Source organism: Ornithorhynchus anatinus, chromosome X5 (genome assembly GCF_004115215.2).
Source record: "Ornithorhynchus anatinus isolate Pmale09 chromosome X5, mOrnAna1.pri.v4, whole genome shotgun sequence".
Taxonomy (NCBI): Eukaryota; Metazoa; Chordata; class Mammalia; order Monotremata; family Ornithorhynchidae; genus Ornithorhynchus; species Ornithorhynchus anatinus.
This window is the reverse complement of record NC_041753.1, coordinates 41,033,001-41,094,515: the sequence shown is the minus strand read 5'-3', so window position 1 is coordinate 41,094,515 and position 61,515 is coordinate 41,033,001. Positions and strand designations below refer to the sequence as shown.

Genomic DNA, 61,515 nt, shown 5'->3' with positions numbered 1-61,515 from the left:
GCAATAAGCCTGAATACATCCTAATTTTGCAAGGAGGATATTGAGGGTCTCTAAATCAGAACTAGATTGCATTTGGGTTTGATTGGTAACAGAAAAAAAGTGAAAAGGATTGCTCTGAGGTCAGAATAATCATGTCTCTATTATTAAGCATGTATATGAACTTGGGGAAAACCAGCAGAAGGGGAAAAAAGTTTAGCTTCTGCTGGTTCTAGTACCAATGTTGGGTTGGCTTACTAGGCAGCTAATAGTGAGGAAATTTAGTACACCACTTTCTGTCTCAGTTCAGCAAGCTAGGGCTGGAAAACATGAGGAGAATTGTCCTCTATTTCAAAGACAATGCTGCCAACTGTGGCACAAATGTGAGTGTTCCTGAGAGTGACTCTCCTGTACATTTTGTGCTCATGGTCCATGCCAATACCACTGGGCACCTTTTGTGGCCCCCTACCATTCGAATCAGCACTGCTCAGAAACCAGTAGTGTGAAGAGGGAAAGGTTCGTCTGCCTCCAGCTGGAAAGGCAATTGAGTTGTTTTCACAATAATGGTGCTGGTTTGCTGTGAGCCAATTACACTTTCTCCCCTGGTCAGTGGCAGGTATTGAAAGAGGACTGGTAGGAAAAATGGGTACAGTCAGGTATCATAAAACCAATAAACACAAGAATGTGCCCACACAGACTAGGTGTTTTGCCTGAAAGTTTGTGTCCTTGTGTGTGCCTATAAATGGCACCTCGAGTCTGCTGATCGACAACCAAGACGAATATCCAGGGGTGCTGGTGGCTCTAGGCATCCCCCTCACCTGGCTTTCAGCCTCCCTGGACACCAAGATCCCATAATGAATTAGTGACTGAGTAAAAGGACCTTGCTAAAGGCCAGTTTGGGGCTCTGTTCTCTGTGCAGCGTGGCTTGGTGGAGAGACCAGGGGCCTGGGAGTCAAAAGGACCTGGGTTCAAATCCCGGATCCACCACTTGTCTCCTGTGTGACCTTAGGTAAGTCACTTCATTTCTCTGGGCCTCAGTTACCTCATCCGTAAAATGGGGATAAGAGTGTGAGTCCCCTATGGGACAGGGACTGTGTCCAACCCGATTACCTTGTATCCACCCCAGTGCTTAGAACAGTGCTTGACACATAGCGCTTAACAAGTACCATTATTATTATTATCATCATTATTATCATTACAGCCTATGGCACCCATTGTTTCTTCAGAGATTTTCCCCCAACAAATTCTATGCCCAGGCCTCTCTGATCACTCCTGAATGAGAACATCCTAAACAGGGCCGGACTCATACAGGGGCATTAGAGGCTTGGCCTGGGGGAGTCAAAGGGGACCATGGCCACCAACCAGAGACATGGGACTCATGCACACTTTCATTCATTCAATCGTATTTATTAAGCACTTACTATGTGCAGAGCACTGTACTAAGCACTTGGAATAAGCACACCCGCCCCACCCTCCCAATGTGGCCACTGCTTGAGACATTATGCTATGATGGCCACCACACCAGCATAATGTGAGAAGGGGTGATTGGTGCTGGGGCTGACCACCCAGAGCTTCCTCGGGTGCTGCGCATGCCTGACTGCCTTCTGTAATTTGTCCACTTGGAAGGAAAGAATGGCTGATGAAAGAGCAGGGGGACAGAGTGTGTGGAATTGCACACTCAGGGCTCAGGTCTTTCCCCCCAGAGACTGCTTTGGGTCTCCTGCCACCAGTACCTCCCCACATCCTCCCAGCCAAGCATAGATAGTCCCAGGGACAAGGCAGCCTACAGACCAGGCAGCCTGCTGTCTACCTGCTTTCCCCTGCAGCTGGCTTGGCTGAGTCTTAAAGAGAAGGCCACCCTTCAAGTGGCCCAGCCCCAGGTCGGGGCAGAAGATGAGCAAACGGAGAGAAGGACCTGAATGTAATAATAATAATAATACATGTGGTATTAGTTAAATGCTTACTGTGTGCCAGACACTGTTCTAAGGACTGGGGTAGATACAAGGTAATCGGGTTGGACACAGTCCCTGTCCCAAGTGGGGCTCACAGTCTTAAACCCCATTTTACCAATGAGGTAACTGAGGCACAGAGTGACTTGCTTAAGGTCACACAGCAGACGTGTGGAGCTTAGTACAGTGCTTGGCACATAGTAAGCACTTGACAAATACTACAATTATTATTGTTATCATTATTATTATTAGAACCCAGGTCCTTCTGACTCCCAGGCCCATGCTCTATCCATTAGACCACACTGCTTCTCACTAAGTCCACTGAGCACGGCTGGCTCCCAAACCTTCCCCTTTCCCCTCAGCATGGCTTCTGCTCCCCCCAAGATCCTCACAGCCAGATGGTGATTGTGACTGAAGCTTTTCTCTCCACCTGGGGGAGAGGGAAGGTCTCTCCTGAGAGCAGTGAGGGGTGGGGGTGGGGGGGAACCACAGATAAAATTTGGCTGCCAGATCAGGAGGCTTTCCGATGCCTGGGAGCCAGAAGGTCATGGGTTCTAATGCCGGCTCTGCCACCTATCTGCTGTATGACCTAGGGCAAGTCACTTCACTTCTCTGGGCTTCAATTACCTCATCTGTAAAATGAGACTGCGAGCCCTGCGTGGGACAGGGACTGTGTCCAACTTGATTTGCTTGTATCCTCCCAACACTCAGTACAGTGCCTGGTACATAGTAATAAATACCATCATCATGTCCAGTCCATTCCCTTCCCTGATGGGAGTGGGAGTCCAGTGGAAAAAAAGGAGCAGACGTGGAGGTACAATTATTATCATTGTATTTGTTAATCACTTACTGTATGCCAGCCACTGTACTAAGCACTGGAGTGTATACAAGCAAATGGGGTTGGACACAGTCCCTGTCCCACAAAGGGCTCTGAGTCTTAGTGACTCGGGGGTCTTCCAAATTGAATGGCCCCAAATCATGCTAGGGTCTTAATTGAGACCTGATTCTGAGACATGGCTCCACCAACCCGGGTATGTTGCAACTTGTTGCAGATGATCATTATTATTTTTGTTCTTTGCACTGATGTGCTTTTCTCCAAAGAACCCCACTCTTTTCATTCTATCCTTCAATCCTAGAGTCTCCCTGTGGTTAAAAAGGAGGAAAGAAGGGGGGAAATGAGGCTAGCTCATTCTAACTCTTCACCACCCTTATGTCTGTCTAGTAATATTATCTCACACACTTGCGCAAGCATCTCCACCCACCTCCTACTTTGTCATTACTGTTCCGCGATGATTCACCCAACTGTGTGTTAGATATTTGTCTCCTTTGGCAGCCATGTCTGGACTCCACCCTCAATTTTTTTTCCATTTTCCACCTTCTCAGTGGTTTTTCCTCTCACCGCTCAAATATATGCCCTCTAAATCTCTATTGTATAATGAGAAGCAGTGTGGTCTAATAGAAAAAGCACAGGCCTGGGAGTCTGGAGACCTGAGTTCTAATCCCAGCTCTTCCACTTGCCTGCTGTGAGATCTTGGGCAAGTCATTTAACTTCTCCAGCCCTTCATTTCTTCATCTGTGAAAGTTGGAGCACAGACTCCATCGCCCCACTTAGACTGTAAGCCCTGTGTGGTGCAGGGACTGTGCCCAATCTGCTTATCTTATAGCTATCCCAGCCTTTAGTATGATGCTTGGCCCATACATAGTACAAGCTTAGCCTATAGCACTATTATTATTGTCTGTTATTTGATAACTTGCCCCATGGGAAGCATGGTGGTCTGTGATCGGGGGAGCAGTTAGGTCCCCTTGAGGAGCACAAAAGGAGAAGGGAATCAGGTAGGAGGCCAGTTGGGTTTAAAACACAGCTCGTTATTACCCTCACCCTGGTCCTCATAGCTTTAAAAACTATATAGCTGCATTTGTTTTATGGGGAGGGATGTCTGTTGACAACTCCCCTATCAATCAGGCAATCAATAGTAGTTATTGAGTGTTTTCCTTATGCAAAGCACTGTACTAAGCCTTTTGGGGAGTAAAATACAGTAGGTAGACACAAAACCCTGCCCTCGAGGAGTTTTCAGTCTAACAGAAGAGTTTACAGCCTAAAAGAGGAGTTTACAGTCTACTTCCTGAAAACCCCAGGGCATGGCAATATACCAGAATCTGTGACCTAGCTTATCATTCACCCAACTGCCCTGGTCAGATAACAAAATAATTGTGGCAGCAGGTGAGATTTCAAATGGTCTTTCTGCTTTCCTACGTAAAACATATAATACTTGTGCATTAATGTAAAAAGTAGAACAGCTTCCTCCTCTCCCTTTACCACTGGCTAGACCAGCCAGTCCTTTTTAACTATTCACTAAGATGAACATTCATGTCTAAAATGACCAAAATTCTGGCCACCTTAAATTGAATAGGGTGGGGCCAAAGAGAGATAGGGGCCTAATTAAAGTGGAGCCAAAAAGAGGTAGGGGCCTAATTAAAGTGGGTAGGGACAGAGAGAAGGAAGAGACAGAGAGAAAGAGCCAAATCAAAGTGAAAGATGGAGAAAAAGAAGTGACAATAAAGTGGAAAACTGAGGAAATTGAGGTCCTGAGAAATTGTGACTTGCCCCAGATCACATAGTACATAAGTGTCAGAGCTGGGATTAGAGCCCAGGTCCTCTGACTCTCAGTCACTGTGGGCAGGGAATGTGTCTGCCAACACTGATACATTGTACTCTCAAACTCTTAGTACAGTGCTCTGGGCCCAGTAAGCTCTCAATAAATACCATTGATTGATTGATTGATTGATAGATTGAGTCCCAGGTCTGTGCTTTTTCCCACTTGGTCATACTGCTCCCCTATTTCTTCGCAAAGCTTTGATTTTTCATTAGGTTGCCATAAACACTTCAGGATAAAAAGCTCGAAGGTGGCAAAAATCCTTATGGTATGGTATAAGACTAGTCATGAAAGAAATTCCAGATGGAACAGCTTTTTGGTACAATCAACTGGCAATCGTACTCCAGACAGAGCAAAGAGCAGAGAGGGCCAAATATGGAAAATACAATGTCATTCATTCAATGGGCCCCTTAAACTAACAGCAAAACAGGCGGTGGTTGTAAAATTCCATATTTAGGTGGGTAAGGCCTTAAAAATCCTTAGGAAGCAAGAGCCTGGGGAAAGCAATCAATATGTCTGATGAATAACCGCTTTAGAGGGCTACATTTCTTACTTAGCTCTGCAATTGGGTTAAGAACTGGATGACTGGACAACTACAAAGTTTTAGTTTTCCCTATTCAGATAAAACACTACTGAAGATGAAGTTCACCACTGAGAGCTTGTGTGGCTGAAAAAGCCAATGTGGGATCCACAGTCCTGGCCATATTGCGTACACAAAAAGGTTGTCCTTTGCTGTGTTGTCATGCTTAATGTTTGCAGCTTGGTGCTCTTGACGCTTTTGCCTTCTTGTCTTTTGTTCCTTCTGAAGCTTTTACTTGAAGAGACCCACTCCTCTCTCGATAGCATTTCGCAATGCTGGTCTAGCTTTGGTAACTGAGTCCCAGTGTTCAAACGGAATGTAGCATTGTCTGAGGCTTTGTTTACTGTGTCCGTAAAACATTTCCTCTGCCTTCCTAGCTTTTGGGTTTTCACCTTCAGCTCTCTATACAACAGTTGTTTGAGTATCCTGCTGTCATATATTCTCCTCAAATGTCCCATCCAGTACAGCTGTGTTGAGATGAGCATACTTTCAATCCTAAGAGACTGATTGATGTCACTGCAGAACTTCACCGTCTGTGATCCTGTCTTTAAAAAAAAATGGTATTTGTAAAGCACTTACTATGGGCCAGTCACTGTTCTAAGCACTGGGGTAGACTCAAAAGTAATCAGGTTGAACACAGTCCATGTACCCCATGGGGCTCACAGTCTTAATCCCCATTTTACAGATGAGATAACTGAGGCCCAGAGAGGTGCAGTAACTTGTTCAAGTTCACACAGTAGAACAGTGCTTGAAACATAATAAATGCTTAAAAAATACCATAAAAGAAAAAACCCATAGCGCCTGGCTGATTTTGGTGAATTGGCTTACAGTCATTTGCCTGTCTTCTTGGGTTTGAGTCTCTAGGGTGCAGTCACCTGCATAAGACATGATTTGAATTGCCTGACTGCCTCCAGGACTTTGGATGATGCACAAAGTCTGCTGGATTGGAATAGTTTCCCAAAACTGTGAAAATGTATTCTAATGCCTGTATCCAAGTAAGTTTCTTGTTACATCTTCCAGCATGGCCTTGTGGATAGAGCCCAGGCCATGGGTTCTAATTCCAGCTCTGCCACTTGTCTGTTGTGTGACCTTGGGCAAGTCACTTCATTTCTCTGGGCTTTGGTTACCTCATCTGTAAAATGGGGATTGAGACTGTGAGCCTCACGTGGGATAGGGACTGTGTCCAACCCGATTTGCTTGTATCCACCCCAGCACTTATTACAGAGTCTAGCACATAGTAAGCGCTTAATGAATACCACAATTATTATTATTATAAGCAAATTGTATTAGACACAGTCCCTGTCCCACATGGAGCTCACAATCTTAATCCTTATTTTACAGATGAGGTAACTAATGCACAGAGAAGATAAGTGACTTGCCCAAGACCACACAGCAGACACGTGGCAGAGCCAGGATTAGAATTTAGATCCTACTGACTCCCAGGTCCGTGCTCTACCCAGTAGGCCATGCTGTTAAGTTTTGCAGTACCTCATCTACATAAATGGAATCATCCCTGATAACAATAATAATAATGATAATATTTGTTAAGCTCTGGGGTAGATACAAGGTAATCAGGTTGTCCCATGTGAAGCTCACAGTCCTAATCCCCATTTTACAGATGAGGTAGCTGAGGCACAGAGAAGTTACGTGCCTATACTAAAGTCACACAGCTGACAAGTGGTGGAGCCGGGATTAGAACCCACAACTTCTGACTCCCAAACCTGTGGTCTTTCCACTAAGCCATGCTGCTTCTGTGTGCTATCACAGTCTGAGTGCCTCTCTCTCTGTTACACTCAGGAAACACGGTGCTGCACTTTGTAGCCAACAAATTAATTATCTGGGCACAGAGACTCAGCCTGGTGCCTGCAGTTTTATATTTCCTGGGGGATCAGCTGACTCCTTCCCCAAAGCTTCCCGCTTCAGTTTCCTTTCTCCTCCCCTCCTCTCCTCTCTCTCATCCCTTCCCCTCTCATTATCTTTACACTCTCCTCCCCTTTCCCTTCCCCCCCCCCCCCCCCCCCCCCGTCAACATTGACAGTACAATGACATCATCACAGCATTAGTGTTGAAGCAGTTGTATATTTTGGCTTTGCTTTATTTTGCAGTTTCCATATTTGCCAGCTTCCCTATTTGAAGAAGGATCTATCTAATCTGACTTCATCACTTTCCTCAAATGACCTCCTTGATCCCTGTGGATTTGTCCAAGAGTCCATAGAAAGTTGAGTTAATTTTAAACTTGTGCCTTTCCAGACTCACCAGCTTTCCCCTGGTGTTTCATTTAAAAGTGCTCTACCACTAGTTTGACTTTTAATGCCAGCAGCCTTTTTTATGGTATTTGTGCCAGGCACTGTACTAAACCTTGGGGTAGATACAGTACAATCAGGTTGGACACAGTCCGTGTCCCACGTGGGGCTCACAGTCTTAATCCCCATTTTACAGATGAGGTAACTGAGGCACAGAGAAGTGAAGTATTTGTTAAGTGCTTACTATGTGCAGAGCACTGTTCTAAGCGCTGGGGTAGACACAAGGAAATCAGGTTGTCCCACGTGGGGCTCACAGTCTTAATCCCCATTTTACAGATGAGGTAACTGAGGCACAGAGAAGTTAAGTGACTTGCCCACGGTCACACAGCTGACAAGTGGCGGAGTAGGGATTCGAACTCATGACCTCTGACTCCAAAGCCCGTGCTCTTTCCACTGAACCATGCTGCTTCTCTTTAAGTTAAGAGACTTGCCAAAGGTCACACAGCAGACAAGTGGCGGAGGCGAGATTAAGAACCCAGGTCCTTCTGACTCCAGGCCCATGTTCTATCTACTAGGCCATGCTGCTTCTCACCTTTGGTTCAGGTGGAGCCCATCCTCCCCCATACAATTTCCTTCTGTCCCCAAATCTCCTCCACTAGTTCATAAACTGCTTGAAGGCAGGGATAGTGTCTATCAACTCTATTGTGTTGTAGCAATCAATCAGTCATATTTATTGAGAGTTTACTGTGGCAGAGAACTGTGCTTTGGGAGAGTATAGTTCAATAAAATTGGTAAGCACATTTCCTGCCCTTAAGTAGTTTACAGACTCTTCCAAATGCTCTAATAGTAATAATAAAAACTGTGGTATTTGTTAAGCATTTACTACATGCTGGTTGGACACAATCCCTGTCCCACATAGGGTTCACAGTTCTAATCCCCATTTTACAGGTGAGGTAACTGAAGCACAGAGAAGTGAAGTGACATGTCCAAGGTAGCACAGCAGACAAGTGGCAGATCTGGGATTAGAACCCAGATCCTCTGACTCCCAAGCCTGGGCCACACTGCTCTGCACACAGAAAGCAAACAATAATTGCCACTGATTAATAAAACTTCCCTTGTCCCTAATGTATTCAGACCCTTTCTCTGTTCAATTGTTTCAGTCACAAATTCAAACTCTGGATCTCTGCCTGCCTCTGGATCTCTGTGTGTGGAAATGGCAGGATTTCAGAAAATACTTTCAGAAGTTCCCAACTTCAGGCTACTGCTCGACAACCTAAAGTTGACCTCTCCGCTACGCTACCTGTGTCATTGGTATCATTACGTGCCGTAACCACCAGCTCCTCCTCTGCCTCCTCTGTTAGCCCATCTACACGTCTCAACAGGACCACTCCAGGGAACTTACATATAATCCTCTCAGGTGTCACAAGTTCGTGAGCTAGTGAATGGCAATTAAGTGATTTATTTCTGAAATTTACTTCTTCCATTGCCAATGAATACAGGTTCCAGGAACAGGTCACCTTATCTCTCCCCATCCCAAATAATTGTTGATAAAAAGGCAGCATTCATCCAGACCACACTGCTTGGCTGGCTCAGGGACATGGAGCTGGCTAGGACCCAGGCTGCAGAATTGAGCACAAAGTTTTCAATGACTTCTTATTTCCTGGCAACAGTGTTTTGGGATGTGATCCCAAGCAGGAGTCCTGCTCCAGGAAGCATGCCAAGAGAAGGAAGATGTAACTTAATCATCTGATCCCGGAATAGAGCATCAGGCCATCCAATTCTTACTAGCATCCTTCAAGTTTGGGGGGTTAGCTCAAAGGAAACAGAGAATTGGGTGCCCCTCTCCATTCTGGCAATAGAGATGCCATCAATAAATGCTCTTCTGGAAATTAGAAGCCACAATATTTTTTCAGCTGAGCAATTTTAAAATCACCCCAGAGAGAAAGGGTCCTGGCTACTGTGTTGTCTGGAAGAAGTCTGTATAGCCTGTAATAATAATAATAATAACAATAATAATAATGATGATGATGGCATTTGTTAAGTACTTACTATGTGCAAAGCACTTTTCTAAGTGCTGGATATTAGTATAGCGCATTTAAAGATAAAGAAGTTCAAAACGAAGAAGGGACATGTTCTGTTCCCACAGAGAGCTTATAAGCTAATGTGTGGACAGAAAAATATTTGCAAATAGAGTAATTAAAATTAAAAATTGAATGTAGAGTCGACATGTATATATATTCATATATACGAAAGGGCTAAGGATGTCTACAGGTAAGTTCGTAAATGCTAGAGATGGTTTATAAAATTGGGGGCTCTGGGAATTTATCTGGGAAGACTTGTTGGAGGAGGTACGATTTGAACATGGGGAGGCCTGTGGTCTATCGGATTTGGAGAAGGAGGGAGTTCCAAGCCAGGGACTGATGTGAGTGAAGGGACTGAGTGGGAAAAGTCGAATGAGGTACAGTTAGAGGGTTAGTTTGGAAGGAATCAGGAGAGCAGGTTGGGGTATTGCCAGCCAAGGCAGCAGATGAGCAGTCAGCACTCAATAAGTACGATTGATTAATTGATTGAGGCGGCCATAGTCCAGCCGCAATATGACCAGCATTTGAACTGGGGTGGTAGCAGTTTGGATGGAGAGGAAGGGGTGGATCCAGGGGACATTATGTTGGAAGAACTGACAGAATTTGGTAGTAGGTTGAATGTGAGAGTAGAGACACAGCAAGGAGTCAGGGAAGACACCGAGGATGTGAGATTCTAGAACTGGGAGGATGGTCATAATTTATTTTAATGTCTTTCTTCCCCTCTAGACTGTATGCTAGATTGTTAATCAAGCAGTCAATCAATGGTCTTTATTGAGCACTGACTGTTTGCAGAGCACTGACCTAAAGGCTTTGAGGAGTACAATACAATAGAGTAGGTAGAACGATCCCTGCTTAAGAAGAGCTTACAGACTAGAGAGGGAGACAGATATCAAAATGAATTACAGATGGGTGTATACATAAGTGCTGTGGCAGGAGTGGATATCAAAGTGCTTAAGGGCAACAGATCCAAGTTCACAGGTGAAGCGGAAGGGACAGGTTAGACAGAGAAGGGAGGGCATAGTCAGGGAAAGCGTCTTATAGGAGATATGATTTAAGTCAGGCTTTGAAGATGGGGAGAAGGGTGGTCTGTCTGATACGATGGGTGAAAGAGTTTGACGCCAGAGAGAGGATGTGGGCAAAGTGCCGGTGGTGGGAGAGACAAGATCAAAGTACAGACAGTAGGTTGGTGTTGGAGGAGTAAAGTGTGCAGGTTGGGTGGTAGTAGGAGATGAGGTAGTAGTAGGATGAGAAGAGCTGATTGAGTGCCTTCTATACTGTAAGTTCCCGGCGGGCAGGGACTGTGTCTATCAAATCTTTTATATTGTACTCTTAGCGCTTAATAAAGTGATCTTCGCAGAGTAAGCGCTCAATGAATACCATTGATGGATTGATTAAAGCTGATGGTAAGGAGTTTCTGTTTGATGTGGAGGTTTTTTGGAGGCTCTTGAGGAGCGGGAAGATATAGACTGTTTCTTTTCCTAATATGATCCAGGCAACAGAGTGAAGTATGGACTGGAGTGTAGAGGTCGATGAGGAAGTGGGAGGTAGTCAAGGTGGGATAGGACAAGTGCTTGGATCAGTGTGGTAGCACTTTGTATCAGTCAATCAATGGTATTTATTGAGTGCTTGCTATATGCAGAGCACTGTACTAAGCACTTGGGAGGGTACATTACAACAGAATTAGCAGACGCACTCCCTGCCCATAACAAGGTTACAGTCTAGAGATTCTAAAGATGTGAAGGTAGAGCCGACAGGATTTGTTGACAGATTGAATGTATGGGTTGAACAAGAGAGGTGAGTCGAGGATAATGCCAAGGTTACAGGTTTGGGATTTCCAATTTCCAATTTCCTTCTCTGGCTCTCTACTCAGCAATTAGCCCCTGAAAGGGATCCATGGGAAAGCAAACACCTGGTTTCAAAAGATGTTTTTGAAGCCAGCTCTGATGCTCACTCCAAGGCTGGCAGAAGCTACAATGCTGTTTACTGAGTCACTCTCCACCACCAAAATCAAGCCACAACTTCTTCAAAGAGATCGTCTTGTTGGCCTTGTATCTGAAACTCATTTTACAGGCTGTGTTAAAAAAAAAAACTCATCCGTGGAAGTAGCATATGTGATATAATGGGCAAGCTCTAGCCTCTTGCCTTGCCTAGAAAATGATCCCTTTGCTTCCAGATGTAACTTTATAATAGCTGTTCACTGCCAGCTTGGAGAAAGTCAGAGTCCTCTGCACTCCTTGAAGGGGAGAGGTGGGAGTATGGGGGAGGTGGGGGAGAAGTCCATTTCAGTGCTCTTTTGCCTTCCTCCAAAGACTCTCAGCCACTCCCACCCTGATCTGCAATGCTCATGCTGTACTCTCTGCTGGAATCTGTCCCATCGCCCAATTTCCAGGGAACTATTGGTTACACTCTGAATGCTTAAATTGGGAGGCAGCTACCCCTACCACCAACTCAAAACTCAAAGCAATGACATTTATGCACACACACACACACACACACAGGCACAAACACACACACACACACACACTTAGTAACCATTAGCCTAAATAATTTACACTTCAAGATGGATATTTGTGGAAGTACGGAGGCCAATACCAGACTGACCTCATCCCTTTTAAAACTGGATAAATACAATCTTCTTGAATTTTTTCCTATCTTTTTTTTAGAAAGAAAATGTGCTCACTCTACTGTGGGTATATTTATCTCTGAGACAGAAATGGGTGAGGAACAGAAAATGAGGGGGAAAAAAGCATAGAGAGTATGTAAGCACATTAGAAAGGCGAGGGGGGCAGCTTCTATCTGGCACCAGGTAGCACCTGCTTGTTGTCTGATGAAGTAGATGCCCTTGAGCTTGACTATTCTCAGTACCACATAGCAGCTAGGGCCCAATGGAACTGAGGACATGTGGCAGAGGTGGGAGCAGGATTGGCCACTGTGGCCATTGCTGCTGCATCAGTCCTGCGAATCCATAGGAAAAGCCAGTCTAAATGTTTGTGGTATAAGATACAGCCCTCTTTTCTCTCTCATTTTTTTTACCACTCCCATCTTTATGTAAATCAGGATCTTGAGGTACTAATTGTTAAGGTTTGGCAGTTTCAGGCAAAATACAGTAGTCAGTCACTGCCATGCCAATCCCCTCTTCAAGAGGAGCCTGAATTTCTATTAATCTAGCCACAGCTCCCTACTGACTTTCGGTTTTATTTCATGTATCATGTATTTGTCCGGGTCTCTTAAGCTGTTTTCATGTTTTATTATTTCATTGCTCCTGATGTGTCTTTCTCCAGTCCTCTCCCCCACCTATATTCAGGGATTGTGAGCCCCTTGAGGGACGGGGTCCATGTTTAATTCCCACCTGTGTAATCTTTCCCAGGGCTTAGTACAGTGCTCTGCACAAAGTAAGTGCTTAATAAACTCTATTGTTACCTCTATTATTATTATTACAATCAACCTTCATTCAGTTACAATTAAGCAAAATATCCCACTTTGTAACTTTCCATTATTGTTCTGTGATTCCAAAACTTTTCCTCCCAAAATTTCAAAGCGGTTGGCACGCGACTGAAGATTTTATGGGCTACGTTGGATGTGGCCATGATGTCTGGACACCCCAGGCTTTCTGGGAACCTGAATTGAGCACCCCTACTGTGCCCAGACTATGCCCAAGCTTATGGGGACTGTATTGAGTGATCTCATGAACCTGCAACATCTCTTCAGACCTGCCCAGAAGGCCAAAAACAACTCAAAACACAAAGAATAGCAAATAAATGAAATTACCACCCACGGCCAGTAAATTGCAAAAATCACTTGCTGGTGGCCTTGGGCAAGATACTTAATTTCTCCATGTCTCAGTTTTCTCATCTGTAAAATGGGGATTCAATGCCAGTTCTCCCTCCCCCTTTAATAATAATGGTGCTTGTTAAGTGCTTACTAAGTGCCAAACATCATTCTAAATGCTGGGGTAGATACAAGTTAATCAGGTTGGATACAGTCCCTGTCCCAGTGGGGTTCACTCTCTTAATCCCTATTTTAAAGATGAGGTAACTGAGGCCCAGAGAAGTTAAATGACTTGCTGAAGGTCACACAGTAGACATGTGGCAGAGCTGGGATTAGAACCCAGGTCTTTCTGACTTCCAGGCCTGTGCTCTATCCACTGAGCTACACCCTTAGACTGTGAGCCTCATGTGGGACAGGGACTCGGTCTGATCTGATTGTCTTTCCCAGAGCTTGTAACAATGCTTGACATGTAGTAAGCACTTAACAAATATAACAATAATAATAATTTTTATTTGTACACAGATTTTTGGTTGTGTGATTCACCCATTAGATGGCATTCTCTTGGGCGAGACCATTCTCTCTACTTCCATTGCTTGTTCCCAAGTATCTAGTACAGTGTTCTGCATGTCAGAGGTGCTCTGGAAACACTAATGATGATAATGATGATGGGGCAATGATTATTGCATGCTCTGCATGCTTCCTGCCTGCTCCACTCCCTCTGTTTCCCCTCCACTTCTCCCCACCCCTCTGCACTGGGACTCCCCAGGGCAGTAATGTGGGTCACTGTGGGCATATGAACCTATAAAAACCTGAAATGCTAGATCACCTCCTCCAAGAGGCCTTCCCAGACTGAACCCCCTTTTCCCTCTGCTCCCCCTCCCCTCCCCCCCACCCTGTGCCCCTCCCCCTCCCCTTCCTCTCAGCACTGTGCTCATTTGTATGTATTATTTATTCCCCTATTTATTTTGTTAATGAGGTGTACATCCCGTTGATTCTATTTATCTTGATGATGTTGTCTTGTTTTTGCTTTGTTCTGTTTTGCTTTGCTGTCTATCTCCCCCATTTAGACTGTGAGCCCATCATTGGGTAGGCATTGTCTCTATCCATTGCCGAATTGTACATTCCAAGTGCTTAATACAGTGCTCTGCACATAGTAAGCGCTCAATAAATACTATTGAATGAATGAATGATGTCAACCAGATAGATTTGCTGATCTCATCATCCTCAAATTGGGTTCTGGGGCACGATGAGTGGTACATGGCCCCCCAAGAGAGCTGATCGAGGAAGGCTCCCTGGAGGAGATGTGACCTTAATAAGGCTTTGAAGGTGGGGAGAGTGATGGTCTGATGTATATGGAGGGGGAGGGAATTCCAGGCCAGAGAGAGGACATAGGGAAGGGGCTGGTGACAAGATAGATGAGATTGGGACACATTGAGCAAGCTGGCACTAGAGGAGTAAAGTGGGCAGATTGGGCTGTAATAGGAGATCAATGAGGTGAGAGTTGGGGGGGGGGGGGTGAGCTGATTGAGTGAGTGCTTTAAAGCCAATGGGAAGAAGTTTCTGTCTGATGCAGAGGTGGATGGGCAACCACTGGAGGTTCTTGAGGAGTGGGGATATGTGGACTGAACTTTTTTTAAAAAAAGTGATCTGGCCAGCAGAGTGAAATATGGACTGGAGTGAGGAGAGACAGGAGGTAGGAAGGTCTGCAAGGATGCAGATTCAGTAATCAAGGTGACCAAGGTGGGGTGTAAGGGTTTGGATCATGTGGTAGCAGTTTGGATGGAGAGGAATTGTCTCTCCCATTCTTCTCTGTTCTCTTTCCTACCCTATGCCTCTTAGGACTCTGGTCCTGGGACTTTGCTTCAGGTTTGGCAGGGGAATTGGGTGAGCAGGCTGGTCCAGCATTGGTACTTTTCAAGTTGCTGAATGATTTCCACATTCCCAGGCATTTGTCATTGATGTGACATGGGTTGAACCTCTGCCAGGCCAGAGAGATTTCTGGGCTACTGGACCCCTGACTGGCCCTTCCATCAGTGAAACTTACTGTATTGGTGTTGTCCAGCATAACATCAGTAGGAGGCAGGGTTAGGAATGGGCCAGAGGTGCTGTTGTCCCATGTTTTTCCTGGAAAAAGTGCCAAAAGGGCAGCTTACTTCACTGGCTGTTGGACAAGTGACCAAATTCTCTCGTAGGTAAATCCAACCCTGGGGGCAATGATCTAACAGGCCAGAGAGTCCAGGGACCCAGATAACTACTGAAATCAGATGGTGGCTGTGAGCACTCTCTACCCACCCTAACACCACCAGAAAAATGGATAAATACAGCAAGTAGGTCAGAAACCTGGCACTAATCCTGATACTAGTGAACCAGTTAGTGTGGATCTGAACTTGATCATTAATTAACTTCTGAGCCCCTGAAGTTATTTGGCTAAGGACTAAAAGAGAGTTAGAGGTTAAAATCAGTGTTACTTCATTAGCATTTGTGAGAAACACCTGGTTATAAACAGGGCCACCCGCCACTCCTTCCATTAGCCCTGTGGCTGCCATTACCACTGCAGCTGCATTGGCCTTTCCAGGCTACCGAAAAGACCTTCCATGACTTTTCCCGGCCGGCCGTGTCTGGGTATTACCCTCCACTGTTGATGCCTAAGGCGTGTTGGTGGTAGGACACCTCCACCTGCACCTAGGACAGGCTGTGGGGAGACCTCACTGCCAATTCTACTGGGTCCACACTGACAGTAGTCACCCTGCTCTGTTCTAAGTGGAAGGAACAGGAAAGCCACTGCAGTGGACCGGGTTGAGGTGAGCCCATGTGACTGTGCCTGTGGGTGTCCGTGTACACACCTGAATACTTCCCTGTCTCTTCGTCCCTCTACTTGTTTCTCCACCCACTTGTGTCAATCAATCAATGGATTTTATTGAGCACGGTAATAAGCGCTTGGGAGAGCACAATCTAATGGTAGATGTGGAGGGAGCTTTCAATCTAGAAGGAGACCTTCCTGTCCCCATGTTTGTTCCTCCATTTTCCTTTTGCTTGTCTCTTCCTTTTTCTGCCCATTCTCTGTCCTCTTCTTTTGCTGTTTTTGTCTTATTATTCTCAGATTCTGTATATGTCTATTTGTCCTTCAGTCTTTTCTGCCTTTTCAGCCATGTCCCCATGAGGCCCCATGCCGTAGTGCACTTTGAACTCATAAAAATCTGGTTCATGTATTTGAGCAACCCAGTGGAGAACTACCCATATGCAAAATGCTGCACATGTGCAGTACATCCCTCTAGAAGTGAGGCCTAATAATAATTATTATAGCATTTGTTAAGCACTTACTATGTGCCAGGCTGGAGTGGATACAAGCAAATCGGGTTGGACACAGTCCCTGTCCCACATGGGGCTCACGGTCTCACTCTCCATTTTACAGATGAGGTAACTGAGACCCAGTGAAGTGATTTGCCAAAGGTCACACAACAGACAAGCGGCGGATCTGGGATTAGAACCCATGACCTTTTGACTCCCAGGCCCATGGTCTATCCACTACGCCAGGCTGCTTATCACCTAGGTCTCTTCCAGTTTGGTCTAGACTAGTTCTGAACTGGAATACTTCACCACCCAAACTGGGATGATGGGGTGGGATTACAGGGACACCCGAGGGGCATCTGAACACAGCTTGTGTTCTTAAAACATTTCTTTTATCCTCCTTGCTTTCAATTTCAGCTCACTATTCAGCAGTTGTTTGATAATCAGTTGATCATATTTGGGAGAGTACAGTACAACAGAATTGGTAGACACATTCCCTGCCAATGCGCCTCTAGGGTACAGTCTTTTGTGTACAGCAATTCTTGAATGATGGTCTCTAGGAGTTTGGATGATACTCAAAGTGTGAGTTGGAAGAGCTTCCCTGTAGTCACAGAAGCACCTTCTAACATGGCTGCATGAAAGTAATTGAACAACAAGTCTGCGCCCACTAAGCGTCCCTGTTTACTCCAATGACAATGGAGAATGGATGGAAAAGGGCACCCCTAGTTCAGGCGTGGCCAGTCATGCCACCATGAAATATTCTCAGAAACTTACCAAAGTTTTCAGGGTAGCTAAATTTGCAAGTGGTTTCCAGAATCCACATCTCTTGGTGGTGTCAAATACTTTTGTAAGGTCTGGGAAAACTCTCCTGTCCCCATACAGACACCTTCAATCTCTTGACCCCTCCACTTATCCCAAATCTTCATGCCCCATTTGGTCTCCTTTCCAAACCTATCCTCTCGATGCACAAATCCACACCCTCAGTGCTGCCCTCTCCACTGAACTCAACTCCCTCACTCCCCTGTCCCTTCATCTATCTTTGATTCATTCATTCAGTTGTATTTCTTTAGCACTTACTGTGTACAAAGCATTGTACTAAGCACTTGGGAGAATACAGCAATAAAGAGACACATTCCCTGCCCACAACAAGCTTACAGTCTAGAGGGGGAGACAGACATTAATATAAATAAATAGATCACAGGTATGTACCTAAATGCTGTGGGGTTGGGGCAGGGGAGAACAAAGGGAGCAAGTCAGGGTGATGCAGAAGGGAGTGGGAGAAGAGGAAAGTGGGGGGCTTAGTCAGGGAAGTCCTCTTGCAGGAGATGTGCCCTCAGTAAGACTTTGAAAGGATTGGAGAGTAACTGTCTGTCAAATTTGAGAAGGGAGGACATTCCAGGCCAGAAGCAGGGCTTGGGCGAGGGGTCAGCAGCGAGATAGACGAGATCAAGGCACAGTGAGAAGGTTAGGATTAAAGGAGTGAAGTGTGTGGGCTGGGCTGTAGTAGGACAGTAGTGAAGTGAGGTAGGAAGGGGCAAGGTGATTGAGTGCTTGAAAGCCAATGATGAGGAGATTTTTAAGGCTGTAAACCCTAGCTGGGCTTTATCCAACCTGATTAACTTGTATCTACCCCAGCACTTAGTACAGTGCCTGGCACATAGTAAGTGTTTTAACAAATTCCGTAAAAATACCAGGCACCCAATAAATGGTATTGATGATGATGACAATGGTAATGAAGAATGATAGAGCCAGTAAATTCAGAAAAGTGACCCCTGGATCCAGATGCTTTCATGCCTGACCACTGATGTATTAAGACTTCAGCCCTTTATGTTCTGATATTTTTTCAATAACAATTCCTGTGGTTCTTACCAAAAATATGTTTTTCATTAAATGATTAAATTGCACTGAGTTGCACTTTGTTCTACAATCTGCATGCTCCCATGCCTAAGAGAAGTGGGTAGCAGCTTATCATTCTCATACCCGCTTTCGCTGGGCTCAGCAGCTGTTAAGCTGAAGAAGAGCTAGGGGACCCAGGGGAGAATATCCAGAGACATGATGCCTCTGGGAATCACAGTTGTGCTTGGCTCCAATTTAGGAATTGAGGAAAAACCCAGGGGTGATACACAAAAGCAGCTGATAGTCTAAGGGTCTGGTGATGTACCTGAATGTAGGCTCCAGGTCACACTGAAAATACACAAATGGTTACAGCTAGGAAGCGGGGTTGGAGAAACTGATGGAGTCTCCTCCAAGGACAATCCTAGAGGTTCAGAGAGCAGTGACAATAGCTCCTTGGATCTGAGCAGATTCTGTTTTTTTCTTTTTTCTTTTTTAATGGTATTTGTTAAGCAGTTACTCTGTGCCAGGCACTGTTCTAAGTGCTGGGTTAGATACAAGCTGATCTGATTGGACACAGTCCATGTCTTACTTGGGGCTCACAGTCTTAATCCCCATTTTACAGATGAGGTAACTGAGGCACAGAGAAGTGACTTGCCTAAGGTCCCTCAGCAGACAAGTGGCACAGCCGGAATTAGAACTCAGGTCCTGCTGACTCCCAGGCCGGGGCTCTACCCAGTAGGCCATGCTGCTTTTATGGATTGGGCTCAGCATTCTCCCTCCAGTGCCACCTCCATAGGGGTTTAGGGCTGCTCTCAGGTAATGGTCCTTTCCCTCTGCTTCACTGCCAATTTAAAACAACATTCAGCATCCCAATTGCCACTGTTACCTCTAGCCCCCCTCATCACCTACCCAAAGTTGCCCTAACTAATTAATTGATCAATCATATTTATCAAGCACTTACTGTGTGTAGAGCACTGTACAGAGCCCTTGGGAGAGCATAGTAGAGTAAATAGACATGATCCCTGCCCTCAAAAAACTTGCAATATAGCAGAGGAGACAGGCATTAAAATTAATTACAGATAGGGCTAGCCACTAAGTTTTAAGGTAATAATAACATTAATGATGGTATTTGTTAAGCACTTACTATGTGCCAAGCACTGTTCTAAGTGCTGGAGATATGTACATAAGTGCTATGGGGGATACTCTCACTGTTGTCTCTGCCTCCATGAGATTTTAGAATGACTTCCTGTCCTGCATTAGTGCAAATGCTGGAGTTAACTGCGTGCCAGTTTTGAGGAATTCCTTATTATTTGCAGTGAGTAGCACTGATTGGCAAACCTGATGAACTAGACATAGATGTGAAAAGCTCATTAGAATATTGTAGTATGCTTTCAGAATGAAAAAAATAAAACCAGGCATTCAAGGATAAAGGCAACCTTGATTCAAAGACTACTTCTTTTAACATCTGAAGAGTCTAATAGTAATTGTAGTATTTGATAAGCTCTTACTATATGCCAAGCACTGTACTAAGATCTGAGGTAGAGACAAGATAATCAGGTCCCACCTACAGCTTACAGCTAGGAAGCAGGGTTGGAGAAACCCAGTGCAAGTAGGAGGGAGAACAGGTATTGAATCCCCATTTTATAAATGAGGTAACTGGGAGAAGTGAAGTGACTTGCCCAAAGTCACCCAGCAGACAAGTAGCATAGCCAGGACTAGAACCCAGGGCCTATGACTCCCAGGCCCATGCTATTTCCACTAAGCCATACTGCTTCTGATTCTACCCTCAGGAATAGCTCAAGGCAGAACACATTCTCCAGAAACATTCTTAAGTTCAGCCAGGGCCACCTAGGCAAGCTAAGGGAAAGAAGACATTCAGTTGAAAATATCCCACCTGTCTCACTGTCCTCTTTACATTTTTTGCCTTCAGAAACAACCAGCTATGGGGACTAGTCGCCTTAATTCAACCAAAAGCTGAGAGACCTTGGTTAGAAGGATTTGAGCCTGGGGATCTCAGATTTCCCCATAACACCAGTGTCAGTACTGCTAAGCTGTAAGTCAAAAGAAAGTGGCCCTTAGACCAAATTGGTTAGAATGTCAAGAATATTGGGTAATAATAATAACGGTATTTGTTAAGTGCTTACTATGTGCCAAGCACTGTAGTAAATACAAGGTTATCAGGTTGTCCCATGTCTTAATCCCCATTTTACAGATGAGGTAACTGAGGCACAGAGAAGTTAAGTGACTTGCCCAAAGTCACTTGCCCAAAGTCACACAGCTGACAAGTGGTGGAGCTGGGATTAGAACCAACGACCTCTGATTCCCAAGCCCATGCTCTTTCCTCTAAACCATGAGCACAAGAAGCTACAGCTTCTCCATAGCCTATTTTCTCCACTGACTTCTACTTGACTGGGCTCAAATTAGATATTGGGACCAGATGAAAAAGTGCTTTCTGATGAAGCAGAGATAGACAGTGCTGGGCCAGTCTGTGTGACCTGTTGAAAGATGACTCCCTGAGCAGATAGGTACTGGATGCACCTTTTTTTAGATGGGTCTTTCCTTGCTGGAAAAGTGGCTGTCAGGAGGAAATGTCTGTCCATCAGTTACTGGGCTCAGGTCTTCAAATCTCTCCAGAGGTAGGAGTGATTGCCTGGCTTTGGTCTGTCTAATGTCGAGGACAATCATACATCTTGTCAATGTTGTCATTGTTGTTCTTAATTTGTTCTTTGTTTTTGCTTTTCCCGCAATCTTTCGCAAGAACGTAGAAAAGATTCCTCCAACCCTTACTAACTCAACAATAGCTTACCAAGTGGGTGAGGGTGCAGGGGTGTCTGCTGCTGTTTAATTCTCAGAATGTCACCCATACACTACACCATGTGGTACTTATTCAGTGGAATTTGCGGTTACATTGTGAGTTCTATTTGAAGGGCATGTAAATTAAGATACATTGGTTTAGAAGGATACAGCTATTGTAAACTAGAACAAGTGGTGATTTGGGTATGTTTACAACAACCTTGCCCCATGCTATCCCACAGAATTGAACTTCTGTGCTCTTCAACGTAGGGAGAATGTAGGTCATCTTATGTAAGTTTATGCTAAAGGTGCTGCTAAAGATGGTGTTTCTTAAGCTCTTACTATGTGTCAAGGGCTGTACTAAGCACTGGGGTAGATATATGATAATCAAGTCAGATCCCACAAGGGGCTCACAGTCTAAGTAGGAGGGAGACTAGCTATTATATCCCCATTTCACAGATGTTAACTAAGGCACAGGGAAGTTAAATGTCATGACCGAGGTCACTCAGCAGGCAAGAGGATGAGCCAGGATTAGAACCCAGATTTTTTTGATTCCCAGGCTCATGCTTTCTTCATTAGGCCACGCTGCTTCTGTTTTTTGTAAATAGAATAATTTAGCGAGTAGATATTGTCTTATGCTGTCGAGACATCTCTGACCCACAGCGACTCCAAGGATACATCTCTCCCAGAATGCTCCACTCTCCATCTGCAATCGTTCTGGTAGTGTAGCCATAGAGTTTTCACGGTAAAAATACATTGCCTTCTTCCATGCAGTAGAGTCTGCACCCTCGACTCTCTCCCATGCTGCTACTGCCCAGCACAGGTGAGTTTTGACGTGTAGCAGATTGCCTTCCACTCACTAGCCACTGCCCAAGCTAGGAGTGGAGTGAGTATGCCTCTGCTTGACTCTCCCTCCCGTAGCCGAGACTGGTAGAGAACTGGAAACTCTCCAGGTGCAGTCCTGAGAGGGGGGAGTAGATATTACCAGTCAATCAATCAATGGTATTTATAGATCACTTACTATTTGCAGAGCACTGTACAATGCAACAGAGTTAGTATTTTTGTTTTTATTTTGTTTTCATGGTATTTGTTAAGCACTTACTATGTGCCAGGAACTGTTCTAAGTGCTGGGGTAGATTCAAGGTAATCATATTGGACACAGTTCATGACCCACATGGGGCTCACAGTCATAATCCCCATTTTACAGATAAGGTTACTGAGGCACAGAGAAGCTAAGTCACTTGCCCAAGGTCACACAGCAGACAAGTAGAGGAGCTAGGACTAGAACCCAGATCCTTCTGACTCCTGAGCCCATGCCCTATCCACTAGACCACACTGTTTCTCTAACATGGTAGACATGTTTCCTGCCCACAAGGAGAGTACAGTCTAGAGGGGGAGACAGACAAATTACGCCTATATACATAAATAAGATGCTCTGGGGATGAGGGTGGGGTGACTATAAAGTGCAGAATAGTGCTTGACATGTAGTAAGCACTTAAATATGATAATAAAATAGTTAATAATAATAATACAGATCCAAGCACACAGGCTGCCAGAAGGGAGAGGGAGTAAAGGAATGAGGACTTAGTTGGGGAAAGCCTCTTAGAGCAGATGTGATTTTAGTAGGACTTTGAAGGTGGGTAGAGTGGTGGTTTGTCATAAATGAAGGGAGAGGGAGTTCCAGGCCAGAGAGAGGATGAGGGCAAGGGGTCGGCAGCAAGATGGACGAGCTCGAGGTACAGCGAATAAGTTGGTGTTAGAGGAGCAAAGTGTGTGAGCTGTGTTGTAGTAGAAAATCACTAAGGTAAGATAGCTGATTATAGTGCTTTAAAGCCAATGGTAAGGAGTTTCTGTTTGAGGTGGAAGTGGATGGACAACTACTGGAGGTTCTTGAGAAGTGGAAAAAGAGGGACTGAATGGTTTTGTAGAAAAACGATCCAGGCAGTAGTTATGAAATAAGGTCTGGAGTGGGGAGAGGAAGGAGGCAAGCAGGTCAGCGAGGAGGCTGATGCAATAATCAAGGTGGGATATAAGTGCTTGAATCAGTGTGGTAGCAGTTGGGATAATAATAATAATAATGATGGTATTTGTTAAGCGCTTACTATGTGCCAAGCACTGTTATAAGCGCTGGGGTTGATACAAGGTAATCAGGTTGTCCCACGTGGGGCTCACACTTTTAATCCCCATTTTACAGATGAGGCAACTGAGGCACAGAGAAGTTAAGTGACTTGCTGAAGGTCACACAGCAGACAAGTGGCAGAGGCGGAATTAGAACCCATGTCCTCTGACTCCCAAGCCCGGCCTCTTTAGAAGGTGGATTTTAGAGATGTGAAGGTAGAACCAACAGGACTTGGTGACAGATTGAACATTTGGGCTGAATGAGGGAGGTGAATTGAGGAGAATGCCAAGATTACAGGCTTGTGAGACAAGGAGCATAGTGGTGTTGTCTATAGAGATGGGTAATTGAGGAGGAGGAGGACAGAGTTTGGTCGAGAAGATGAGTAGTTCTGTTTTAGACATGAAGACAGTTTGTTCAGTCCCTGGAGAGAAAGGTGAGTCTTTGGGAAATTTTACACTACCTATGTGAAAAATGACCTTGGAATATCATTTCTGGACTTTGAAGCCGCCCTTCCTCACCAGAAGGTTTAGATGTTTAAGAGGACAAAGGCTGGAGCCAGAAATATATGGAGCCCCTTGGCAGAATGGCCAACCCTTTTCCATCAAGAAGTAAACTGTGGCCTCATCGACTGTCATAGTCAAAAGTCTAAAGCTCACTTCTGATCAAAATGGCTCCTGTAAAACCCCAGAAATAGTGTTTGTCAAGCAAGGCAAACATTTGCATTAGGTCTTCTTTTCTTCAGAGGCCACCCAGATTTCCAGGGTTATGTTTCACATTAAACTTGGGTTTTGGAAGAAATCCACTGTGAGCAGAATGCATTTTTTTTTGTAATTTTAACTGAGATGATCTCAATAGAAGTCAATAATTTAGCCTTCCAAAACTTTCATAATTGTACTGTGCTCCAGGCCCAGTGGAAAACTCCCATTTTGGAATTGAGCATTGGTCTGGTTTTAGAGAAAGTTTCTAGAAAACTCCTCTTCTGTTTAGTGGTTAGTTTCTCTATTTGTCAACAGGGGTTAATAGGGCTTATTTGAAAAGTATGTCAAGATTTCTCAGGGCAGTGAAATTTACCTAGAAATTTACTTACTGATGTCATCAAATACTTTAATAAGGTCTGTGAAAAGGTTTTGATGTTGCTCCCTGCACTTGGGTACCAGAGGATCTTGCCAACACAAAAATTCAGTGAAATACCAACATAGCTATCGTGCTTTTTTCATAATAGTGGTGGTATTTATTAAGCGCTTACTATATGCCAGCTCTGGGGTGGATACAAGATAATTAAATTGGACATGGTCCCTGAATCACTTGGGGCTCACAGTCTAGGAAGGAGGAAGAGGAGATTTTATTCCAATTTTTCAGATGAGGAAACTAGGGCTCAGAGGAATTAAGTGACTTGCCCAAGGTCACTCAGAAGGCAAGTAACAGTGCCAGGAATACCACACTGGTCTGCTATTATTATCATTATTATCAGTCAATTAATGGTATTTATTGAGTGCTTACTGCACGCAGAACTCTGTACTTAGTACTTGGGAGAGTACAATACAACACAGTCGGTAGATATGTTCTCTGGCCACAAGAATTTTACAATCTAGAGGGGAATTTACAGTTTCTCTCTCTCTTTCTTTTTCTCTTCATATAGATCAGCATAGCTTAGTGTATAGAGCATGGACCTGGGAGTCAGAAGTACCTGGTTCCACCATGTGTCTGCTGTGTGACCTTAGGCAAGTCACTTAACTTCTCTGTGCCTCAGTTACCTCATCAGTAAAATCGGGATTAAGAGTATGAGCCCCTTGGGGGACAGGGACCGTGTCCAATCTGATTAACTTGTATCTAACCCAGTGCTTAGAACACTGTTTGGTACATAGTAAGTGCTAAACAAATACCATTATTATCATTATTATTAAGATTGATCTGTTAAGTGATGCTGTTAAATGTGCCTTCAGATCTTCTCAATGATAATCTTACCCAGCTAAACTCAGTTTGGGTAGCTTAATATCTGTCCTTGCATCTGGAATTTTCAAAACAACTGAAGATACAATTCACTGGGTGTGAATATGCCCAGAATTTCTCATAAAGGCACAAAGGCTTTTTTGAAGTTGGACTTTACCTGTTATTCTTGCAATGCCTATTTTTAATTATCATTATTATTACTAATAATAATGATAATAATAGTATTTTTTAAATGCTTACTATGTGCCAAACCCTGGACTAAGCCAGGGAGGGGAAAGAGTGGGGGAAAATATGTGCAAGGCTCCATGGCAGAAGCACCCTGAGGCTCACCTCTCCGCCATGAAGCCCGAGCCTGAGAAAGACAAGGGAACATCCCTCAGTGGGCCCACAGTCTAAGTAGGAGGGATAACGAGTATTTACCTTCCATTTTGCCAATGCAGAAACTGAGTCGCAGAGAAGTTGTGTCTTGCCTAAGGTCACAAAGCAGGCAGGTGGCAGAGTTGGATTAGAGCTCAGGTCTCTGACACCCAGGGTCTTGCCACTGTGCCAAACTGATTCTAATTAGCACCTTGCAAAATGACCAGGCTGATGATCTCTGATATCTTTGGTTTATTGATAGAGAGACCAGATTCTTCTCTGTCCTTTTGCCAAAGAGTTTCAATCCTTTACCTCATTGTATCAGTCACTCTCAACTTTTGAAATCACTTGCTCCCACCTTCCTGCCCCCTTCACTTTACTGCCCCCTTCACCTCCTCACACTCCGCTGCCTCCTCACCCTCTGCCCCCAAACACAATCCAGCCTCCCCTATTATAAAAAAGCCTCAGCCTCTCCAGCTATCTTCCTATTCTCCTGCTCAAATTCCTGTCCAAACTCCTGCATACACCTGCTCCTTTCATTTACTCTCCACCCTCCATCAGCTCTCTCCCTCTTTACCTCTCTCTTCTCTCACTGTTTCTCAGTCCTTACATGACTACTTTCTCACTGTCTCGCTCTTACTTCCACCACCTGCAACCCTTACTCATTCCCTTCTCCCTGTCTGGAACTCCCCCTTCAAATCCACCAGACCACAGAACTTTCTCCTCAAAGTTCTCCTGAAGACCTCCTGAAACTTTCCCCACTTACTTTCCACCATCCCAGGTCAGATCATGGCATCAGTCATCTTTAGCACTAAGCATACGGTTTGATCTACACATGCAGCCTATTTAGTCATCTATCCATCTTTCCATAACCTTGCTGTTAACAGTTATCCCTTGTTCTTCCTCCTGCTCCCGCTATTTCTAAATAGTGTCTGCTCATTTCCCCAAATTAGATGATAAATTCCTTTAACACAGGGATTGCTCGTACTCTTCCAAGGGCTTAGTCCAGGACTCTGTATATAGTAGGTGCTCATTGTACACTGCTGATTGATTGGTTTAACTTCACACTTTCTGCTGAAATATCTATCACAGACAGTAGCTGTGTTAGCTAGCCTGAGCCCTGGAATAGGAACAGATGGAAAAAAAAAAATAAAAGGTGTGAAAATTCATTGTCGCTTTGCTGCTCTCAATTTTAGATGAGGAAACTGAGACACAGAGAAGTGAAGTGACTCACCCAAGTTCACAAAGCAGGCAAGTGGTAGAGCCGGGATTAGCACCCAGGACTTCTGACTCCCAGACCTGTGCTCTTTCCACTAGGCCACACTGAGCTAGATTGGCTCTCCCTGCTACTGTTATCTTTGTTAATTGTACAGTCACTAGATTGTAAGCAAATTGAGGGCAAGGAATGTGTCTGCCAACTGTGCTGTATTGTACTTACCCAAGTGCTTAGCACAATACTCTGCACATACTAGGCACTCAATAAATACCATTGATTGATTGATACAGCACACACACACACACCCCGCCCGATTATTCGGATCTGGAAAAGGTAACATGGTTCTCTGTGACAGGGAGGCATTGTGATTTAGTAGCAAGAGGACAGGAATCTGGAAACCAAAAGATCTGGGTTCTAGTCCCAACTTTTCCACTGACCAATTCTGTGATCTTGGGTGAGTTACTTAATCTCTGGGATACTCAGTTTCCTCATCTGTAAAATGGGGATAAAATAGAATAGGACAGGGACTGTGTCCATTCTTGTGACCATGTAGCTACCCAGTGCTTAGCTCATCGTAATAGTACACTAATGCCATCATTATTATTATTAATACCATAAAAATGCAATCTCAGAACGTGGATTTAGGTTCAGAGACAGTGAAGTAAATTCAGTGTTAATCCTAAAATAAGGAAGAGTTTGTGAATGTTTTAGGTTTCTGAAGGGTTTTTGGATAAAATAGTTGGGGTCCTTCCTCCCTCTCCTGAAACCACCTAGTAACTGAAAAGAAGTGGGAAAATATTAAAATGAGGAAACATTTGCTTACATTAGATTTTGGTTGGATTTTTTTTCCAAAGTTGAGGAAAAACCCATAGAAAAAAACACTATAAGATTTTCCATCAATAAGGTTCTCGTTAGCTGGAAAATTTCTCCAGGACAGGATCCATGTCTTCTACTTTAATGTGCCTGGTACGGTGCTCTGCACTGGTGGACAGAAGCCAGAACCCACCAGATGAGGACCCCAGTGATGAAATGAGGACCAGAACAGCTGTGCCAGACTTCACAGACCTGAGAAAGGAACGAAAATGCAGGTGCAGGGTGGCAGCTGCAAATGGCTCAGGCTCAGCTAGTATACTCTGCTTGGTGAGCCCTGCATGGCACTGCATGAGGGATGATCATAATAACAATAATAGTTGTAGTATCTGTTAAGCACTTGCTATGTGCCAAGCTCTGGGGTAAATACAAGATCATCAGGTCCCACATGGGGCTCACAGTCTAAGTAGGAGGGGAGAACAGGTATTAAATCCTCATTTTGTAGATGAGAGAATTGAGGCCAGAGAAGTGGGGTTTTTTGTTTTGTTTTTTTATGGTATTCGTTAAACACTTCTTATATGCCAAGGCCTATACTAAGCATTGGGGTAGGTACAAACTAATTAAGTTAGACACAGACCATGGTCCACATGGGGCTCATGGTTTTAATCCCCATTTCACAGATGAGGTAAGTGAGGCCCAGAGAAGTTAAGTGATTTGCCCAAGGTCACACAGCAGACAAGTGGTGTAGCTGAGATTAGAAACCTGATCCTTCCGTCTCCCAGGCCTGTGCTCTATCCACTAGACCACACTGTTTCTCAGTGCAGTTAGGCATTTAGGTCACAGCAGACAAGTGGCAGACCTGGAATTAGAACTCAGGTCCTTCTGACTTCCAGGCTCGTGCTCTAACCATAAGGCCACGCTGCTTCTCAATGCAGTTAATAATGTTGGTATTTGTTAAGCGCTTACTATGTGCCGAGCACTGTTCTAAGCGCTGGGATAGACATAGGGGAATCAGGTTGTCCCACGTGGGGCTCACAGTCTTAATCCCCATTTTACAGATGAGGGAACTGAGGCACAGAGAAGTTAAGTGACTTGCCCACAGTCACACAGCCGACAAGTGGCAGAGCTGGGATTCGAACTCATGAGCCCTGACTCCAAAGCCCGTGCTCTTTCCACTGAGCCACGCTGCTTCTCTGAAGTGACTTGCCCAAGGTCACACAGCAGAGAAGTGGCAGATCCAGGATTAGAACTCGGGTCCTCTGACTCTCAGGACTGGGCTCTTTTCACTAGGCCATGCTCCTTCATCTCAAGGGGGATGGGGCGGGTGGGGCTTGCACTGCTTGGTGGGACTCAGGAGAACCCCTTGTCTAATTCTCACCGTTGCCGTTTTTCTAACTCTTAGTTTGTTACCTTTGAACACAGTAATCACTTAATAAATTTTACAATTACTACTATGAGTAATTGTGCTGAGTATGTGTTAGGGCAAGGTTATGCTGTGTGGTACCTCTCTAGCTCTGCATGGCTTAGCCCAGCCCCTTAGTTGTCATCTAACTGTCCAACCAGCCACTCAGGGACTGAGTCCATTACCGTTCCCTGATATCCGCCCGACACCCCCACCCACTAGGCGATCGGGCTCTTTCCGGGGTGGAAGAGGCAATGGTGTACCTGCTCATTCATTCTCTCTCCTCCCTCCCTGTTGCCCTCCCACAGCCACCCCTGGGGTGCAGAGGGTGAGATCTGGAGTGGGGAGGGTCCATGGAGGAAACAATTGGACAAGAGCGGGGTCAAGGAGGACAACCTTAGGTCCGAGTGGGAGGGGCTCATCCAGCTTTCTAGTCCTTCCATCCTCTAGACTGTAAACTCGTTGTGGGCAGGGAATGTCACTGTTTATTGTTGTATTGTACTTTCCCAAGCGGTTAGTACAGTGCTCTGCACACAGTAAGTGCTTGATAAATACGATTGAATGAATGAATGAATTAGTCCATACTGTGGGTCCAGGCTGCAGGGAAAGGGCCTCTCTGGGTGCAGGATGAAAAGGTGGAGAGGGATAGCGACCCTTTCCTGGGAGGGTCACTTCCCTGCCTAACAGTGGAAGGCCAGTGAGGGGTTGTGATGGTCAGCCTCCACCCTAAGCACCCCCTCTCCCATTTTTATTTTTGACCCTGCATGAATCCATCCCAGTCCATGACACTGTTACTGTTTCTGATGAGCCCGGTGTAACAGACTGGACTTTGTGGATGTACAGGCAAGAATTTACTTTTTATACTTTCAACCCTGGTACTCTGGACACAGCAGGTGCTCAATGCAAACTACAGCTGCTGCTGTGCTGAAAATACTGATGACTAGACTGTAATCCCCTCTAGGCCGTGAGCTCATTGTGGCCGGGGATGTGTTTATAATATTGTTATAGTGTACTCTCCCCAGTGCTTAGCACAGTGCTCTGCAAACAGTAAGTACTAAATAAATGCAATTGACTGACCCATTCATAGTTTTTTTTATAGTTTAATTATTCTATTCCAATTATGCAATTAATAAAGAAATACTTCATTTTGATTGTTGTGCTTTTTAGTTTTGCTCTTCTCAGAATCCAGTGAAAAAGGAAGCTCACCATCGACTGATTTTGAAGTACATTTTGCAACTAAAGAAAATCCTTCATTTTGCACCTTCTCTCCTGTCTGTTGAATTTCAATTAGCCACTTCTTCCAGTGCCTTTATTATTGCTTGGCTGTAAACTGGAAGCTATGGGAACATACCATGAGCTAATCCAACTTTATGGATGGTGATCCTCAGGTTCAGCAAAATCCCCCACATTGATCGTTTTAGAGGTGGTTTTACAAAGCAATTATTCTTTTCTTCAATTGCATTAAGGATCGATTTTGACCTTCCTAGTGAAGAGGGGTTGGGTGGGGGAGGAGGCAGGGTGGGAACACTATCCCCTCCACTATGGGGCCTTTCCCCCTCCCCCCACCTCCCCACTTACCTCTATCTTTCCTGGATCTGGTAGCCTGGGAAGACTGCTTGCTCCACATCCTCTCACCCTGCCTTCAGCAAGGGGGAAAAAAGAAAAAACGGCAAATGCAGCCACAGTCAGCCATCCATGTCAGGGGGAGTTGGGAGTCAGAGCAGCCACCCTACATTTCCTGAGGGATTTGTGGAGAAGCAGGGTAAAGGCCTCCAATTCTGTAGGTCTGCTTCTCTCTGGAGGAATCTCCTTCGGAGTTCCTGCCCACAGGGAAGCCCTCCTGATTGCAGACCTACTACGCTCCAGTGCTCCAGTTTGGGCTGAAGAGGGGAAGGGATAAGAGTACTCGGTGATGGAGAAGGGGAATGCAGGGAGCCCTAATCTGTCCAAAGACACTAGCACTAAGGTTTAATGGAAAGAGCACGGGTCTGGGAGTCAGAATGTCCTGGGTTCTAATCCCTGCTCGGCCACTTTTTTTTTATGGTATTTGTTAAGCGCTTACTATGTGCCAAGCACTGTTCTAAGCACTGATTGTTGTGTGACCTTGGGTAAGTCACTTCACTTCTCTGTGGCTCAGTTACCTCATCTATAAAATGGGGATTAAAGCTGTGAGCCCCATGTGGGATAGAAATACAACTTGATTTGCTTGTATCCCTCTAGATTACAAGCTTACTGTGGGCAGGGAATGAGTCTGTTTATTGTTATACTGTACTCTCCAAAGTACTTTGTACAGTGCTTTGCACACAGTAAGCATTCAATAAATATGATTGAATGAATATTGAGCACTGTACTGTGTGCAAAGCATTAAACTGAGTGCTTGGGAGAGAGCAATAAAGTTAATGTGCACAATCCCTGCCCTCAGGGAGCTTGGAATGTAGTGGAGAAGTTCTAAGACTTTCAGAAGGCCTCAGGCCACCATTTTATCTGTGACATGCTGGACTGTAAGCCTGCTGTGGGCAGGGCTTGTCTCTACTGCTGAATTGAACTTTCCAAGTGCTTAGTTCAGTGCTTTGCATACAGTAAGCGCTCAATAAATAGGACTAAATGAATGAATAGAAAGAGCAGGATCGGCCCAGTGTCAAGACAAATGGCAGCTCCTGGAGGTTCCAGTCGGAGGGAGAGAGCAGTATTAGAGGGGTAAGCAGGATGACTTAGGACTGCCACTAGTCCTCAATGTGGAAGAGCGGTGAGGAACAACTTTCAGGCAGTCTAGAGTCAGTCAATCCATCAATAAGTATTATTGATCAATACTCCAATTGATATCAATACTCCATCAATAAATAGTTGGAGAAGAGGAGATTTTTGCTCTGCTCTGGGGTGTCTTGAGAGTGGGAGAGTTTGAGTAGCTTTGAGGAGGTAGGGAGGCTGCTTGTCCCTTTTCTGTAGTGAGTGTCATGACCAAGCCTACCTAGGATGCCCAAGGGATTGAGGGAGCAGTGTGGAGGAAGATCACCCTCTATGTCCCAGCCTGCAGCTTTCTGCCTTGTCTAGCAGTTGACTTTAGAACTGGTGCAGACTAAAGGAACCAGACTGTTGAATTAAAACAAAGCTTAGCAAAGGCCCATAGCAAATATTGACACAATGTTATTTCTATCTGGGGCTTTGAACCTGCAAGTGAAGCAATTTAATGATGTGCAGGAAAATGGTGGGAGTAACTATAACTTTCTTAAGGTAGCCAAATATCTCCTCACCTCATTAGTGATGTGCATGAATGGATGAATAAGATTGCCACTGTCCCAACTACTATCTAGCGAAACCACAACTAAGGGAATCGGCTTAGTGGAATCAGCGGAGAAAACACTCTGTTGAACTGGTGAAGAAACAGTGAAATGCCACTATTTTTAGCAGTTTTTCCCATGTGAGGCAGTGGGATTAGCTTCTGTGTCAGGCAGAGAGTTTGACTAGGATGAAAACCTGTCAAACCATAAAGCAGGTGTTCTAATGATAGTAATGATGACAGTAATCATAATAATAATATTTGTTAGGTGCTTACTATGTGCTGGAGTAGTTACAAGGAAAATAGGTTTGGCATAGTCCCTGCCCTACATGGGGCTCATGGTCTAGGGGGAAGGGAGAGCATGTATTGAAATCCCTATTTTACAGATGAGGAAACTGAGGCTCCAAGAAGTTAAGTGATTTGACCAAAGGTACAGAGAAGCAAGTGGCAAAGCTGGAATTAGAATCCACATGTTCTGATTACTAGGCCATACTACTTCATAAGAAAGTTGCCCATTGGAGGAGGGTACAGGGGCAGAGGAAGGGCCAGTGTGCAGTGTGTTCAGTGCATCATGAACAGCATTGACAACCATCTGATTACTGGAGATGGCAGATCTGGGTGTGGCAGTTGGGGACAGTGAATAGCTGAATAAATTCATCCAGGGAGCCCTTGAAAGTTACAGGGGAACCCTACTTAGCCCCCTACCCCAGGCTAGCTAGGTTTTAGGGGCTGGGTGGAAGAAACATGAGATTCTTCAGGTAAAGTGAAAGGAGATTGGTTTAACGGAATCATTTTACAGGCATTGGTGAGAGGCATAAAGGTCTTGTTGGTGAATTCAGTCATTAAGACCTCTTATTTTCACACTAGAGGATGGAATGGAACAGCAAAGGACATTAATTGCTTGATACCTTGGCCGTGATGGTGCTCGGCATCCCAGACTGAAACCAATAACTAGAAAGAGGAGGTAGTGAAAAAATGATAAATGGAATTGGAAAGAAGGAAACTGAAACTTCCAATTCAGGAATTAGAGTTAGGACATGCCCACCATCAACTCCAGAGCATCCCTATGTCAGGAGAACAAGAAGACTAAGTGCTCCGTTACCTTACCCCATGGGGCCCTAGGGATCCAGAGGTCCTCTCCCATATGTGGTGGGATGGCTATTGGATGGAGGAATCCCTTAGATTCTTTTGTCTATGGCTGGTCATGTAGGGGTGACCCTGCAGAGTGACCCCAAGTTGCCTAATGGTAGTCCCATCCCACTTTTGGTTACAGGAGAACAAATTTTAGTACAAATTAATTAAGAATGATTACAATATTTATTTTTATGGGGATTTTCTGCAGTTCCAAAGTTTAAATGTTTGTATGAATCAGTATATAAATTGATGTGACTGCTGAGTTACATTTACATTCAAAGGATAAAAGCACCTCTTGTGAGGTCCCTATTCTGTGTGTGTGTGTGTGTGTGTGTGTGTGTGTAGCTTTTCTAAGTAGTGTTCCTTTTGAAGTTAAGCCAGAGAAGAGAAAGTAGAATTGGAGGGGAGGGGAGAGCGTGCAGCTTCTGAATGCCTAGGACAGCAGCTTTAATCTTTGACTATAACTGACATCAAACCAAAGTGCAGAAAATCCCTTTATTCTCGAACACTAAGAGGTGTGTGTGTGTGTCTGTGTGTGTGTGTGTGTTCGGAAGTACGTGTGCATGGATGGTGTTTGTTCTGTGCTAGTAAGAAGCCTGGAATTATAACCCTATTTGTATGAGTAGGGCAAATGAGAAATTTAAGTTCACCCTATCATTTGGCTTTAAAGTTTATTTTTCAAGAGCTCATCTCCACTGTTTTGTGAGGTGGGTCTGTTGACACCTATGCTCTCCTATGTGCTTGTATCAGTTGGATTTTTGAGACCTTTTTAAAGGCTGCTAGTGCCAGGCCTGTTGCCATGATCTTTTCAGCAGAATGGGGATCCATGCCAAAAGATTGGCTTGATTGAATATTTAAGTATTGTCAGTGTCAAGAAGAATCCTTGGACAGTGTTTAAGCCCCACTCACTATCTTCGGGGATCTTCAGAGTTCTTCACTGGCAAACACTTCTTTATCTCATTGTAATTATGGTGTGCTATTTCTATTTTTCCAGGTTTTAGTGCTACAGAATGCTTACAATTGCTACTACTACTAATAATAATAATAATGGTATTTGTTAAGTGCTTACTAGGTGCCAGGCACTGTCCTAAAGCGCTGGGGTGGATACAAGCAAATCCAGTTGGACACATTCCCTATCCCATATGGGGCTTACGGTCTTAATCCTCATTTTACAGATGAGATAACTGAGGCCCAGAGAGGTAAAGTGACTTGCCCAAGGTCACACAGCAGACAAGTGGTGGAGCCAGGACTAGAACCTATGACCTTCTGACTCTATGCACTACACCATGCTGCTTCCCAGTACTACAATAACACACTGGGATTCTAGTTGAGAATGCAAGGTCAGCTCAGTGGGATAGTACAGGGTAATACAAGTATCCAAAATGTATTGTTCCATAAGCATCTATGCAAAGTTCCACTTATGTTCTCGAAAGGATGCCTTTGCCCTTCAGTCTCATCTTCATTAAACTGAAAAGAAGAATGGCATTTTTGAAGCCTTTTTTGCACATTAGGAGACAAAAAGTATATCTATTTTTAATCAGAGAAGTAAGTGAAGGAGCAGAGAGCAGGCTCCCAAGGTAGCTGAACTTCCCCTCTTATAGAATGGTGGGCCTCTCCTCAGTAGGAAAGTTGCCTGAAGCTAGTTGAGATACCCGTAACTGATCCCAAAATAGGCCAGTTCACTCAGTTGCATGTAGATTTCTTCTCTTCACAAAGCCTTGTTACATAGTCAAGTGACTGTTCAGATCAGAGGTGGGGAAGAGATTGGGGGTGGGTGGGGGTGGCAGGTTCATAACTGAGTTAGACTCTACAAATGCAATGACTCTGTGAATGCACGTTGGGTAAACATAAAAGGCTGGATTAGCCATCCCAGTGTGCTGGAAGGAAACAGAGGTTTAAAGAAAGCACTTGATTTGCCCAAGATGGCAGAAGTAACCAGTGGGAGAACCAAGATGGGAACCCAGGCCATTTTATAACTAAACCTTTACAAGAAGCCTCACTGAACAACTCAAGGTTGAGAGTAAAATTTCAGTGTGAAAGTTCTGGATCTCTTTCCCCAGGAAATCTGAGACACAGACATAGCCCAGTCACTATTCCAGTCAGCTGGGTGGGGAGGTTGCTTTAAGGGAGGAGGTAGGGATTGAAACATGCAGTTTCTCTAGTCCACCATTTCCCAGGCCCCCAGTCAGGGAAAAAATGGACATTTAGGGGGTCTAGACTAGTCAGAATCCCTACCCCACCACACACAGAAGTCCGAATATAGGCCTGTCCACATATGGCGGGTGCTGGAGAAGGCATGGCCCCAGTAATCACTGCTGCTGCTGCCGAGGAAGGAAATAAAAAAGGAGAGAAAAAACTTCTCAATCCCTTCTCTGCCCTCCCATTCCCTTCTTCTGAGCAGGATTCTGCCCTTCCGTTCCCTGCCTCTTCTGCCACCCTTTCTGGTGAGCTAGGAGAAGGAGGGATGATGACTGGGGCAATTCCCGCCTCTTGCTTTCAATTCCCACTCCCAACCACAGTCTCGCTTGCCCTAGCTGCTGTCACCACCGTCTCCCACCCGCCAATGATGTTGTGGCCTGGAGTTAATTCATTCATTCAATCATATTTATTGAACATTTACTGTGTGCAGAGCACTGTACTAAGCGCTTGGTAGAGTACAATACAATAAGAAGGCACATTCCCCACCCACAACAAGCTCATAGTCTAGAGAGAGTGACTCTGCCACTGCCTCCACCAGCACCTCCCACTACCCAGGCTGCGGCCGGGAGTGCCCAGCTTCCAACTTCAGTCCAGAGAGCGGCCCCTCTGCCTGCTTCTCGGGTCATCAGAGCCTGGACCCAGCACTGCAGTCTGCCCCCAAGTTCAACAAGAAGGGATTTCTCAACCCCAAAGACATAAAAAGAGACTACTATAACAGCTGTTTTGATTATGTCTGCAACTTCCAAAAAAATCATGTGGCCCTAGGTGTTTCTTGTACTTGATTTAGCAAAATTTGGATTGGAAAAGTATGTGGTCTGGAGTGCTTATTTTGGTTTCAGTTGTTTTTTCAGTTCATCTAGAGGTACTCTGAATAAGAATGTGCAGTAGCTAAAACACCAATATTAGCAAAGCCTGGCCTTTAAATAATGAATTGTTAAGATCAGATGTGTAATTGGCTGCTCTCAACTCACTGCATTATGTTTGCTTGACACAACATTTATAACCCTTTCTTACTCCATCTAGATATTGGCACTGTAAAAGTCAAACTGGAATTGTGCAATTGTATCTGGGGCCCAAAGAGAAGAATTCAACAATTTTGAAAATTGAATTTAAAATCACTGGCCGCCTGCAGGGCATCACACCTGTTCTCTACCACAGGCGAAATATAGACAAAGAGAGTTATTAAATCAAACAAACCACGTGAAGGGGACTGATCCAGACAAGAAGAAATGAGTTGAATTTCAGGAGGCGAGGGTTCCTGAAGAAAGTCAATCAGTGGTATTTAATGAGCATTTACTGTGTGCAGAGCACTGTCCTAAACTCTTGGGGCAGAGTATGTAACACAGACTATTTCTATTTCTCTAGCCCAGCTAAATAGAAGCATGCACTACTTATTAGTGGTACTAGTCAAAGTATTATTGAGTGTCCAGTGGATGCAGTGCCCTGAGACATCCCCTGCTCCCAGGGAGCTTACACTGTGTAAGGGGATGCAGGAATAAAAATATTTACATGTATTCAAAATAAATAATTGAATACACAAGTGAATGAGTCCATATACATCAGTCTAAGGATAGTTGTAAATAAGTAGGTAAGTGCTAGAGATGCATGATAAGTTTACAAAGCTTGGGCTGCTGGGAATTAATTGGGGACAATTTGTTGGGAGAGGGACCATTCTATTTTCTATTTCATTTTATCTGCTATTTAAATAAGAGGGCGCTGAATAACATATTAAAAACCACAATTTCATGGTATCTATTAATGACTGAGGAGGATGGGTTCTGGTTGAGGCTGCAGGGCCCAGGAATGGAGGACAAGACAAACAGAGAAGCTGTACATTTTCAGAAGTCTTCTTTAACCCATCACTCAAAAACAACATACTGTCTTATTTTTATTTTTTGACTAAAATGAACCCTATTAATCAGTCATTTATTGAGCAGTTACTGTGTGCAGAGCACTGTACTGAGCGCTTGGGAGAGTACAATGCAACAGAATTTGCAGACATGTTCCCTGCCTTTAATGAACTTTACAGTCTGGGATCAGTAGCTTCCGTGCTTTGGAACCCAGAGATACAAGCAATACTGCGAGATGCAATGGAGTCTCCCATCAAGAGCTTTATATAATCCTCAATCCTATGACTTCAGAACAATGAACCTGTACAGAGGAATGTAGGAGAAAAGACATAGCAGCAAATGCCACTTTGTCTTTCCCCTTCTGAACAGTGGTGGGAGTTCTCCTGTTCCTTATGCAGACCCATCAGATCAATCAGTAGTATTTATTGAATGCTTATTCTGTGCAGAGCACTTTACTAAACTCATGGCAGAGAAGCAGCATGGCTTAGTGGAAAGAGCTCAGGTTTAGGAGTCAGAGGTTGTGGGTTCTAATCCCAGCTCCACCACTTATCAGCTGTGTGACCTTGGGCAAGTCACTTAACTTCTCTGGGCTTCAGTTACCTCATCTGTAAAATGGGGATTAAGTCTATGAACCCCACTTTGGACATCCTGATTACCTTGTATCTACCCCAGCGCTTAGAACAGTGCTTGGCACATAGTAAGCATTTAACAAATACCATTATTATTATTATTATTATTACAATCTAACAGAGTTAGTAGAAATGTTCCCTACCCACAAGGAGTGTACAGGCTAGAGGGGCAAATAGACATTAAAATAAAATATGGATAGGTGCACAAGTACTGCAGGGCTGAGGGTGGGGTGAATATCAAGTGCTTAAAGGATACACATCCAAGGGCAAAAGGTGATGAGGAAGAGAGAGATGGGGAAATGAGGACTTAATCAGGGAAAGTCTCTTGAAGGTCAGCTGGGAGACTGATACAGTAATCAAGGTAGGTTATGATAAGTACTTGAATCAGCATAGTAGCAGTTTGAATGGCTAGGAAAGGGTGGATTTTAGTGATGTTGTGAAGGTAGAACTGATGGGATTTGGCAACAGATTGAATATGTAGATTGAATGAGAGAGATGAGTCGAGGATAATGCCCAGGTTATAGGCTTGTGAGACAGGGTGAGTGGTGGTACTGTCTTCAGGGGGAGGACAGGGTTTGGGTGGGAAGATGAGAAGTTCAGTTTTGGACATATCAAGTCCAAGAAGAGGGCAGGAGGAAATACAAGACTACAGAGAAGGAAAGAGATCAGGGATGGAGATGCAGATTTGGGAATCATCTGAATGGAGATGGTAATTGAACTCATGTAAGCATATGTGTGGCTTTGGACCAGAAATCTGGACATCTTAACCCAATTTCTTGGGCCTTCTGACAGAATTGTTGAGAAATGCCATGTTTTGATTTTGTCCTTTCTAAAGTCTTTTTCTTTTGTCAATTGCAGTATTAGCATCTACCAAAATGTTGATGTAAGACAAAAGAAGGCTAAAAATTGATTTGTAGTATCTTACCATGAAGACTATTCCTGCTCTATAGCATACCCTTCCTCAAGAGGAAAATATCTGAATCTTTATGAATCCCATGGTCTTTATCTTCCACACTGCGTCCTCTCCATATACAGTTGATTGATTGACTAGGGAAAAAGTTTGGGAACAGGTAAGGAGACTCAAAAGGGGAGCAAAGTACATTTCCGAGGGGAGCTAGTTCATATCTGAGAAAGATCCTTCAAGTGTGCTGAATCTGAAGATGCCCCCTTGCTAAAAGTACAAGGCGGGAACATTTTAATTTGTAGTTCAAATTTGACAGAGGTTCAAGGCATACTCACAGAGGGGGAGAATGCTAACTCTGTGCTGCCATCCTTCTTAACTAAACTGGGCAAAAACCAACCTACATGAAGATGCGTGGGGGAAGTGTGTGGCCATTGTGCTGTTTTCGTCCTCTCTCTCTCTCTGGAAGTGAGAATTCATACCTCAAGTAGCTCAAAAAAATTCAAGTAAGCAATTACTTTGACTTTGAAGTCTCCCTGGCATCTCATTAATATTAGGAAAAATTATACCTTTTTTAGCAGTTCTTTTATAGCAGATATGTTTAGCCCTTCTCTCTATTTCAAGCATCATTGGAAGCAGCATGACTTAGTGGAGTGAGCACAGGGGTCTGGAACTCAGAGGACTAGGGTTCTAATCCTGGATTCCCCCACTTGGGTGTCCTGTGATCTTGGGCAAGTCATGTTTCTCTGTGCCTCAGTTTCCTCATCTGTAAAATGGGGATTAAATCCTATGCCTTCCTACTTAGACTGTGAGTCCTGTATGGGATCTGGACTGTGTCCAACCTGATTAATCTTGTATCTACTCCAGGAGTTAGTACAGTGTATGGCACATAGTAAGCACTTAAGTACCGTAACTATTGTTATTGTTATTCAAGATGTCTAATGTGAAATGGGATTTTGTTTTAAGAATTTAATGACTTAGCCATCAAGATGTATCCTTGAGAAACTTTTGGCAATTTTTTTTTCAATACAAAACTGGAGAAAGATCAGCAAAAAAATATTTTACCTCCATTTAGATAGCTGGGGTTTTTTTTCAAATATGATGTATTGATGATAAGATTACATTTATATTTGCAAGAGTTACTGAAAAGACCAAGGCACTACACGAAGCTTTCACTGTGACCAAGAGAAGCAGCGTAACCTAATGGAAAGAGCAGGGGTCTGGGAATCAGAGGACGTGGGTTCTAATCCCAGCTCTGCCATTTGTCTGCTGTGTGAACTTGGCCAAGTCATTTAACTTCTCTGTTCCTCAGCTGCCACATCTGTGAAATGGAGATTTAGACTTTGAGCCCAACGTGGGACAGAGACTGTGTACAATCCGATTACCTTGTATCTACCCCAGTGTTTAGTATAGTGCCTGGCACATAGTAAGCACTTAACAAATACCATTAAAAAAACTCAAGATCATTCTTAGTTGTTTTACTTTCTGTCTCTTACTATCACACTTTTCCTAAAAGGTGCTCTAAGAGGGCCATTAGTGTGGTACTGCAACTACTCCTTTTCAAGTTGAATGTTTTTGAACATTTTTCTGGAGTGAAGTGTTTTTTAATCTCTGCTACTTACATATTGTAAAAGATTCCCCACTAGACTTTTAAGTTCCACAGGGGCAGGGAACACATCTTATCTTTCTGAACTAAACTAGGTACCTAAATAAAGTGCTCTGCCCACATTAAATGTTCCATAAAATAAAAATAATAGTAATTATGGTATTTGTTAAGCACTTACTATGTGCCAGGCACTGTACTAAGCACTGTGGTAGATACAAGCAAATTGGCTTGGATACAATCCCTGTCCCATATGGGGCTCACAGTCTCAATCCCCATTTTACAGATGAGGTAACTGAGGCATAGAGAAGTAAAGTGATTTGCTCAAGGTCACATAGCAGACAAGTGATGGAGCCGGGATTAGAACCATTACCTTCTGACTCCCAGGCCCATGGTCTATCAACTGTGCCGTGCTGCTTCCCTAAAAAAAAAAAAAAACAAAAAAAAAAAAACCAAAAACCCTTCCCTATAAAACCTGCTGCTGCTGCTGCTGCTGCTGCTGCTGCTGCTGCTGCTGCTATCACAATAATGATGATGAATTCCCTATGATTCTTGGAAGTGGGGAGAAATCTTTTTTTTTTATGCTTTCCATAGGATTGAACAAAAATCTCTGCAATTTAGGGCAGAGTGACAGAGGATCAGGACTCCTGGATTCCTGTGGTTTCTCAATTTAAAGTGAATTTCTGGGATTTTTCCCTCAGGTCCAATTTCCTCTAGAGAATTGTCCCCATGTAGAAAATCCACAGACATGAACTAGATATAACCAAGATCTCCCCACTGCACTGTTCACAGCTACCCAGGAACAATAGGTGGAAGGTCACCTCTCCCTGGGTGACAATTTGCAGGAGTGGCAATGTTTTCTCCTGAAAATTGACCAATCAATCAATGGTATTTACTGAGTGCTTACTCTATGCAGAACATTCTACTAAAAGCTTGAGAGAGTACAATACATCAGAATTGGTAAACCCTTTCCCTGCGTACAACGAGCTTACAGTCTAGAGGGGGAGGCAGACATTTATATAAATTAATTACAGATATGTTACCTGAATGCCATGGAGATGTTTCTCTTTCATCAGAGTCATTTTAAAAGGCAAGGATGTTTATGCTTGTACCCTTAAAGAAAATTTTGAGTGACTCTCCCCCAGTGTGTTCCTGGTACACTGATAGTTGAGATTAATATACAAGTTATATTTGGTTTGAAAGTGGGAAACTTTTTTTATAGTACTTGTAAAGCACTTACTATGTGCCAAGCACTGTTCTAAGCACTAGGGGAATAGTGAGAAGTATTATGGTGTAGTGGATAGAACACCGGCTTGGGAGTCAGGAGGTCATGGGTTCTAATCCCAGCTCTGCCACTTGTCTGTTTTGTGGCCTTGGGTAAGTCACTTCTTTTCTCTGTGCTTCAATTACCTCATCTGTAAAATGGGGATCGATACTGGGAGCTCCATGTGGGACAGGGATTGTGTCCAACCCGATTTGCTTGTATCCACCCCAGTGCTTAGTACAATGCCTGGCACACAATAAGCACTTAACAAATACCACAATTATTATTATTATTATTATTGTTATTAGATACAAGTTAAGTTGGACACTGTCCTTGTCCCACATAGGGCTTACACTCTTATTCCCATTTTACAGATGAGGTAACTGAGGCCCAGAGAAGTGAAGTGACTTGCCCAAGGTCACACAGCAGACAAGTGGCAGAGCAGTCAGTGTCCTTCTGACTCCACGCTTAGTGCAGACTTCCCTGTGCCACTAGTTTTTCCTCAAAGTTTGGCCCAAGAAACCTGAGATCAACTCGCTGATCTTTGACAGCGACTCCAAACACCATTCCCCATTTCTTTGTCCCTTTCCTCTTCCTCCCATCAACTCCTGACATCAACCATTCTCATGATCTTGGGTGCCCTAGGATAGGCAAGCAGCAGAGTTGTGATAAGAGCAATGCACCCAAGTGATCCCAGAGGACATTAGGCATTTACACAGGAGTCTGTGCAATAAACTGAGCTCTTTGCCCTTTTCCACAGGGGCTGAACGAAACTGCACTTCTGGTTGGTCCCTAATCCTTTCTCTTAGGTCAAAAAGGCATCTCCAACCCTCTGAAACTTTTCCTCGGAAGCCCCACCCGGTGGCCTTTTATCCTGGGAATTTGCCACAGCCTGGAAGGTGGAGATGTCATGGAGTGAAACTAAGAGTGTGAATGTGGTGGTTGTGTTTGAGAGTGGAGGATGAAGGGGGAAGGAGCAAGTAGCAAAGGGATTTTCTAATCAGTATGCACTATAGCTCTCCAAGAAGCAACAGAAGTGAGTGGCGAGACAGCAAAGTGTTTCAATTTCTAAAGAGCCACATGGGTATTTCCAGACTGAACCCTCCTCTCAGTGAAAAATCATGATCGCAACTACTGAGGGTGAATTTCAACTTTGAAAAGGGGACATGGTGTTCTGTACTGCAAAAGAAAGCACCTGGTGCTGCCTCTTAACTTTTTGGGGGTGGGAGTCTGGGGGAGGGAGGAGTTCAGCTCCCTAGAACTGTATGTGCCCCAGGAGCAGGGCTTAATTCTGTGTGACCCTTGTAAATGAATGTGCTTCTCCAGAGTATGAATCACTTTCCTTCCTTTTCCCCTATCTTTCTGGGCGGCAACACGACTTTTGTCACCAAACCTGTTTTATGCACCCCATCTCCTCATTAGCAAGGTAAACTCAGAAAATCTAAGTGAGGTTCTCAGTGAAACAAACACCATGTTCTTATTGAGCTGAGTTGCAGGCCCAGCACCGACACGGTAGATTGCCTTCCTTCCTCCCTCCAAATCTCCCATATGTCTCATTTTTGTACCTTCACTGAAATGCCCAGTCACAGCTGAAGGAGAACTAGAGAAAGGTAATTAGGTTGTACTTCTTCATTTTAACCTATCAGGACACTCCATGGGCTAATGAACAGTTTCTATGAATGCTTTTATCGATAAAGTTCGAAACCCAATGCCAGGTAAAATGAGGGGCTAGGCCCCTCTCCTTCATAGACCCTCACAAGAACCATTTCTCAGCTGATGCCCTTTTCTCCACCAGATATCACAGGGTAAAGAACCATCCCAGGCGAGTAGGATGGCTACAAAGTGGTTCTGCAAAAAGACATTCCCGCCTTTCTCTCTGCCCGCCCTTGCCAGAGTGATCTGTAGCCTTGTTCCCTAACTGATTGAACTGTTCAAATGTTAGAAAGTCTAGCAGTTGAATTAGGGACTAACAGGGAGGTAAAAATCAACCCGAAAACAGGTCGATTTAAGACAGTTTTAAGATGGCTCTTATTTATCACCTCTCTCCCTAACTCCTGAGAACTTGACCAACTACTTTGTGGGTAAAACAGAAACCGTCAGGCATAAAATGAGTTATCTAAGAAGCAGCGTGGCTCAGTGGAAAGAGCACGGGCTTTGGAGTCAGGGCTCATGAGTTCGAATCCCAGCTCTGCCACTTGTCGGCTGTGTGACTGTGGGCAAGTCACTCAACTTCTCGGTGCCTCAGTTCCCTCATCTGTAAAATGGGGATTAAGACTGTGAGCCCCACGTGGGACAACCTGATTCCCCTATGTCTACCCCAGCGCTTAGAACAGTGCTCGGCACATAGTAAGCGCTTAACAAATACCAACATTATTATTATTATTATTGAAAAGTATAGGACAGATTTTCATCCATGCTGCGGATTTAAGTGGTGAGAATGTGAAAGTGCTGTCATAAGCATGTGTTGGCTCCCTACGGTCATGGGGGTTTAATCCATGGCTACAAAAGAGATTTTAGTTTTGAGAATAACAGGACACCTAGGTGCAGACTTCTCCAGAAAGGCAAGGCTTATGCCACTCCAACCAATCAATCAATCAATTGGATTAATGGTATTTGTTGAACATGTACCTATTGTTTGCAGAGCTCTGTACTAAGCATTTGGGAGAGTACAAAATAAATTGTAGACACAAACCCTGCCCTCTAGAAGTTTGCAATCTAGAATCAGAGCCAGACACTGACATGAATATAGATAGGAGGAAGAAGGAGAAATGGTGATGTAAATGAATTAGTGCTTAAATGGCAGGGTATGTAAGTTGATATGTACAGATGTGCTGTGGATGGTTGGGAGTTAGTGCAGAATTGCTGAAGAGGTAGTTGTGGAAGGGAGGCTATAACCTGTGTAGCAGAGAAATTAACTGGAAAAGACTTACTGGAGATAGAATTTCAGAAGGGCTTTCAAATCTTTGATGAGCAGGGAGGGACAAGAGGAGAGGGAAGGAAGAGAGGAAATACTGACACAGAACAGCAGTAGCAACAGTGGTCAGGCAGGCAAGGGTGGCCAACGATCACCTCACGGATTCAAGACACTCTTTTGCTGTCCCGAAAGTAACAGATGCACACTACATTACCCTGCTTTTTCAGAGTGATGTAATGATGTCATATGGAATTTTTTTTTGCAGAAGTCTGCAGAAACTAGAGGGTTTCTTTAAGGAGACCGCTGCCACTTCCTAGCTCCAAAGTCACTGTGTTCCCTTACCAGATCCTCTTGAATGTGAATGCTGCTTCCAACTTGTGGGACTTGGTGGAGGGATACCATACATAAGGGGACAGACCAATTGAAAACTGGGCTTCCTGGCAGAAAAGGGAATCAATGGTCACGCTTAGGCGTACAGAAGCCATACTTGTGGATGTCTACAAGTATCACCTGGTTGCGTGCCCTGTTTCTAAACACACTTTACATGCACAAGGACACTCAGAAATATATCCAATCATGCTCGGATGCTCAGAAGAGTGCAAGAGCCCAGGATAATAATAATAATAATGTTGGTATTTGTTAAGCGCTTACTATGTGCCGAGCACTGTTCTAAGCGCTGGAGTAGACACAGAGGAATCAGGTTGTCCCACGTGGGGCTCACAGTTTTAATCCGCATTTTCCAGATGAGGTCACTGAGGCACTGAGAAGTAAAGTGACTTGCCCACAGTCACACAGCTGACAAGTGACCAAGCCGGGATTCGAACCCATGACCTCTGACTCCAAAGCCCAGGCTCTTTCCACTGAGCCACGCTGCTTCTCACTGAGCCACGCTGCTTCTGAGGTGCATGAGGGATGTGGCTGTTTCTAAGCTCTGAATTAGATGAACTCTCAAGGTCAAGGCTAGTGGCTCAAGCACAGGCCTGGGAGTCAAAATGATTATCACTTGTCTGCTGTGTGACCTTGGGCAAGTCACTTCACTTCTCTGTACCTCAATTCCCTCATTTATAAAATGGGGATTAAGTCTGTGAGCCCTATTTGGGACAGGGACTGTGTCCAACTTGATTAGCTTGTATCTCCCCCAGTGCTTAGTACAGTGCCTGGCACATAGTAAGCATTTAACAAATACCCTTTTTTTTTTAAAAAAAAAAAAAGGTCATTTCCAGCCCTACAGCTCTAAATATCCCATGGCCAACAACTGGGATTGGTGAAGTTTGTTGAGTGGTGGGCAGGGGAGTAGGGGGGCTGGGGGCGATAAGCTTCAAAAATCAGTAGTATTTATTGAGCACCTACCACTTGTAAGACACTGTACTAAGTGCTTTGGAGAGAACAATAGAGGCAAATATCACAAACTTCCATGACCTGTATTATTCAGTAAATGTATTTTAGGAGTAAGTTACAGTAAACAAAGATATTGCTTTTTAGGAGGAATTTGGTTGGGGTTTATTTGGTGGTTGGTGGGGAGGCTGTTTTTCTGTTTCTTTCATTAGCTACTATCTTTCCTGTTGCTTTGAGGTGGGCTTCATTTGCAGAGTTGGGCAGAACATATTGATGTTACCACCTGAAACTCATGACCTGTTATTGTTCAGATAGCCATAGCTTCTGGGTCATATTTTGCACATTTTTCCTCTTTTACTATTTTTTTTTCCATCAGCAGAACTGTGGAAGATTTAAAAAAAAAAGAGAAAAACAGACATGATCTAATTGCACCATACTAGTGCCCAGGAGTTTCTGACATGTTCAAGATATAATACCCAATGTTTCTTAAATTCCAAACCCAGAATAGAAGTACTCTGGCAACTTAGTTCATGTCTGGCCCCAAGATCAAAACATTTTCTGGGTATTTTTGAAATGTCACTGAAATCTTAAGGGCTAGAAGGGAATGTGTACAGAAAGAAGTTAGTGAAGTGCAGCAATCCTCAGCACACAGTAATAGAACCTAAATTTCCTGTTCTCCCCATTACAATACAGCATTCCATCTCTCAGGTGAATAATTACAAAAATATACAGAAAATTAAAGTAAGTGGAATTTTTTTTAAAAATCAAGTCACACAAGGACATCTAGACTGTAAGCACCCTCTAGACTGTAAGCTCATTGTGGGCAGGGAAAATGTCTGTTCATTGTTATATTGTACTCTCCCAAGTGCTTAGTACAGTGCTCTGCACACAGCGCTCAGTAAATGTGACTGAATGAATGAGTGAATCATTTTCAGAGCTTGAAAACACTTCATTTGGTTGTGATTCAGGGGAGAGAGAGTCACTGAGAAACTTGGATTTATTTTGAAATGCAAAATTAAACCATTTTCAAAAATAATATTTTGATAATCAAAATTTTTATAGATTAAAAATCTTTAAAAAGGATGAACAAAAGATTACAGCTTTTATCTTTTATTAATAAACATATTCTTTTAATTATCCAGTACTGATGTTAAGCTGGAAGCAATAAGAAGAATAATAATTGGAGTATTTGTTAAGAATGGTGCTTTGCACATAGTAAGCACTTAATAAATGCCATCATTATTATTATTATTATTATTATCATGTGCCGGGCACTGTACTAAGTGCTGGGGGGGAATGTATGCAAATTGGGTTGGACACAGTCCCTGTTCCACATAGGGCTCACAGTCTTAATCCCCATTTTACAGATGAGGGAACTGAGACACAGAAAAGTGAATGACTTGCCCAAGGTCACAAAGCAGACAAGTGGCAGAGCTGGAATTAGAAGCCACATACTTTCTAACTCCCAGGCCCATGCTCTTTCCACTAGGCCGTGCTGAGCACTTACGAAAGCACTAATGTGAGCTGATAGACAAACATAAGGTTCATGCAAATAAAAATGCCATTGTGAGTGTTATTTTAAAGTTTTCTAATGCTGCTTATTTTTGTTATCCTTTTCTGTCCACTTGTCACCAGTGTTTGCTCTGAAATCTCTTTCCATGGTCAAATTACTGCCAGTGCCAGTGAGACACACTGTAGCCTAGTGGGAAGAGCACAGGTCTGGAAGTCAGACTACCTGGGTTCTAATCCCCACTCAGCCACTTCCTTGCTGTGTGACCATTATCAAAGTCACTTAACTTCTCTGTGCCTCAGTTTCCTCATCTGTCAAATGGGGATTCAATCCCTGTTATCCCTCCTACTTAGACTATGAGGTCCTTGAGGGACAGGGACTGCATCTGACCTGATTAATGAGTATCTATCCCAGTGCTTAGTACAGTGTTTGTTACATAGTAAATGCTTAACAAATGCCACAGTTACTAATTATTGTCTTATTAATTACCTGTGGTCCATGGGTGTACAGGATATGTCAACTGCAGAAGAAATGAGGCAAGATCCCCTTGAAGATTGAATAGCCCCATAATAACATACTGAGTCTGCAGCAGAAAGCCAAGAACAACTTGACTGCAGGAATTAGCAAACAGCCAAAGGAAAGTTGCTGACTACAGAGTGACCAGAGTACACCCTAAGGACAAAGGCTCTTGGGTATTAAGTGGGGCTATTTATCAAGGGGATACGAGCCTGTGCAGTGAAGAGGAAACTGAGTCAGTGGGCTGTGAGGGTAGCACTTCTGAGAGGGTGGGATCGGGTGAGAAAACGTCTGAACAACTACTGCATCAGTAAGAAAGTAATGGGATAAAAGGGGTCCCCTTCTGAGGAGTAACAAGCTTGTTGGCCCATTGCTGGGTCAGTCGGTGTCTTCCCGAGTAGTTTAAATGGGGAAAAAAATCTCTCCCTAGCAGGAATACAGCTGGCAGAGACGAGAGGGTGAATGGCACTGCACGAACCACTAGCGCTATCATCATTTTCCTCTGTGCAGGTTTTCTGTTCTGAAGTCTCAGGGGATGAGATCGATCAGAGACTCCTTCGTCATTTCCAGAGCTTCTAGGGTGCAGTGCCCAGGACAATTCCCTTGACTAGCCCCTATATCATCAATATGCTTTTGTTCCAAAACCATCTCCACCATTCACATGAACCCAAACGTTTCTCACGTTTTCTCTGATCATTCATTCAATCGTATTTATTGAGTGCTTACTGTGTGCAGAATACTGTACTAAGTGCTTGGAAAGTACAATTCATTAACAAACAGAGACAATCCCTGCTCACAGTGAGCTCACAGTCTAGAAATTCTGGATTCTGATCCTGAATTACTGAGTCATAAAGCAAAACAACAAGTGAGATTTGGGGGGTTTGTTTATAGGTTCAGTTTTAATTTCCAGGTAGCTGACAAATATAATGAACTGAATTTTGTTTTTAATTACTGTAAACTTTCCTCAGAACTGAAAAGAACTTTTGGTATTTCAAAAACTTATCTTTCAGTTCTTTTCAAATTCCACAAAAATATGGTTTTAATGGCATTCATGATCTTTCAATAGAAAGTTTGTTGAGGCCACACTTTTGTAAATATAAAACTAATTTTTTTTAAAAATAACCCCATGAATTGCTTTTAATTCAAATTACCCAAGGACAAAAAAGAATTAATAAAAAATAGATTTGTATAAACATTTCAAAAGTGAGAGGCAGTGTTGCCTTGTGAAAAAGAGCATAGGACTGGGAGCAAGAAAACCTGGGTTCTAGTTCTGGCTCTACCATTGGCCTGCTTCTTGACCATGGGCGAGCACTTAACTAACCTCTTTGTGTCTTGGTCTCCTCATCTGTAAAATAGAGATAAGGTATCTGTTCTCTCTTCCTCTTAGATCGTGAGCCCTAGGTGGGGCACAAACTGCCAAATCTGATTATGTTGTATCTTCCCCAGTACTTAGCCCAAAAGCAATGCTTAACAAATACCGTAATTATTATGACACATATTTATGCTCCAATAAATGCCACTGAATTGCACACTTCCTCAGTAGGTAATATCACTATTTGGGACAGCAGCATGGCGTAATGGGTAGAGTACGAGCCTGGGAGTCAGAAGGTCATGGGTTCTAATTCTGCCTCTGCCATGCATCTGCTGTGTGACCTTGGGCAAGTTACTTAACTTCTCTGGGCCTCATTTATCTCATCTGTAAAAAATGGGGATTAAGATTGTGTACCCAATATGGGACAGGGACTGTGTCCAACCTTAATAACTTGTACTACCCCAGTGCTTAGAATAGTGCTTGGCAGTAGTATTTAGGTACCATTATTATTATTTATTATTATCATCATCATCATCATCTTTGTTGTTATTGATGATATCTAGTAAGGATTTTTTGTCTCATCAAAAAAGGTCCCTGGTCATAAGGGGCTCACATTCTAAGCAGGGGAGCACAGATATATCATCATCAGTGGTATTTATTGCATCCTGTACTAAGTGCTTGGGAGAGTACAATACGAGAGTTAGCAGACATGTTCCCTGCCTACAGTGAGCTTATAGTCTAGTGGGGGTAGAACAATAAAAACAAATCACAGGCACATTAAATTAGAGCAATTTAAAAATTTAACACTACAAGTCACAACATTAAAGTAAGTAGCTAAAGCAGTAGTTGGAGGAGGCATTTTTCCAATGTTTCAGAGCTCCAAGCAAGCAGTTCCTGTTCACAAACTCTGGCAGCCTTCCCAACAGTTGAAAGGGAGGTTTTGTGTGTGAAGCCTAGTGTTGGATGGGAGGAAGGCAGGCATTGTGTCTTTTACCTCTATTGTACTCTCCCAAGCGCTTAGTACAGCCCACTGCACACAGTAAAAGCTCAATGAATACTACTGATTGCTTGAGAGAAGGGAAGCAGCACCACCCATTGGGCAACTATCACCAGGGTCCCAGGAGCTCCTGGTAATACAAGGGCCCCACCCACCGGTTTCTGCTGGCCCCCTCTTTCTATGGGGGATTTTCATGATGGTTTTCCACTGCCCGTAGAAATACATAAATATTTGCATTTACTAGCATCATATCTGCCCACTTAGCATTGCCCATACTGTAGGGTCAGGCTTAGCTGATAATATGGTGGGGTTTTTTTCCATTTAAATTCAAAAAATGTTTTTCCAAAAACCAAGAAAAAGAATCTGAAACATCAATAAGAGAAATGCTGCATAAATATTAACAAAATAAGACTACAATAATGAATAGGTTCACAACTTTCTCCTCCCCTAAAACCCACACATGCATAAAGTACCAAACCCTCTCATTTTAACCGATTTTATTTATCAGTAAGATGATTCTCAACTTTCCTCAGATTTGCTCTGTGGCTCATATTGGTGTGCCATTCACATCCGTAACCCACGAGGGATTAAGAAAACAGTCGGTGACTCAGTCCTTCAGGAAGTATTCATTTAGGGACCCAAATGCACTTTGGGTTTGGAGATATGTTAAATAGGCATGCTGGATTCTAATTAAGAGATCAGAATATAAAACTCAAGCAAGGCAATTGAAACAATGAGTATCTTCAAACATTATCACTGGAAAACACAACACAATAGTCCCTTTATTTGGAAAGAAGAGATGAAGGGTGGGGAAGCAACTGAATTTCATGTGAAGTGGCAAGGAGTGAGTCACTCTGGAATCATTAAACTTCCAGCCGCAGAAAATGCCATGCGTGCTGCTGCATGCATGTATCTTCTTTTTCCTCAGTGTTAATTGAAGCACACCATGAGTTTTCAACCTTTCAACCTCGGATGGTATACAGAAGAAGAGGCAGTTACCATGGAGACTAGAAACTACTCAGACTTTATCAGCCATGTCTTGGGTGTGGCTCGATTCCCAGGAGCAAGGAATGTGTCCCAGAAGGTTCTCAAAGAAGGAAAATTATTTCCTCGTGTTTTATGAACTGTTGTTCTAATAGGAAAGGCAGGGATATGACATCATTTTTTTAACCTTGAAAATGTGCCCATTTTCTCCATTTGTCATGCTTTAAAGGAGAATTTTTTTGAACATGCTTCATTCTTCTGAGGAAAGAAGGCTACACCCCAAGCAAGTCTGTCAAACCATGGCATGATTTTTCGAGTTTATTCTGTTCAGCTCATTGACATCCTGATAGCAACATATAAAGCAAATGACAAAAGCAAATCTGCTCACCTTGGGAAAGGGATTCAACTATCCAGTGGAAATACCTTATCAAGCAATCAATTGTATTTATTGAGCACTTACTGTGTGCAGGGCACTGTACTAAGCACTTGGGAGAGTACAATATAACAGAGTTGGTAGACATGTTCTCTGCCCACAAGGATCTTACAGTCTAGAGGGTGAGACAGATATTCAAATAAATTACAGATATGTAATAAGTGCTCTGGTAAGAGGAAGAGGGGAAGAGGGGGTGAATAAAGGATAAAAATCCAAGTGTAAGGGTAAAAGCAGAAGGGAGAGGGAGTAGTGGAAATGAGGGCTCAGTCAAGGAAGGCCTTTTGGACGAGATGTGATAATACTTTGAAGGAGGGGAGAGTGGTGGTCTGTGAGAAATGAAGAGGAAGGGAGTTCCAGGCCAGAGGCAGGATGCGGGTAAGAGATCAGAGGCAAATTAGATGAGATTGAGGTGCATTAATAGCTAAGCATTAGATAAGCAGAGTGTGCTGGGTTTGTAATAGCAAATCAGTGTCAGATAGGAGGGGGCCAAGGTGTTGATCATTAATATTAATATTCATAAAACATGGCTTGCTGGAACTAAAGTAAATGATATGAAAACAGAAACTATTCATGAGGGATAATAATAATAATGTTGGTATTTGTTAAGCACTTAATATGTGCAGAGCACTGTTCTAAGCGCTGGAGCACTGTTCTAAGCATTGGAGCACTGTTCTAAGGATGGACAAATGTCTTCTCAACATTCTGCCCCTCTTGACACCAACATTAGATGGAATGCCTCTTGAGGTCAGGGAACATATTTCACTTCCAGTTCACTTTTCCAAGCTCTTAGTACATTGCTCTTCACTCAGCTAGTGCTCAATAAACATCACTGATTGATTGATTTGAGTATCCTAGGTGAAGAGCCAAACTAAAGCAAGCAAATCTGGGTTTTTTTCAAATCACTTTGTGCTGGGTTGGCTAGAGTAAACATGCCTCTCAGCACAGCATCAAGAGCAGCAGGAAAAGTTTCAGGATTTAAAAGTTTAAACCCCATGAAGAGCAGGCCATCTCTAACATCTCTCTGGATGGAGAAGTAGCTTTGGGGGGCAGTGAGGGAAATGTGAATAGGACATAAAAATAATCCTGAAGACCTACCCCCTTCCCGTAGCAGTGCTTATTTCCTCATCCTAATGCAAATTCATTCAATCGTATTTATTGAGTGCTTACTGTGTGCAGAGCACTGTACTAAGCACTTGGAAAGTACAGTTCAGCAACAAATATCTCCTCCAATTAGCTCCATTTTCTGTGGGCCAGTAAATCTCACAGAAATCATGCTGCTGCACTGCAGGCCTTCTCCTTCCTACCTCCAGAGACCAGATATCTTTGTTAAGTATTTAGATGAATAAGAATTAGATTTGGGTTTTGTCTTCTGTTTACAACAATAGGCTTGTAATGAAGAATTTGCTATAGCTGCAAAAATCACTTTGCCTATGAAAAGAGTGATGAAAAGCAGTGCCTAAGAAAACCAGCTATCAAAGCCCTGGTTTCTAAGAAAGATGGTCATGTATTCTTCTTTGCCTTGAGTATGCCTTATAATCTCTTCTACCTGGAAACAGAGAACACAGTTTTTATCTATTTTGGGATTTAAGTGGTGAGGAAATCGTGAGGAAATGAGATCTCCCCTTCTAGACTGCAAGCTCATTGTGAGGAGGGAACTTGTCTATGGATTCTGTTATATCTTACTCTCCCAAACTCTTAGTAAAGTGCTCTGCACCCAGTAAACCCTCAATAAATACCATTGACTGACTGATTGAATGCAATTATATTGTTGAGAGCTTTAGTACAGTGCTCTGATAGAGTAATCACTAAATAAATACCCTTGAGTGAGGCACCAGGGGGTTGTAAATCACGTTTCTAAGCCTAATGTTTCTGGAATCTGGATGCTAATCAATCAATAATATTGATTGAGCATCTACTGTGTGCAGAGCACTGTTATCAGGCACTTGAGAGAGGGCAAAGAAGTAGAAGACACACACAATCTGCCCTCAAGAGACTAAAATATTACCAAACAGACACAAAGTAATTTACATATAGGAGGAAGAGACTGGAGATGGATATCTGCAAATGCTTAAGTAGCAGAATATGTTAAATAGTAAAGTGCTAAGGTGGTACTTCACTCTTTATGACCCCCTCAAAGCAGATAAGATCTTGTGGGATCATAGGAATTCTCACAAAAACCTAAATGCTTGAAGGGATAGAGTACAAAACTAGGCATTTGTGTTTCAGGAGTAGTAGCAGAAAATAAATATTGATGAATTCATCAATTGTATTTATTGAGTGCTTCCTGTGCAGAAACTGTATTAAGCACTTGGGAGAGTACAATGTAAGAGTATAACAGAGTTGATAGACACATTCCCTGCTCAGAGTGAGCTTGCAATCTAGAGGGAGCTGACAGTTTAGAGGATGGAGTATCCACTTGTTGAGGTGTGTTGTGCTAGGCACTTGGAAAGTACAGACACAGTACAGAATGGCATGACATTCCCTGCCCAGAGGCATTTACACACTAACTGGCTTGGTTCTGTTTCTGTTTTGTTTCATCCTATTTGGGTTTATTCCTGGCCACTGGTATGTTGCTTCTTTCTGGTGACAGCGGGTACTGTTTCTATAAAAATGTTTTCCTCATATGGCTTCTGAAATTGGTAGTTTTCATTCCTGTAGTTAAGCATCCAAAAGCTGCAGCGTTGGAATTTTAAAAGAAATATGTATATTGAAGAATGCCAGTTTAAAAGTTTACTCGATCATTCATTGACCTTTGGTCAGAGACATTTTGCTTGATGAAACCAAATCTAAATTTGACTGGCACTATCATTAAATCCATTATCCAGTGTGTTCAAATTCAAACCCTTGGGTGTGACTGACCCCATCTTTGAATTGTGTGTGCAACAAACAAGGCAGAAGACCCATGCTTTTCCTGAATCAATGGAAATGAAGCCTTTCAAGTCCTCATGTAAATGACAATAGAAGCCACTGATTGTAATACAAATTCCCATGTACTTAAATGTCTCTCACATAAATATTATGTTTCCATAATTTTACAATTCGACTGCAGCTGTAGGTTTTACCAGTAATGTAGACAGGGAGGAAAGAGGGAATCAGAGGTAAGGGATTTTTTTGAATGATCATTAGGTGACAAATCTAACAGTGGGGTGCAAGTTTAGGCAGGCACTATGTAAACTTTACCAACCACTTCAACTGACATAATCTTAATTCTCATTGTAGGCAAGGATTATCTTTCTTCCCAAGATGCTGAGGAGCCTTTATATATTTATTCAATTTTTTTCAGTGTAATAATTCACTAGGAATGGCACTAGAATACCAATTCCCCCTCTAAAGTGTAAGCTCCTTGTGGGCAGGGAATGTGTCTGTTATATTGTTATATTGCAGTCTCTCAAGTGCTTAGTATAGTGCTCTGCACACAGTAAGTGCTCAATAAATACGATTTATTTATTGATCGATTGGTTTCCCTTTTCTCTGACAGTGTTTTAAGTTGTGATTTCAGTAATGACTCACAGCAAACTGTAGGTTGTGTCCCTATATCCACATATCAACAGAAATGCTTTCTAACTAGTACCAATCACTCAATCAGTGGTATTTATTGAGCTCTTACTGTGTGTGTAGAACACTGTACTAAGCGCTTGAGAAAATACATTGCAACTGAGTTGGTAGCCACCCCTGCCCACAAGGAGCTCACAGTCTGGAGAGAAGACAAATATTTAAATAAATATATATATATATATAAATGATGAATATGTATATAAGTGTTGGGGGACTGAGGGCAAGGTGAATATCAAGTGCTTAAAGCAGCGTGGCTTAGTGGAAAGAGCACAGGCTTGGGAGTCAGAGGACTCGGGTTCTAATCCCGGCTCTGCCATTTGTCTGCTGTGTGACCTTGGGCAAGCTGCTCAACTTCTCTGTGCCTCAGTTACCTTATCTATAAAATGGGGATTAAAACTGTGAGCCCCATGTGGGAAACCTGATTACCTTGTATCCACCCCAGCGCTTAGAACAGTGATCGGCATATAATAAGCACTTAACAAATACCATAATTCTAATTATTATCATTATTATTATTATTATTAAAGGGTACAGATCCAAGTGCATAGGTGATGCAGAAGTTTAAGATTACTGAGATAAAGAGCTTGCCACACTCTCATGCCCATCTAGAGTAGAGGAAGCTCTAGAACAAATCATCACAGGCTCTGTTAACAAGTTTTGAATTTTGCATTTACTGAACATCTGCCATGTGTAGAACATTATACTAAGTGCTTGGGAGAGTGCAAGTTCCCTCAAGAATTTATGTACCCAACGTTAAATTCTATCCATAATTTATTTTAGTGTCTTTTAACTGCTAGCTTGTAAGATTCTGAGGGCAGGGATCATGTCTTCAAACTCTATTGAACTCTCCCAAACACTTAGTACAGTGCTCAACACATGATAGATGTTCAATAAATATTATTAATTGATTAATAGTGGGAAGAGCATGTACCTGGGAGTCAGGGTATCTGGATTCTAATCTCACTTCTGCTCCTTGCCTGTTGTGTGACCTTGACCAAGACATTTAGCTTCTCTGTGCCTCAGTTTCCTCATCTGCTCTCCCTGTCCCTTACACTGTGAGCCCCATGTAGGACAGGAATTGTGTCTGAACTAATTATCTTGATTCTACTCTAGTGCTTAGTACAGTGTTTGGCACATAGCAAGCACTTAAATTATCATCACTATTATTATTATCATTATTATTGATAAGGACTAAGTGTTGAATGAAGGCTTTGCCATATTCAATCTGTCTGTAGGGTTTCTCTTTAGTATGTTGCTTGAAGACTTTCCTATATTCATTCTGCCTGGACTGGTAGCTGTGAGGGGGTGAGAGAATCATTCAAAATCCTCTAGACTCTCAAACTTATTGTGGGCAGGCCTTTTCAGCCACACATGCACTCATAGGTGGTATCTTCTAATACAAAGAGCAACCACACACACACACACACACACACACACACGTATATATTAGATATAAACTATACATATATATATATATAACATGAAATCATAAACAGCAGTTGGAATTGTTTAGGGTATAATAGGTTTGAAAGTTGCAGCAGTACAACATCAAAAAAGAATTAAAAGAGTTCCCTGCTAAGGAACTAGGATTTAGGATTTAGGCCAGAGTCTGATCATCCCCAAGCATTCCCTGTCTCATCCCTTCCCTAGTGCAGGGTGTCTCTCTTGGATAACACATTACCTCTGCTATATTACCCTACCACCACCACCATTCCTTTATCACCCCTATCTCTTTTCTTTTTCTCTCTCTCTTTCTCCCTCTCTCGGTCCTCTGAGGTCCACTAGCTGGGGGACAGGGAAGTGGAGGAACCAGCAGGAGTGCTCTGAGCACTGTTTCCTGTTTCTGGGGCAGCCCCACTTCTCACTGTCAGAGTCGGGGGTAGCGGGAGGGGATTGGAAAGGAGGTAGGCAGGGGGTGAAGTGCCAGGAGAAAGGCAAGATTTCCCTGGAACTGAGCCCCTGGGTCCTGGCTAACCCTGCTGCAAAGGATCAGTCAGAGAGGCAGTGGCGAAGGGAGGCACTAGAGAGAGTCAGAGTTGGTCCAAAACCCCGGGAACTCAGTCACGGGGGGTGGGAAAGTGGGGGGGGGGGGAAGGGGTGCACGGTGGGAGTGTCAGAGTCCCTGAGACTGTGAGAGGGACCTGGGGGAACTGGAGAGTGCATCGTGGGGGAGGAGAGGGGCCCGAGTTTGAGCCAGAGTCAGAGGCTGACACCCCCAACAGCTAATTTCTCAACCTCTCCCTGGAAACCACTTAATGGTGTCAAGCCTCCAGTCCCCACCAGAGGAGATGGCCTAGTCAGGCCCTGTACTCTGGCTAGATCAGAAGTGTGGAGAGCCAGAGGTACCTGTGATCTGCATTTTTCTCCATCCTGGATCCTTCCCACTTGTTACACTAGCAAATGTGGTCTCACTGAAGGGAAGTGTTCAAAAATCAGATTGTAGTGGATCAAGAAGAGAACCGGTGGAGAGGAAGTGAAGGAAGTGGGGGTATGCAACCTTTTTGGACATGAATGAGAGCATTAAGATAACTCTTTGTAATTATTTCTGACTGCTTTCCTCATACGCAGCATGGCCTAGTGGAAAGAGCATGGGGCTAGGAATCAGAGTACCTGGGTTCTAATTCCGGCTCTTCCACTTACCTGTTGGCTGACCTAGGGCAAGATGCTTAACTTCTCTGTGCCTCAGTTCCCTCATCTGCAAAATGGGTATTCAATACCTGTTCTCCCTCCTGCTTAGACTGTGAGCCCCACATGGGACCTGATTGTCTTGTATCTACCCCAGCACTTAGAACAAGTATCGGCACTTAGTAAATACTTAACAAATATTATTATTGTTATCATTAATAAAGTGTAAGTTCCCCATGGGCAGGGAACATATCTCGTGCTTTGGTTGCACTTTCTCAGGTGCACAGTACAGCAAATTGCACCCAATAGATACTTTACTACTAGTACTATCAAGTATTGAGGGCTTACTGTATATGGAGCACTGTACTTTGTGCTTGGGAGAGAAAAGTACAGTAGAGTTGATAGCTATGTTTGGCTTAGTGGAAAGAGCCCGGGCTTGGGAGTCAGAAGTCGTGGGTTCTAATACCGGCTCCACCACTTATCAGCTGTGTGACTCTGGACAAGTCACTTCACTTCTCTGTGCCTCAGTTCCCTCATCTGACTGTGAACCCCACGCGGGATAACCTGATTACCTTGTATCTACCCCAGTGCTTAGAACAGTGCTTGGCACATTGTAAGTGCTTAACAAATACCATAATTTTTCCAGCACTTAGAACAGTGCTTGGCAGATAGTAAGCACTTAACAAATACCAACATTATTATTATTATTATATGTACCCAGCCCAAAAGGAGCTCACAATACTACTACTAGTATTACTATTATAACTACTACTACTATTATTAATAATAATAATAATGTTGGTATTTGTTAAGCGCTTACTATGTGCCAAGCACTGTTCTAAGCACTGGGGGAGATACAGGGTAATGAGGTTGTCCCACTTGAGGCTCACAGTCTTCATCCCCATTTTACAGATGAGGTCACTGAGGCACCGAGAAGTCAAGTGACTTGCCCAAAGTCACACAGCTGACAGGTGGAGGAGCTGGGATTAGAACCCATGACCTTTACTGAGATGGGGCTCTAGTTGGAAGGATCAGTGTGATCCAACAGTTGTTTTTTTTTAGCTTGATATGTTTATAGGTAAAGAGGAAGGAGCCCCTCTTGAAAAAAGGTGAAGACAGGTTGCAGAGGCCAATAGAAGAAAGTGGTTTTAGGAGGTGAGAAGCAATGGGATCAACAGGCATAGGTAGCAGGATTATATTTAGAGAGCAGATGAGAGTCCTTCTGGAAGGCAGCTGGGAAGGAGGGCAGAGAGGAGGAAAAAGTAATAGAGTGAAAAGATGACAGCAGGGAGACTTGGAAAATTTTCCACTTAATTATGACTGTTCTACCAACAAAGAAGTGAGTGAGATCATCAGGAAGGGAGTTATAGGTTTGGAATAAAATAGCTGGTGGAAAGCACTATGCCAGGGACTGGGGAAAAAATGTGAGAATTGAGAATTAGACCCCCAAGGGCTCATAAGTAAAGAATAAGTGGGGGAGATAATTGATGAGACACACACCTAAAAATATCTACCAGTGTCTGTGTCATGGACTCAAAGGCTCAAATTCCAGCAGGAAACTCCAAACTGCTGAACCTCGGTCCACTGGCCAAATAATAATAATAATAATTATGGCATTTGTTGAGTGCTTACTATGTGCCAGGCACTATGCTAAGCGCTGGGGTGGATACAAGCATATTGGGTTGGACACAGTCCCTGTACCACGTGGGGCTCACAGTCTCATTCCCCATTTTACAGATGAGGGAACTGAGGCCCAGAGAAGTGAAGTGACTTGCCCAAGGTCACACAGCAAACAAGTGGTGGAGCCGTGGTAGAACTCATAACCTTCTGACTCCCAGGCCTGTGCTCTATCCACTATGCCATGCTACTTCCCGAAGTGCTGCCGGGTCAGACTGGAGCTGTGGGGATCAGGAGAAACCAGTTTTCACTAGTAAGGAATACTCTTGCCTTCCCTCCCAGTCACTGAGCACCGCCGTGATCAACATGCTCCGTCCCATAGGGATAAAAGCTGTACCCACGCACTCTCAGCATCCCCCACACTAGACAGACAGCCACGCTGCCTCCCTGGGAACAAGCACTAGTTCTCCTCCACACCACTGAGGAGACACCCTCCTGTCCTCCTTTCCATCACTCTGGCAGGAAAGAGAAAAGCACTCACAGCATGAGGCCTCCACCAAACCTCAGGGAGATTGGAGGTTGTTGGAGTGGTGGTTGTGGCTACGGGTGTGTCTCGGACCCTGAGCTGCATGGAGCCTGAAATTCTGCTCCTTTAGAAACAACACCCTACTGATCTTTGATTCCATTTTTCATGTGTTTGTCCTTGTCTTTGATCATTTAGCATTTTATTGTTTTATCACTCCTGGTAAATCTGTTTCCAGTCCTTTCTCCCCAATTTATATTCTTAATTTGTGACCCACCCAGAGGCCAGGAATTTATCTAATTCAATATGCTGTATATTGTCCCAGTGCTTAGTACAGTGATCTGCATACAGTAAGCAGTTAATAAATACTATGACTACTACTATTCATTCATTCATTCAATCATATTTATCCAGCACTTACTGTGTGCAGAGCACATATTAAGTTCTTGGGAGAGTACAATACACCAATAGACACATTTCCTGCTCACAACAAGTTTACAGTCTATCATTACTGTTACTACTACTACTTCTATACTATGACAACCACTACAGACAATTGGGGAGGGAAGAAGGTGAGGAAGGAGAGGCACAACCTCAGTATCATAACTTTGATTTTCCTAGAGGGGAGACCGGGCCTGTCCAAGACACCCACAGAGTGGGCAGCAGTGACCATTTGAGCCCAGAATTCATGTAAAGTCTTCTCAAAGTACTCTTCAGTGTTATTCCAAGATGCCTATTGCCTCGGCCAGAAGTCTGTTGAGTAGGACTTCAAAATGCCAAAGCTCTGGGAAAAGGAATTTTGGAAGGCTTTCATCAATTAAATAAGATCCGATGTGAAATACATGAGTGGGGAAATCAAGTTGGATTGAATAAAACTAAATTGAAAATATGGATTCCAAGTGATGATATTCAGTCACCTGGCACTGAAACGTAATGTTGCCTGGATTTTCATATATATTTCAAAGTTCAAACATAAACTATTCTAAGGACTGTGACAGTTTTGCTTTTACCAAACAAGCAACTCTTTTAGTTGTCGTTGTTAGCGTGACATGTAATTGAGATGGGTTAGGTGGTTTTAAAGAAATTTAGACTTGGGAATTTAGGGTGAGTGATAGCTTGATTTTGAGGCTATGAAAGATTTTGAGGAAGAATGACTTGAAATGATTTTTCCAAAAGGTTTAACATGGTTTAAAGGTCTGAGTCCTCAGCAAGTCACACATTGGACATTTACTGCCATTTTCTGGCAGCAGTGGGAATGATTCCACCAGTCAGAAGGCTTCCCTTTTAGGGATCCTGATGTTTGAGAAGCTGAAGC

General features: G+C 43.5%; 1 non-coding gene across 1 annotated transcript; it reads right to left on the bottom strand.

Annotated features, from left to right (window-relative positions):
• Positions 1–22,001: 22,001 nt before the first annotated feature.
• Positions 22,002–22,139, bottom strand: LOC114808325. Its single transcript, XR_003756171.1, has one exon. It is a non-coding gene; the product is annotated as a small nucleolar RNA SNORA7 (small nucleolar RNA).
• Between the last annotated feature and the right edge of the window lie 39,376 nt (positions 22,140–61,515).